The 70444-nt window shown below is 40.5% G+C and overlaps 5 protein-coding genes and 1 pseudogene across 9 annotated transcripts in view; 1 reads left to right on the top strand and 5 right to left on the bottom strand.

Annotated features, from left to right (window-relative positions):
- Positions 1-2801, top strand: part of gzf1 (GDNF-inducible zinc finger protein 1) — a 6917-nt gene extending 4116 nt beyond the window's left edge. Inside the window, exons 4-7 of one of the 2 annotated variants that reach the window (XM_085770760.1) lie at positions 479-573; positions 774-941; positions 1112-1269; positions 1932-2801. In XM_085770760.1, coding sequence (XP_085626886.1) covers positions 479-573; positions 774-941; positions 1112-1269; positions 1932-2744 — 1234 coding nt within the window. In that variant the 3' untranslated portion in view covers positions 2745-2801. The remainder of the gene's footprint in view (positions 1-478; positions 574-773; positions 942-1111; positions 1270-1931) is intronic. The other variant, XM_085770759.1, reaches the window with a different exon arrangement.
- A 2105-nt stretch (positions 2802-4906) lies between these two features.
- napbb (N-ethylmaleimide-sensitive factor attachment protein, beta b) lies at positions 4907-11246 on the bottom strand. The gene is made up of 11 exons (XM_085770589.1): positions 11006-11246; positions 9297-9376; positions 8966-9082; positions 8320-8366; positions 7855-7932; positions 7690-7745; positions 7091-7175; positions 6895-6999; positions 6747-6815; positions 6601-6651; positions 4907-6192 (listed from the first exon to the last, which is right to left on the bottom strand). The coding sequence occupies exons 1-11, from the start codon at positions 11104-11106 to the stop codon at positions 6091-6093; spliced, it is 891 nt and encodes a 296-aa protein (XP_085626715.1). The 5' UTR covers positions 11107-11246; the 3' UTR covers positions 4907-6090.
- A 1568-nt stretch (positions 11247-12814) lies between these two features.
- On the bottom strand, positions 12815-27293 carry gpcpd1 (glycerophosphocholine phosphodiesterase 1). 2 transcript variants are annotated; one of them, XM_085771571.1, is made up of 20 exons: positions 27192-27293; positions 25621-25706; positions 25181-25271; positions 24967-25051; positions 23632-23707; positions 22707-22748; positions 22247-22370; positions 21735-21981; positions 21481-21643; positions 21240-21369; positions 21052-21106; positions 20871-20963; positions 20676-20753; positions 20202-20241; positions 19995-20053; positions 19759-19824; positions 19525-19661; positions 19078-19213; positions 18560-18720; positions 12815-14445 (listed from the first exon to the last, which is right to left on the bottom strand). In XM_085771571.1, exons 2-20 carry the CDS (start codon positions 25667-25669, stop codon positions 14247-14249), a joined length of 2031 nt encoding a protein of 676 aa, XP_085627697.1. In that variant the 5' UTR covers positions 25670-25706; positions 27192-27293; the 3' UTR covers positions 12815-14246. The 2 variants fall into 2 exon arrangements, with proteins under 2 accessions (XP_085627697.1, XP_085627696.1); XM_085771570.1 differs by lacking the exon at positions 27192-27293 and adding an exon at positions 25923-26237.
- Positions 27294-32732: 5439 nt separating this feature from the next.
- On the bottom strand, positions 32733-35654 carry LOC146962095 (cell adhesion molecule 3-like; annotated as a pseudogene). The gene is made up of 7 exons (XR_015035275.1): positions 35644-35654; positions 35477-35529; positions 34050-34352; positions 33663-33923; positions 33401-33479; positions 33247-33286; positions 32733-33064 (listed from the first exon to the last, which is right to left on the bottom strand). The product of XR_015035275.1 is annotated as a cell adhesion molecule 3-like (transcript).
- Positions 35655-35987: 333 nt separating this feature from the next.
- On the bottom strand, positions 35988-40749 carry LOC146962094 (myelin-associated glycoprotein-like). Of its 2 annotated transcripts, XM_085771154.1 has the most exons (8): positions 40650-40749; positions 38658-38722; positions 38134-38523; positions 37234-37539; positions 36847-37107; positions 36578-36656; positions 36412-36451; positions 35988-36228 (listed from the first exon to the last, which is right to left on the bottom strand). In XM_085771154.1, exons 2-8 carry the CDS (start codon positions 38698-38700, stop codon positions 35995-35997), a joined length of 1353 nt encoding a protein of 450 aa, XP_085627280.1. In that variant the 5' UTR covers positions 38701-38722; positions 40650-40749; the 3' UTR covers positions 35988-35994. The 2 variants fall into 2 exon arrangements, with proteins under 2 accessions (XP_085627280.1, XP_085627281.1); XM_085771155.1 differs by lacking the exon at positions 40650-40749 and having other exon boundaries at positions 38658-38736.
- Positions 40750-47051: 6302 nt separating this feature from the next.
- Positions 47052-55045, bottom strand: LOC146962093 (solute carrier family 23 member 1-like). The gene is made up of 12 exons (XM_085771478.1): positions 54857-55045; positions 53229-53366; positions 52862-53019; positions 50176-50335; positions 49808-49989; positions 49406-49526; positions 49077-49233; positions 48728-48981; positions 48479-48643; positions 48295-48403; positions 47816-47911; positions 47052-47681 (listed from the first exon to the last, which is right to left on the bottom strand). The coding sequence occupies exons 1-12, from the start codon at positions 54902-54904 to the stop codon at positions 47422-47424; spliced, it is 1848 nt and encodes a 615-aa protein (XP_085627604.1). The 5' UTR covers positions 54905-55045; the 3' UTR covers positions 47052-47421.
- Between the last annotated feature and the right edge of the window lie 15399 nt (positions 55046-70444).

Genomic DNA, 70444 nt, shown 5'->3' with positions numbered 1-70444 from the left:
TTCCGCAGGTCTTTAAAAAGCATTAAAAGTCATTAAATACAATTTTCTAAAATTAAGGAATTAAAAAGCATTAACTTTGATTTCCAGAGGCATTAAAAAAGAAAAATACTTTTGATGAAAAAATAATATTACCAATTTATTCTTAGTAATATAAACATTAATTTTGAAGGTAAAGTTTGCTGAACCAATTAATTGGGTGTGTGTATGTGTGTAGGTATATGTACGAACACGTATGGTAATCATGGACATTAAAAAAGTTTGAAATGGCATTAAAAAGCATTCACTTAGATTTGCTGGTACCTGCAGAAACCTTGAATATTTTCCATAGCCCCTGTCTGTCCAATCACACATTAATAATTCTTGCTAGAAAAAGCATGTTTGCACTTTAAACATAAATAATAAGTAATAACATACTGTATGTATATACTGTACACATGACATAGTTATGGGTTTAACATGTCTCTTTCTCTATGTGTAGGACTCATACAGGAGAGAAGCCTTTTGCATGTGACGAGTGTGACTCCCGGTTCACTCAGAAGCACATGTTAGCCTACCACAAGAGATCACACACAGGTAACGCTGATATAACATCAAACCCATGTGTGTTACTGGATTTTCGTTTTTTCAAGTGGATTTTGATGTAGTCTCCACTTATTTCTGCCCTAGCTTAGAATATATTAAAGCAGGCCTTGAAGACTGTACCCACAGAGCTATCTCCAGCTGCCAGACCACACATGAAAACATGGTTCTTTTGTGTATTTCCCTCTTGTCAGGAGAGAAGCCTTTCATGTGTGAGGCCTGCGGGAAAAGCTTTGCATCTAAAGAATACCTAAGGCACCATTCAAACATCCACACTGGGTCCAAGCCGTACAAGTGTGAACAGTGTGGCCGAGGCTTCGCTCAGAGGAATTCCCTTCACCAGCATTTAAAAATACATACAGGTAACTGAATTGTTTATTTTTGTTTTGTAGTCATATGACAGAACATGGCATGTTTTTACAGCTGAAAATGTGTTAAATTCATCTGTTTACCCCTGTTGCCTTCATGTTTACACCCTGACATCGATGACACTTTTTCATTTTCGCTTTGTTCCATCTCAAATGACTGTTAGGTGAGCGTCCATACAGCTGCAAAGACTGTGACAAGCAGTTCACCCAGCTCAACGCCCTCCAGAGGCACCAGCGAATTCACACCGGAGAAAAACCCTACATGTGCGGTCTTTGTAGTCGCACCTTTACAGACAAGTCCACCCTCCGCAGGCACACTATGGTTAGCAGCACTTACAGTACCTTACTGTTGTTGTACAATCTGAAGTGTCATTTCAGATGTGATTGTGTGGTTACGGTGTTAATGAAACTGACTGAAAATAAGCAGCATTAAAGGGATAGTTAAACATTTTGGCAAATTTGCCAAACCATTGCCATAATCCCTATAGTTTTAGGAGTAGGTTTGTTACCTTTAATTGTCAGTGCACGCTATTTTTAGAACAGTGGAGCAGAGCCCCGAGCTGCTGAGAGCTGCGCTTCGGAGGCTCATAGAATTTCTTGGTTTCCCTCATCAAACTCATCAAATATACAATCCAACAACTCCAAGCGTGGTGAAACGCGGTGAATGTGCAGGCCACAACTTGTCCACCAGAGCGTTTTGGAGATGTTGGTTTGTGTATTTGATGAGTTTGATGAGGGAAACCAAGAAATTCCATGAGCCTCCGTAGCGTAGCTCTGAGCAGTTCGCGGCTCTGCTCTGCCATTCTAATAATAGCTTGCACTGACAATTAAAGGTAACGAACCTACTCATAAAACTATAGGGATTATGGCAATGGGCCAATTTGTGCTTTTACACAATGCCTACCTTATGTCTATGTTGTGTTTAAACTACTTTTACCCATCGCACTCTTATGGAATTAACATGAGCCCCTTTTTAACTTTCAGATTCATGACACAGATGCTCCCTGGAAGAACTACCTGGTGGTGCTGGAGGGCAATGTGGAGGACAAGAAACCTAAAAGTCCAACTAAGGGAAAGACAGAAAAAGCAGCAGAGAAAAAGAGTTCAGCAAGAAAAAGTGCCGGTACTGCTGGAGCCGCTGGAGCCGCAGATGCTTCCGGTGCAGCGGGTGCTGCTGGTGCTTCTGGAGCTGCTGATGCTGCTGGTAAAACCAACAGTGATTCCACTGTGGTTTCAGGCGAGCCAGTCACCATCCCATCTGAATGGACCAGTCACGGAGCCATAGCTCTGGTCAGTCACGGCTGTCTGGGCGGGATCACTGTCATCCACACCGAGGTGCCGCCGGGGACCCAGATCCAGCCCATCATGACCACTGACAGCACAGGGTCCAGCGTCATTTCCCTGGACGGCTCCAGCATCTCCGTCCCCTTCTCCATACCTGTGACTATGGCTCATCCTACGGCGCTGACCACCGAGGCCTCCTCCACCTCTTTGTCTGTGCCCTCGGTTCTCTCGGTTCCCGTTTCTGAGGCCATGCTGGCATCCGTCACAGAGATCCCAACTGTTTCAACCTCGTCTGTCCTGGAAGCGGCTGTTTCACAGACGATTTTGGCTCCGGTTTCAGACACGAAGACCTCCTCTGAGATGGATATATTACCCCCTAGTATTCAGACTGTGATTGTCACTGATAAAGCTTGTGAAAAAGAACAGACAGCAGCTGTCCAGAGTGATGAACAGGAAAGGACAGCAGACAGCTCTTTAGATGAACCTAAAGGCGCCTCAGAAGAAGCTGAGTAGAAAATGCATCTAAATGTTTTTTCAGCCTCTCACTGAAAGTTTTGTGTCCTGACTGTGGTTTTTTGTCATTATCATTATCTAAAATCATGTGTTACGTCAACAGTCACTTGGATATGATGTTCAGTATTAATCACACCATTTTGGACACCCAACTTATTCATTAAGTCTTAGTCACAAATCTTAGAGATGTAATAATGTTATATGTTATAATCGACATATTTAGTTACAATAATGAATTAAGTAATATATATACATGTCACTCATAATGTACAGACTGGAATGTGGCATAAGTCACATTGAATACAAATAAAATTGATTGTCAGTTCATTACATGTAATGCCGAACATCTCTCAGATTCAGTATATTTAAGTCTTCATGTTAATACGGGACACCTGTTTACTACATGTCATGTCCTGCAGGAGTTGTAACCTGGATGTTGTGTAGTATAGTCTGGGAACTTTGTCAGAAGTCCTTGGCAGCTACTGTACAGAACGACACTCCGGTGAATCCTCAAGTAGCTTTCCATACACCTTTGGAATCACAACATGCTTTTCGCAAGTCTCCTGATTTATTTTGGCCTGAATGTAAATGAATTAACTTAAATCCTTCAAAATTCTGGCACTTTAGTATCTTTGGAACCATTTCCATGTAAGTACAACTATCACTCAAAGTTTAAAACTTGGCACCAAAGTGCAGGTCTTAAAAAAAACAAACATCCCAAGGCACACTGTAGGATTGGTGATTTTCTTTTCTTTTTTTATTCTACATAACATGTTGCAAGCAGCACTGGTCTTCATCAAGGCTTTTCTCAGCTTCTAAGTTACACACCTACACACAGTCACTCTAATTAACTGAAGGAAGGAGGTTCCTAGTCAGTGTGTGAAGAGCAAAAAAAAGAAAAGAAGGGCAAAAGGAAAATAAATTAAAAATTAACATAAACAAAATATGAGAAAGAGTTCACACACTTTATTACACATACCAGAATACATTTAAAGAATCTGACTTATTTCATATTTGTATACGAGATCTTAACTCATTTTCAGTCCCATCACATAACAAAATACACCTTATAGGACGTCATTTCACAGAAAAGGAGGAAAGACTGCATCAGGCCCGGATGTTATAGATGCTTGCAGTTGTATGGTCCAAAAAGTCTCACGTTGGAGTCGTCTTTTTATACGGTCACCTCCTGTGATGTCCTTTTCCACAACTTGAAGAACAGTCTCTATCTCAGAGTATTTGTCTTGTTCAGCAGACAATCCATTTTATATCTGACTTCACTTACAGAACCTCTGGAAAGAAAAATAACCTCTGAGGCTTAACCCAGTTAAATGTAATTAGACTGAAACTAATTGATATCTTATTCAATGACTCTCATTCGACCTCTTGTACCTAATGAAAACAGTGTTGTTCATGTGGATGCGTGCAAACATTTTGAAGAAGTAAACATGATGTGGATGTGGGATAAGAAGAGCAGGACACAGTCATGTCAAACCAAGGTCACATGGTGCACCGTCACAGATTATTGATTATTACATTGATTTTTTCTGTTAACCGCCCTGGCAAAGTTCACACATCAAATGTAACAGATCTATAAAAACATGAGTGATAAATTGTATCATTTTCAGCATAGCATTAGCAGCACATGTTGTTTTTAGTAGGCTTATAAACACAACTCATACAATACAGCCTGTAATTCAGGCTTCTGTGATTTATCAACCTACCATTGTTATGTCCTCTCTAGTGAAGGTTCCAATACGATTAGTGCAAAAATCTACTGTGGTTCCAGTACTGAACCCAAACTATTCTGCAAACTACAAAGTTGCAGCTTACCAAGATGTAATGAGATCTATACTAGATCAAGAAGGTCAAACCTTATCGATTTGCACTTATCACACCAACTGTGCCCTTTATAGATTATGTTGGTTAAAAAAAAAAGGATCTGAGTTGAAAGGGCAGCAGTAGACAGTCTTTAATGAAGAGGTCAAGGTCTCATCCCTGAGGCCTCATCTGAAACTAGTGTATTTCAGTTCTCTGTGGGTAAGTTATTTAATATACAGTGTCACATGTTGTACCTGGTGTTTGTATTAGACAGATTGAAGCTTACAACACACATACTGTAGTACTTGTTATTTATAATTAAGGTGAAAGGCAGAGCGGTGTGGGATATAATACCTTTAATATTGTCCATTCGCACAAACAGCATACAGATCATATCCAATGTCCATTGTCGTTCCATCTGGAAGAAGCTGGATACGCAGGGCGACTGGCCCTTCTGTAAAAACTTTGGTCTGGCTCACTAGTGAATGTAACACAACACTAACCTGTACACAATGACATGCTTAGCAACTGGCCAGTCGGAAGGCGCACTGCAGTAGTAACCCTTCACCGAGTAGTTCACAACACAACACAGCACGGAATGGATGACTAATGATGCACATTATCCCCAAGATTACTGCCCTGGGAATGAAGGAGGAAGGGTTTCCATGTCGGTTCTTTTCACTCCAAAATACAGATTACGTTAGGCAACCTAGAGACCGCAGCTTACACACTCAACCATTCAAAGTGTTCTTACATCAATAAATCCTACGGTCATCATAAATTAACCAAAAGTAATAAAATCATGAATGTGAATGGAAAAGAAAAATCAGGTTGTGATTAGGTACAAATATTTAACAGTCTACACTTGGTGCATATCACTGCCCTTCATCAAGAAGAGTCTCTCCCCGCGGGTGAAGAAAAGGAAACCAAAATCTTTTCTTATGGTAATGAGTTCTAAGAACAATCCTATTGAATAAACCCTTCTCTATTTCAACACTATACAAATCAAGATAATAATACATTCTGTAAATCCATACACACTGTGATTATCTTATGTACAACAAACTGAAACATTTAAATCAATTAAATATACTGTATAATAAACTAGACTTAAAAAAACAAAAACAAGCTGCATCGGACTAGGAAACAATACTTGTACAAAACATGCAGTGGTTGTCATCAATACTAACGTTAGTTTCAATACAATATACCGCTCTGAAATCCCCCCCCAGGACAGATTTCAGCAGAAAAAGGTATGCAGCAATCCTCTAGGAAGAGGTGAGGGCGAGAGGATTTACATTCTGACTAGATTCAGATATGCCTGTAAGGAAAGCAAAGGTAGTACTCTGACAGTATAGCAGTGAGCAGTGGGATATTCAAAATCATCAGCAGACACTCCCCTCCAGATACTATACACAATGAGGCCGAGTGTCTGGCTGCATGTATTTGTGTGCCTGTGTGTGTGAAAGCATGCGTGATGGATTTGTCCCTCCATGCTGCATTTATCATCAGCCCCGCGGTTGTTTCATTTCAGATCCCCTTCATCACCCTGGATGGTTTTCTTGATGCGCAGCAGGAGGGTTGTGTGCCACTGGTCCAGACGTGAGATGGAGTCGAAATCCTTTACCTGCAGGCGGAAAAAACGGGACACAAAGGTAAGGTTTTTTTCCCCCCCAGGGTTACAGTAACAACCCTTTACACACTGTGTTTAATTTACTGCTACTTAATATGCAGTCGTGTGCTTCTCTACACTTCAGATGAGGACTCTTCCCTCTCTGACACTGAGTTGACTTTGAAAAATACTTTTGGAGCTCAACTCCAGCACAGTGATGCACCACACTACACCAGTCAGTACCAGTTTCAGATAAACACACGGTCCTGGGAGAATTGATTGATTCCTGAGCTCTAGCCTTCAACTTTCCTCAACACACAAGGGATCCGAGGAAACTACAATAGTTGAAGCAGCGGGAGTTCTGCTCTCACCAAAGGCCTTATTTTAAAACTCCACAACTTTCACAGTGTGTGTCAGACTTACTGCTTCTGTGAAAGCCTCGCTGTTCTGTTCCTCATGTGCCTCCAGAAGTTTCTGTTAAAAAAAAAGTAGGTTACGCATGGAAATGGAGCAGATTAAGAGGAAAAAGTAAGCCGGCAGATCCCTCTGTGATCTTAGCATTGAGTTACCTTTAACAACTTGCACTCTCTGGAGTCCGAAAAAGCCGGGAACATCTCCTCGTATTTCTCAACAGCAATCTGTGGAGAGATGGGTGTGTTAAAAAATTCTACCACAACTCGGCGTCCCAGCTCCTGAACCACAGCGGTATGAACTTACCTTAGCGTTGAGCTCATCCACAATGAAATGACACAGGGAGGCTTTGAAGAAATACTCTTTGGCGCTGTATTTCAGCAGTGGGTTGTCCATCGTGTTGGCTCCCACCTAGAAATCATACAAAATATATAAAGAAATGTCAGCATTACTGAGTCAGTGAAGATGGAGGAAAGTGTTAGTGTTGTGAGTTAGGGCTCACCTGCTCGTAGATCTCAATGGCCTTCTGGTACTGCTCCAGCTGAGCACAGTACGCTCCCACCTTCAGCAGACACTTGTTGGCAGAACTACAGAAAAGTTTCAACAAGGACAAAAGGTACTCAACACATTTAATATGAAAGCTGTATATAGACAGTACATGGAATCAATTGATCAGTTATTTAATGTGCAGCTAAAGAGTGTATAATATTAGATAGAGCTTATGTCTGAGGATTCTTACAGATCAACCTTCCTACCTGGAGCATATTTACAGTATGGCTGAAATAATCAAATGTGCATCTACATTATGGTCGTTTAATGATATTTAAAGGAGGAAACACGACAATACAAACACCATTATACTGCTCAAATTTCCACAGGTCACTGAAATCCACAGAAAAATTGTGTAAATATTTTGTAGTACTTTAGATAAGTGAAAATGTGTAATAAATACTCAGTCATTTCGAAGCAGGAAAACCACAGATGCAATCACTAATGATAATGAGTGCACTTCATGTAGGCATCTTTCATTTCTCTCACATCAACGTGGCAGCAGTAGATATCTGAGAGATGATATGCAGGATATTACAGTGAAACCAGTACCTGTTTGATTCTTCTCCCTTGTAGTAGTCTGCTGCTTGTTCATAATGTGCAATAGCCTTGATAAAGGCAAAAAAAAAAACAGGAAACAAAGTCAGGAAAAGTGTTCATCAAAGCTAATATTACTTCATCATAAGAGTGATTACTAGTGCTTTTGTCTGATGTTACCTTTTCAATATCCACCATTTCAGACTCGTAAATCTCTGCGATACTGATGTGGTGTTTGGCTGCAATGGTGAATCTTCCCTGGAGGGAGGAGGAGGAAGAGGAGGAGGAGGAGGAGGAGGAGGAATCATTACTAACTGGATCTGTCTCTAGTCAATGAAAGTGCTTTGTTACATTCTGAGTGCAGAGGGGCCAAGTCAAGTGGCAGTCTGTAGCTTCATGTCTACAAGGTTTTGGCTTTTAAAGCTAATCCTCACTAAGACAAAAAAAACACAACATAAATCAATGTTGTGATGTATGTGTTGAATAAACAAATGTGTGTGCTATTCATATGTTGCCATCAGGCCAAAAATGAAAAGCAGCAGTTGAAGAAAAGGCAGAGAAAACCACTAGGTGATGTGTTATCCAGAGGCCGGATTTATTGCTGTGGATGAGAACACACATGGAGACTTTCTATATGCATCTTACCATGTCTGTGTAAATATCGATGGCAGCATTTAAACACTTGATTGCCTCTTTTAGCAGCATTAAAGGAAGAGGAGAGAGGAGTTAGACATCGGTTAGAAAGGGTTAGTTTTGTTGATATCTGACAGAACCTTGAACAGCAAGGGGGTGAGAGGGAATTTAGTCATATGTTAAAACACACAAACATCTCAGCCTGCTACCCTCCCCCAAAACCAATGCATTTGTCTTTGCTTAGGAGAATATTAAATGAGGTCAGAGAGAGAACAAAGAGCCTCATAAATCAACTAACCCTTCATGCCAAGCAATTCAAGAGAAATAACTTCCCCATGATCAATTGCTAGAAATATGAACAGCAATGTAAGTAAGGCAGATTGTAAAAAATGAAGTCCACCTCACAGTTAAGTAAAGTCTGATTTCCTGTCATCAATCTGAGGCTTCAGCACCGTGATGCAATGTGTTTTAGTCATTACAAAAAAAAAAACACAATCTACAATGACTCATCACGGGAGATTTGATTAATTTCCTTATGAGAGGAGAGAATCAAGCCTCATCTCTCCAATGCTGGTCATCAAAATCCAGTAGCGAGTCAATTCTACTGCAGGATACCATTCAGTCAGAATTAGATTAGAACCAGTCAGTCATCTCTTACCATTAGGGTCAGACTTCTTGTAAGCGTTCCCTGCATCGATGAAGCTTGTGGCACAGTCATGTTTGTTCTGCAGCTGCATATGGAGACGTGCGGCCTTGCAAAATGCACTTCCAGCAGCTGAGGACAGAGGAAAAAGAGAACACAAATTTCATGCATCCATCTTACAATGTTATTTATGCACATGATTCCAACTTTTTTGTTTTACTTGTGGCACACTCAATTGCTGCACCCTACAGTTCAAGAGCCAAACAACAGCACATAGTTCTACAGCCTCTGGATTGTGTTGAAACTCATAAGCTGAATATCTTAAGACTGAAGCAGCCAGTCTTACCACTCCAGTTTTTGGCCATCTTGAACATGTTGGCCGCTCTGCAGTACATCTCACAGGCCTCTTCCACTTTGTGAGGTCCTCTACAAATCAAAAGAAAAAAAACAGTTATAAACAAACTGAACATAGTACAAATGTTCATTCATACTGAGGTTAATAATAATTTAAAAAATGAGTCTGGCCTACATGTCGTCTAATAAATCATCCCTAAATGACATCATAGGTTGATGAACGGTACAGCGTGCCAGGCTGTTACATTTCTGAGGGAGTTGCAATGCTAAGATTGGTGAACTGGCTTTAATAAATCCCCCCCACACAAATAGATCTCCATCCCTCCATGACAAGGAAGTGGGCCCCTGGGGAGATCTCTGTAGTTGTAATAATACTCTGACCATTCAATCATGGCAGGATTACATCACTGCTTGGTCAGCCACAGATTTAACAGTATAAAGCTGCCAAGAGTTATCACACACACAAACTGCAGAGTAGTAACATCTGGGGGTCATCTCGGATAGAGCCACACACAACTACAACTGCTGACTTTTTATATATCCCAGGCACATGCAAACCAAGCTTTCTTTGTTTTGTCCACATTACATATGATAAAATATACCACTATGAGAGCATGCATGTACTGGATATGCATATTGTAATGTAAAGGAACCCCCAAGGTCAGTGTTAGATATGGAGCTTTGAGCAGAAATCTGTGTCTACAATCTTTCCAATGACACACAATGTTTTAATGTTATAATTCATATAAAGAATAAATGTTTTAAGTGACTGTTGTCATATAAAACAAATCTCAGATAAATCCTTCTGGTGGTTCTACTTTTGTTTTGCTTTTTGTATTTTATTTGGTTTTTTTTGTATTTGTTTCTTCACATTGACATCATTGCTATTACTTGTCATAATGATACAGAATCTATAAAAATGTGACATCTCACTCTGAGACAATCATGTTGAAAGGGAGGGGGGGGGCTGCTAAATCTTTCATCATGATTCAGAAAACACAACAGCATTTTCTATTGTGGAGGTTTACCCTGTTCTTTATCCCATCATCAGAAACCTTGAGTCTGTGTGTTTTGTGGATTAACCTCCAGTGTTAATGAGTGCACTGGTGAAAGTAATCATTTGTAATGAATCATGCTGTCAACTGTTGTGTGGTAAGGGCGCATGCATGGTGGCTTATGACGTTTCGACAGAAAACAACGTGATATTTAATATCTTAAATAAATAAATTCCTACAATATATTAAAGCCAAAATGACATAGAATCGTGAAGGCATCAGCTGTTCAGCAAATGCCTCATATGTAAGGCATGATCTGACATAATGCGGACACTGGGTGACACTATAGAAAAGGCTGCAAAAAAAAAAAAAAAAATCTAAGTAGATACTTCAACCTTGTAAATTAGCACAACACAACTGACTGCGTAGACTCCAGGCCGAGGCTGGGTCCAGGGCACAGTCGTGATCTGCTGATCTGTTTACAATGGTAACAGCTAACTTAGCTAACTGACTTGCAGGAATCATTACAATGAATGTCACGTGTTGCCTCCCACTGGTTTGATATAAACATGTTAACCTACATATATGTTGTGTGTTTACACATGCAGACCTGTGTGTGTCTGTATGGAAACAGGCTGCGTGCCAACTTTGCTGCTATAAGTTAACGCTTGCTAGCTGTCTGTTCTTTGGTGCAGTGCTGTCTTACCCTCCGAACATGCCTCCCAAAAAAGAGCCAGAAGATTTGACTTTTTTGTCAGCGTCGGCCATTAGCTGAATAGCCTCCTTCTCTTTCCCGGAGTTGTCCATTTCTTTGCGGGTATTTGGAATAAAATGTAAAGAGAGACAGAAAATACCCGCAAATGATTCCGCTGTGTACAGTGAGGATTACAGTCGACGGGTTTATTTAGCGTAGGCGTGCACTAGCTGGTAGCTTAGGCGAGTCCCGTGGCATCATGGGAGTTGGAGTGCGCTACACGATAAGCACAGTTTGCTTCAAGGCGAAAAAAAACTACAACTTCCAGTAAAACGTGATTCTATTTTTACAGCTGGTGTTACGTAATATGTGATGACAAGTCGCGAGAAATATATTTAAAGACCCGTTTATGTTTTAGTCTTTAAATTTGACACAGTATCGAAGTGAATGTTATTGTCTCTTCACTGTGAAGATAAAATAGATAATTTATAGTCTTGAAACACAACTGCAACACAATTTGTGCGTTGCTTCTTTGTGCATCAGGGGGCGCCAAAACATTAGAACTGACTGGGCATCGGACCTGTCTGCTCACTGTCACATTTATTAGTAGCTATGACTTCGTGAAATAACCAAGCTACACTACACTAAAATATTACTGTTATACAAATTTAAAACATAGTTCAAATCAAATCAATGAGTGAGTTTTTGAATTCACAAGAAACATCTGGTGATGGGATGGTTTGCATGAAACTAAAAGGGTTGCTAAGAGCACATTGCAATAATGACTAAGACTGAAAGGTACCACGGGAGCTTGTTAACATTATGTTCATGGGTCAATCATATGCAAAGCTGCATGGTTGCTTGATGAAACCATGATTGAATTATTTGGGAGGATGTAGCTCTTGTTTTGCTGGAAAAAGTCACTGTTCCCATTCAAGCACCATGCCAAAGGTGAAGTAAGGTGATGGAGACATTCATTATCTGGGACTTTGTTGCCTTTGGGTCTGAGCAGTTCAACATCATCAAGGGGGAAATTAATTCCCAAGTATATCAGGATGTCTTACATGATCATTTCAGAGTGGCTGTCTACCTGTAGTGTGACCTGCATGTGAATGTGCACACTTGGCACTGGCACATCTAATAACCAGAAAGCAAAACAACAATTGGTGATGATTCATGTTTTCTGTGAGAGTTAGTGAAAGATCTTTCTATCCCAAGTAACTTGAACCAGACATTATCTCAAAATGTGAGTTGTAAAGGACGTCTTGTCTTTAATTATGTCAGTGTTCCCAAACAATAACGCAGGCAGTTGCATCAGAATACTGATCCCTGGTAAGTCTGTTTTAAAGTTCACTCTGATAAGCACTCTCCCAGACAATCATCCTGAGATAAGACCAGAGCTTTGTATCATTACTAATGTCAACCACAACTGAATGTGCCTGTGTTATCTGATCAATAATTAACTACTGCTCAGTGCCAGTAGCTTTATATGGGTGTAGACTGTGTGGAGTAAAACTAAGTCACCTTGACATGCACGTTTACAGTTACAGCCAAAAACATGTTTTGTGTGGTCACTGATCTTTGACCTTTATCTACCAAAACATCTCATCAATTCATCTTTGACGACAAATACACAATTGTCCCAAATATGAAGCACGTCCCCCTTGTAGTGTTCATGAGGCCGCAAATGTGTTTTGTGAGGTCACAGACCTTTGACCCACCCCACCACCACATACACACATTCTTATCAGTTCAGTGGACAATAGCTTCCTCAAGGTGTTACTAAGTGATGTGAAAAAGAAAAAAGTCAACAAGAAAATGAACAAATATAGATACTGATTTTATTTACACAATCATTTACACTCTCTGCTTTGAGACGGCAGTTAATATCACACACTAGATTTGTTTATTCTCTCTGGTACTTCATTCATACACATATAAAGACCATGCATGACTCCATCATGAGTTTGAAGAGACGTGTGCCATAAGACTGATATACAATAGTATACAATAAATGGATGTGTTTTGCTCTGTTCAAAATGCAGCGTCACTATTTGCACCATAGATACAGACATTTTATACTCTAAGGATAAAATATTTCAAGTGTAATTTGTCCAAAAAATAATAATACACCATGCATTAAGAAGCAGGGTGAGAAGTTGTGTGAGGTGAAACAGGATTTATAGGAAGTAGAGTTGTATTTGTTCATTCTGTACAGACATCTACACTCAAGTCTTCTCTAATAGGTGATGAGCGAGGTATTGTGAAGTGATTGTGAGACAAAAGGCAAGAAGCAAGACATCATTTTTCCCCCTTAAGGCTGTGGCATCTGCACGCTGTCACAAATAAAACATTCTTCTGCTTTTCATCAACTCAAGTAGATAAAAAGAATTAAGAATACAATACATCCAGTATACATGCAGTATATTAGTTACAGCAGATAGCTAGAAATCCCTACAAGTCACAAAGCAGTCCCGAGCCTGAAGGCATGGAGAGGAGGAGCTAGAGCTTTCAAGAGGAACTTAATCAGCGATGCAAAGCTTCTTCTAAGTCAAGTGCTGTCGTCAATCCACCCAGAGGTGAAGCGTTCATTAATGGCAACAAACACTGTCATCCAAATGCACATCTTACATCTTCTTGTGCTGAGTAAAAAGTGTAGTATGCAAATCTGACCCAGCAGTGGATGTGCCAGATACACTCCAAGCTTACTTTCCGTGCTTGAAATAGTAATTAGTTGCTTCTATTTGAGGCAATGAAAATAACACATCAGGTAATGGCTACATGCACAGAAAAAGACCTAACAGTGGAAAAAGAAACAGCATAATCCCACATCATCTTAAACATTTGACATACAATTTGCTGATCTGTTACTGATCTGATACTTTTACGCCTGCAAAGTATATGCATAAACATTTAGCACTTTGAATATGAAGAAATTAAACATTGGCTAAATAAATATCTACTGTAAAATTATGAAGACCTCTGTGCATACTGTGGTGATCCCAAAATGTGTACATGACTACCATAGTGGTTTGGCAAACCATCCACCTATTTTATTCAAAGAGAGAACAAACCTTATGTGAGGATCCATGGCAGTGGACAAAATCTGTCACTGAGAGGAGAGTTTCAGAGATTTAACTCTTGTGATCAAAAATGTAAAATATGTGCACAAACCCGATCTCTTATCTGTAAGCATGTACACCAATGGTCCTGTTGAGCGTTGTGTGAGCAGTGAAAGGTAGCTGAGGTGTATTTATGAGGAGCTGAGGCCGGAGTCGGACTCGGCGCTGCCAGCGCGGGCCTTGGAGGCCACGCAGGGAGCCATGGAGCAGGGGATGGAGTAGCAGGAGCAGGTGGAGCTCTTCAGGGTTTCCTCTGTAATCACCTCCTGCAGGGTGTGTTGCTCTTCTACTTGGAAGATATTTGGCTGTTCTCCCTGGTCCTCGCAGATACTATTGGAAAAGGAAACGACATCTTCAGTTAGATGAGTGATCAGTCAGTGGTCACTGGTGCCTCACGTGTTACGCTTAATACTGTCCGTCATTCAAAAACCAAGGTGGTAGCACAGTCCTGATCCAAAAACGTTTAGCACGCAGACGAGCAGTAGGGCTTGGTGAGAGTGTTGAAAAAATGTATCACATTGCTAAGAGTACTTCCCACTATCTCCTGCAATAACTGCATATTGTGCTACAGGAAATGATAAATCATTTATGGGATAATCAAGTTTTACTGCATCAATCATAATGCATAAAGCAACATAATTTAGTACAGTAATAACACGACAAAATGGGATCACCACGCAATCAACTTAAAACTGCTATTCATTCTGAATTATAACCAAGCCGTACTGAGTAGTCCTGTGGAACAAAATTTATTGTTAGTACTTACTTTATAACTGTAATAGAAATTGCTATATGCAAAAATTTAGATTTATGAAGTCAATTTCAATTCTTTAAATTGTATCTGATGTAAGTGAAACAAGAACAGTAGTAGTGGCAAGATGCAAAAATACAAAGACTCTAGTTTTGCTTCAAACTAAAAAAAAAAGAAAAAAAAGAAATGTGATGATGTGACCACACAGAGGCTTCACACCCGTTTGTTTACATGCATCCATGTTAATGAAAATCGTCTGCTGCATTCATTTTGCCGGGGGGAGGGGGTGATTGCACTGGTTTCCATTTTTGTGAGCAAGTGCCTTTTCTGATTGTTTTTGGTTCATTAGGAAGATTGTAGATGCTCATCTGTACATTCAGACCATCTCACCTTTAACTGCCTGGTATGTGTGACGCTTTGAAGCCGTGCCTAAGGTCATGACTCGTGAAATATTTTAATTACTGGTTTACTTTGGACACTTTGAGTGGCTACACCTGTAAACCGCCAGGTAAATCCAAATTGTGTGTGTCTGCGTGTGTGGAGGGAGGGGTCAGACAGTGCTAAACTGAAATAAATTCTCATAGGATCAATTCTCATACAGTGCATCAAGTGGAGGACAAGCAAGCATTACTCATGAGCTGTATGACACTGGATAAGTGGAACTTCAGTCACCGGGCGAGCCACTTCTCTGAGGCTGTGCCAAGTCATGTGACCACTTATACTGAAAACAGAGGTTAAACTATTGTATAGATTGAATTGGATAACTACTCGCCTTGAGGGACAAGAAAAACTAGAATCACTAGTCTTGTAGCTGCCTGCCTCCTCCAAAGTTAAAAGGTAAAGTGTCATTTAAGTCCACCAGACTGTGGTGAGGACTTAAGCAACTTGAAATGTATTGTCTGTACCCTTTAAATTGTGATATTGGTACCGCCCTGGTTCGAATCCCCCGGTGTGCCCTTTGCTGCGTGTCATTCCCCCTCTCTCTGCCTCCCCATTTCTTGTCTATCTCTACTGTCCTGTCTTTTAAATGATACATACATTATACATACATATGTAAATATATATAAAGAAGTTCCTTGTTTGTGTTGCCATGCATTCTGATGTAGCAATAACAGTAAACAATGCTCAGATGTGGATGTTGCTGCAAAGAAAATACACTTTGTAATATATAAGATGCGTCACACTCATCTACAACATCCATCATGTATGGTATCTAGGATTAACATCACCAATTCAGTTTTCAGCCTATGTGACATACAGTTTACAATCTCATTCATTGGAAGCCTGGAAATCCAAAGTGGCTATTTTTGTCAAGCAACACACTGTGTTTGTGTTAATCAAATACCTGCTTAAGGCCAAATGAAGACAAAGCAGTCAGTGCAACTATACTACCCCACACACACACACACACACACACACACACACACACACACACACACACACACACACACACACACACACACACACACACACACACACACACACACACACACACACACACACACACACACACACACACACACACACACACACACACACACACACACACACACACACACACACACACACACACACACACACACACACACACACACACACACACACACACACACACACACACAGCGCATCCAGTGCAATCACCCCTTTTTGTAAAGAAACCAAACAGCAGACTAAGCAGATCATCCACAACTGAACAGGTGCAAATAATAGAAACTATAACTGTGAGGCAAAAGCTGTGATATCTGGCAAGGATACCAAGAGGTGACCATCCATACGTAAATGTGAGGCTTAAATGCAGATCGAGGATCAAGATTATAGGAGACAAATGCAAACACAGATGTGTCAGTGAACACTGACTGTCATGCACCAAACAAGCCATTCGCTTTTGTTGCCTCTTTTTTTGATTCAAAAATTAAACTGAATATCTTTCATATGGAACAAAAGATAAGGAGGCGTCAGAAATGATAAACATGGCAGTTGACCCATCAAACTACAGTACTGTTTACTAGAATCAAAGTTAGAAGAAAACTTTCTAAAGCAACCTTTGTCACTGAGTGCTGCACTGTTACGGCATCAGACAAATAGTGCTGTGCAAAAGGTTTTAGGCACATTTGTTGTTTGGATTCTCATCCATCGCACACCATCAAATAGACAATCGACTTGTCCTGAATACTGTACATTCAGCTATACGACAACCAGCCCAAACGCACAACCACAGTCATTATGAGCTGTCATGAAAAGGAGAAACAAGAAGTGCTGTGACAGATGTGTGGCCTCCACTGAGCTCTGACCTCAACACAGGACTGAGGGTTAAAGTTCCCCGAGATGCTTGGAACAACCTACCGTACTGTAGGTACTGAGGAGGGCTGGTGCTGTGTTTCATTATCTTTGTTTTCATTAACAAATGATGATTGTGTATATGTGTTTATGGCGCCTGGAGTCTCTGGTCTGTCCAAGACGAATTTCTCCCAAGGGAGACAATAAAGACTAACTAACTAACTAACTATTCATGGTATTACTTTTGATGCATCCTCAATTTTGGTGCCTAAAACTTCGGCGCAGCACTGTAAGAGAAGTCAACCGTCTTGCATCATTGTCAAGGAACACAATTTTGTTCCGGCTGCATTTAAAAAGGAAGAGGATATGGGGCTTTCAGGCAGTATTCGAGGGGGGAACCAAAACCAGCCAAGGGTGGTAGTGTGAGTACATTTACAAAACACAGACAGGAACCAGAGAAACATTACGGGAGTCAGAAGAACTTGAGTCAAAATATGGCACCAAGCATTCACAAATTCTGTAAAACAAGAGGTAAAGTTATAACGACAGCCTGGATAGGTAGGTTAAAGGTTTTGAATTGAGATGCTGAATAAAGTTACATCTGGAATATTCAGAGAGGAGTGAGTCATAAAACAGAGTTCAAAGCCTATAGTCTGCTTTCTGCAGGGGTAGGTAAAAGTCTGGGTCAGCGTCCAGTCATTAATGTAGAGTAAAGGTCGTGGAAGGGTGAAACACAGAAGTGAAACAGCTGAGCAAACAGTCTCTGCTGACCACGCAGCTTTCAGGAAAAACTGTTCCCACTGACAGATACGCAGTCTTTATGTAACCGCATCGACACGTGTTGTGTCCCAAAGTCGCACTCACGTACAAAATAAGTTTCATGAATAATCAAACATTTTTCAGCAGCAGCCGTAGCAGCAGGTGCCAAGTGATTAGCGGGTCTGCCAGTGCCTGGTTATGTAACCAAGTCCTGAAACTTGTGAATAACTGCTGATAACAGAGGGCCTTGTCATCATCTAGTGGAATAACAAGGAGGAGGAGCACTGTAATCAAAATTATGAAACTAAATGTCCTTGTCAATAACTCGATTGTGGCTTCAGGCTCAACGCGGCCCAGTAGCACATGATGTACAGAACAGAGACTGTTAGGTAACAGGTGGTGATTAGCTGGTAGCTGGAAAAACTATTAGGAGAAGGGTTTTCATAACAGAAATATCATGAAAATATTAATGATAGTAGCTGGATGTTTAGCTAAAATAAATGGTTTTGTAAATTGTTCAAGATAACCTAATTTTTGACTAAAATAATTAACAGTGAATATTAACACTGGACATAAAAAACAAAGTTGGTCATGTTTTCTAGTCTTAACTACAAGCACTGAGGCAGCCACCGATAAACATCTGATACTTTAACACACCTATCATAGATGAGTCCATCGATTCCCTGCTCTCTCAGCTTCCTTCTGGTCTCGTGGTCGTTGTTGTCGTCTCCCCAGCTGAACACCACCAGGCCTTTGGACTGGGCATCCCCAATGAAGGTAAGGTTCTTCAGCAGCTCCTCCGCGTGACCGCTGATCCCCTGCAGGAGCAGCCCAGGGAGCACCGGGAGAAAAATAGACGTCTTGTTTAATCTTGTTCAAGTTCATCCCAGAATAAAAGTCGCCTCCTCTCACTTCACTCTCACTGTTCAGCTCCAAAAGATTTTTTTGACCTTATTAAAACCACTTGGGAGTGCTGATACAGTGCATTGGGCTATTTCTGCAAGCACTTTGCTGCAGCAGTGCTTATTAAGTGAGGGTGTGACTCATTCAAATACACAGCAAATATCTTTTCAAAGCAGATGTACAGTATTAACTGTGTTTGTTATTGAATGTGCTATAGAACTAGTGCTGAGACTTGTTTCATGTTATGAAATGTTAGTGATGTAAGCGCTCACCAGAATGTTCTCACTCTGGGCGAAACTTATGGCGATCTGTGTTGTCTGGCAACGAATGTCCATCAGTTCAGGATACTTTTCTGAAATTCCCTGAGTAAGGAAGAGGATGGGGTACTTGTTCTGCTTTTGACGCACCCTGAGAGAGAGAAATGAAAAGGCGTCACAATCATCATCTCTGTGGGAGAAAACCTATTTAAAACTAAAGCCTGGAGACACATCCTAACTTGGCCTCTCTTCAAGACTGATTTGGCACAAGCAAAAAATCTTTTTAACGGTTTCACATCCTGAGAGGAGTGATAGTGTCAAAAACCTAAACTGACTGAAGGCAAACTGCTGATCAACATTAGCATACTTTGAAATGAGAGTTTATTAAAGAATAAAACATAAGCAAATAAATAATTTAAATAGTTTCTGAATGGAATATTCTACAGTGTTGACTGTACTTACATGGTACAGACATCTGGGTCGAAGCAGGAGAAGACGATACGTCTTTTGCCGCCTTTTTGCAGAACACAAGACAGGATGGTGTCAAGAAAGTTATTCATGTTGAAGTAGGATGATAAGTTGCCGTCCCATGTTCCGTCCTGTCAATGCAAAGCATTAATCAAGTCGGTTTAATATGAAAAGGAAACATTATTTTACAGTCATTCAAAGTAATTGTTGCAAAATGCTGTTAATCACCTTCATCTGGCAGATCCATTTGAGCTCTATGTTAAAACCCACGTGCTCAGGAATGGCCTGAAAGATCTGCAAAAGATGTTGTTTATTAATCTCATTTTAAAGTAACTACAGAGGCAAGTAGATCACAAGGAAGAAGAAAAGGGAATAACTGATAATTAATTGGCAAATCATTTAGGACAGGACGTAGATAGCTTATAATGGTTATTAACTGTGGTGATCACCAAACAGTAATTTACCTGTGAGAGTGAGGGGAATGGCTGATGCTCATCAATTTCCTCTTCATCATCCAGCAGATCTGAACAACAAATAGAACAGAGGACTACTGGTTAACGTGACACACACTATCTGCTGGCCTACTTCTGCATTCAAAGAAATTTTGTTGTGAAGCAAAGGTGAGGACGCTCAGGTCTCTAGAAAAACAAACACTACCAATGGGTACAAACCTTTATTATCATTTTCTTTCATTGCTGTAACATGGGCCAGCTGCAAAAAACAGAATAAATCAAATAAATCATACATGATCCTAATAATAGCAAGTAAAATAAATTACATTATAAGACATTTTCTGACTTGAAACAATTATGGAAAAGAAGATCTGTTTCTAGTTTAACCTTTTTGAATCTTTATAATACATTCATGTTGATGGTGTGTACATGTGTGTGTCTGTCTTAGGTCTTATAACCATATCTTGATCTAAATTTGTGTTAAGTTACCGTAACCCTGATACAATGTATCCAATAGTAACATCAATTTCTGTGTGCAAATGTATTCTGGTGTGTGTGCTCCACACCCTGAACATTCTCTGACTTGCCCAGACGGCTTGTTTAGGAGTCAGTTCCCTGACTTATTGTTTTGAGAAGAATAGCGCGGCAGGTTGCGGTGGGGTGGGGTGGTTCAGTCTTATTCCGGGTGTTTACCTTCAAAAGCTGCAGCTGATCAAATGTCAAGTCTTTGACTGGCACCTCAATGAGCTCCAGAGAGGTCTTGTCATTTTTCTGCCATGTGAATAAAAAAATGTACATTTTTTTTATTTTTTTAAGTAGTGACATATTTGTTTTGTTTTGCTTTTTTATTTCCTTGAAGTGTAATGATCCAAGTGATGACTACTCTACCTTTTTGGTGGATATGCAGCATGTCAGATCATGGTATACAACTGGAACAGCATCCTTGGAGAGGTGAACATCAAACTCCACATAGGCTGCTCCCTACATGGACACAATTGACATATAATTGAGGCAGAAGTAATGTTTACGTGAAACATTTACTCCTCAACTAATCATGTGAGTAACTTACATGCTTGGCAGCACTTTTAAATGAGGCTACTGTGTTCTCCCTGATTCTGTGGTGCCTGTAAAATAAAAATTGGAGGACATTTTAGTTAAAAGAGAGCAGATGCAGCACATGCACCCTACTGGCACACACGGTTGTGCTGTTCACTGAGCACTCTATGCTATCCCATTTGAAGGTGTATAATGACTCACTTGGCTGCGTGTGTGCTGCCTGCTCCTCTGTGACCCACATCCAGGGTGCTTCTCTTCTTCCAGTACTTGGTGAACGAGGAGCTCATGTCACACTGCATCCCCTGGATGGGCCGAATCACCAGGTAATCCACTGGAACAGAGAAAACACATTGAAGGGGAAAATAGTTTCAGTTTCCCCCTCTTTTGCATACAGTCAAATCAGCGTCGCCCAGTGTGGAGCTATTTAGTATAAAATATTTACCTCTAACTTTCCCAATGGTCTGCCTGGAATTTCGACCCATTATGGGAAGAGTGACGACTCCGTTGTCTTTGCCACTCTCCCAAAAGGTGGAGGAGAGGAGGCAAGCTGTGCCCACGTGTCCTGGATGAGCATCCCCCTGGACCACATGCTCACCCAGATCCTCCTGTAAACGAATATATTACATTTATATATTAGATTTGGATCACTGAAAGCACATAATAAAATTGTAAGATCAAATAGGTTTACTGGTGTACCTCAAAGAACTCAAAGGTGAGCTCCAGGTTGTCTGGGTCCATGGTGTGAATGCTGTACTCGGTCCATTTGGAGGGCTCCAGGGCGTAGCCACACTCGGGCTGCGAGTGACGCGACTTGTAGCCGTTGGCACTGATCATGCTGATCTCCAGAGTAGTGGTCATCTTGTGCCAAGCTGATGGACTGATTGCATCGTCCTCCTCCTCATCATCGTCCTCCTCCTCAATGCCCTCCAACGTCAACTTGATCCTGGACAGGTAGATGGGATAAAAAGTGAACCTCATTAGTCATATATTACATAAAGCCACACACGCTTATAAAAGGAAATGCATCGAAACATCAAATCACATTGTACTTCCAGCTTGTCTTGCCTCATTATTTGTACATCATGAACTATCAGTCGTAGGTAACGGGCAGGTTGAGTTATAGCTGTGCTGATATGATCCGTCTCATGTTACTTTCGGGTAGAACTTTCTCTGGCTGGGGTTGAAAGCGACCTTGGTGTCACCCCTACCTGAAGCGAGACTTCTTGAATTTCTTCTTGGTGATGGACACCGGAGACGTCTTAGAATAGTGCAGACGCAGGCGAATCTCTGTCTGGCATGTGAGCCACCCGGGATCTACACAATTCACCCCATCTAATATGGGGAGAAAAAAAAGAGGACATTGACAGAATGTCTTTGTATTGGATGACAATGTATATGAACAAGAGATCTGTTTGCAGCAACACAAGCAGGGAGGAGACAATTGTTTGCTCTGTTGTAACCAAACTACCTCAAAACTTTTGCTGCACAGACAACAGGAAGTGACAAAGTGGTCCGACAGGATTTCAGTTATCCTGAGGGATTAAGCTCAGCAGTAAGCCATTTAGTGCTGTGCTGCTTCTATCTCACGGAGCTTTTACATGTGCGCACCCCGTGTTACAGTAGTTACAGTTGTTGCGTTTATAGTTACATGGTGGTAAAACAACTTACTGTGAATTCCAAATTGTCCATCATCAATGTTCTGGTGTGATGCTGCAATAAAGGAACAAGGCTTTAGAAAGAGGAGAGGAATCTTATTGTTACAAAAACTGAGGACAGATCAAACCAGGGCATTACAACAAGATGCCAATTTTAAGCTTCCATTGCTTTGCTCTGCATTTGATTTGCCTCAAATTCAACCTCTGAATATGAGCATGTCATTGGGGTTAATTTAGCAGGATGTTGGTGAAACTATGCAGAAATTAAACAAAAAAGTTTGGGGGTTGAAAAAAACAAAGAAAAATGAAGTTCAAAATGTATAACAAACTCCAATTCTAGTGGGATAAGTGTTTTAGCAGGATTTGCTAGAGGAAAGGAGCGGGTGGCAGGTCGGGGACAAAACGGACATCAAGCAGGGTGCAGCCATGACTGCAACTATTCTTCCTATCAAGCTCATTTTGAATGAGCTGTCTGTGTTCTGCCAACACAATGGGGTTTTAACTAGAGAGCTCTATTATATCAGGTCATGACATCTACTGTGCTGCAGCGTTTCCTCTGTGACTATAGATTATTCCAGCAAGTGTTGTCTCTCATCTTTGCCAAAATGGACGCACAATGCCACAAAAGCAGGCGGTTCCAGAGGCTACCAGTAAATTGCAGACTGCGTTTGAGGAGGACACACTGCAGTCCGGTTACAAGATTTCATTTTAACATACATAATATTTAACATTTTGCCCAAAACAACAAACCCAAGGTCAGATTCAGCTATCCCCGGCATAAGAATGTTCTTCTTCAGTGAGATGAAGAACTGCTCTTGATGGGGGAGTTGTACATAGTGCTACAGCAGGCAACAGGAGGACTATGGGGGAGGTTGGAGTATGACACACTTTATCAAACCCAACCACAATCAGCACCATTTTTTGTTGTTGTTCTATACCTGTGGGGCTCATCGTGCGGGGGTGGTGATGGGTCTCCCACATATTGACTATCACTTGACAAGGACCACCTGCATTCTGCAATTCCAATGTTGGGCACAATGTTAGGGTTTTCAAATCAGATACATTGAACTTCTTTTCAGTCTGCTCCCAAAGCTGTCTTTGGGCCAGAGAGGGAGAAAGGAATTAGAGCTCATATAGTCACCAATTCCCAGCTAGGGCAGTCAGCCACCATGGGTTGAAATCTGAAAAGTGAATTTGTTAATAAAGGGGGAAAAAAATGTTTGGAAACATTTCTTAGTACACATTAAGCTGCTTTCTTTATCTGCAATAAAAACCACCATTAACTATAGCAATGATACATTTTTAGCAACTCTGCCTTTTAATTTAGTCATTGTATCGTTGAATACATTATTCCATGGAGGAAAAAGTACTCAACACTGCTCCAGTCTGCAGCTGTGAGTTTTTCCACTGGCGTGGGGGGAGGAACTTCAATTTGTCAAATTTCTAACATGGCTCTGCATGAATAACTCACCACACTGGGTAACGTGGTCTGCTTTATCGACAACAATAACATGTTTCAGCTCATGGAAACTTTGAACTTATGAAATTTACAAGGTAAGGTACTTTAGAAACAACACAGCATAAACACACAAGAGGAAGTCAAGCTGGAGCAGGCCCAGAATCCCACACAATGCGAGTTCCACCCTTGGAATGAAAAATAATAAACACAACCATACTCAGAAAGAGCTACAGGATAAGAGGAAGCAGTTTTCAGGGAAAGGTCTGACTTCTTTGCAGTTTCTTTTCTTGGTCCCCGACATCTTTTTTTTTTGTAAATTTGCAAGGTTATCAGCAACTGTGACACGTCTCTGTATATACTAGAGATGCCAGCTGATAATGTGTCTACAGTTGGGAATTCCATAATACTAACCTCAGGGTGTTTCTAGAGAGCATAATAAAACACAGATGGAGGGCAAGTACTGTAATACACAAACGTATGAAGTAAGTGATCATAATTTAAACTGAGGCAAATCCCCTGGCACACACTTTCATAGTCATTGCGATAAAAGAAAACTAAGACAACCTGTTTCTCCACTTTCGATGATGAGCAGTTAAAGTAATGATATGAACTGACAAAACAAAAACATCAAATCCCCACATCACATCAACCACAGAACATGCAACAGTACTTTAACATTTACTTTGGCCTTGAATTGAACAGTACAGTAATTAATTATAACCAGTACATTTATCAAAGATTATCTTTGCCAAATGAGCAACAGATTTCTTGTGTAGAAGGCTGTATAACCATATAGATAGGAGACTCTGCTCACCTTTGACTCCAGAAAGAAGCCTTTCAAATAGCGATACTTGGAAACAATCCCTGTAGGTACAGTGATGGTTGTAGTCCAGGTATTTCTGTCAGGAACATAAAAAGGCACATTGATTTCAAAAAAGTGTAAAATGGTAAGAACAGCAGACCAAGAGGAGCAGAAACCTACACTGTATCATATTTCAAAAATCATGTTATTAAAAAGCCAAACCTACCCATCATTACCAGTAGGATGTAGGGTCACAGCTTTTTGATGGCTCCAATTCCCCAGCACCTCACAGCTTCCAACAACAGCTATCACCTCACCTAGAAATGTTCATACAAACCATAAAAAATCTGATTTAAAAATATATATATATTTTTTTTAAGTTGTTATGATGAACAATGAGTTGCTGACACGGGTCACACTAAGCACTAGGCTGTGCTTTATGTTACAGCCTAGTGTCTAATAAGATACTGCTTTCCACAACACTAACATTCCTGAGAAATTCCAGGAGCACAGCTGAACAGTGTGGAAAATGTTACAATGATTTGAGTTGTTGTTATGAGGAAAGACAGAGTGGCCTCCTGGCAATAAAGACACATTTCACAACTAGACATCTAACAAGAGTGGACAATCCTGTCTACAGCTGTGCCTTCCGTTCAGCAGCCATACCTGGGGATGTTTCACCTCTGATAGACAGAGTCACCTGAGTAGTCTCCATGGTTGACACAGGCACAGAGATTGGCGGCAGAATCAAGCTGGAAGATAAAGGGATTTAAAACACCTTATTTGATCTCATTTCCGCCATTATCAGTAACAACTGTATATGTACAGAGGGGTGATCAGGCTCCTTCGCCTGCTGTGCTAACTTCTGTTCACATCTCACCGGGTACTAAATACTAAACAACTGTGTCGGAGAGAGAACCATAACATTAGCAAGCAGAGAACCACAGCCAAGGCAACGGCCTCCTTACTTTTGGCAGCGATGTTTCGGCTCCTGACAGCCCCGAGTACGGAGGATTCACAGTGAAATCATTTGGTCTATCCCGGCTGAGAGGCATCGGTCAGAACGAAAGGAAACCTGCCGCAACCCGCTAGCCATAGCAGATCGTTATTATCCTAAACTATAGTTTAAAAACAAAAGCACAAAAACGGCGCCTGGTGTAATAAAGTGAAATTAACACTGTTAAAAACTCCCTATCAAACGGATTTGATCCGACGACTGAGCTACCGAGCGAGTACAGACGAGCCTAAACAAAAGCCTAAAAGCAAACACAGCCCCGCGCTAGAGCGTCGTCAATCGGAAATAATGGGACTTCCGGTTTGTACTTTCAAAGTTAAACTCTTACGCGCCAATGTTCTTCCAAAAGACGAGGAAAATTGGAAATTAATTATGATTAAATTGTGGCTACTAATAATTCGTGTGATTAATATTAAACTAAATAATTTCACGTCGAAGAAAAATGTATTTTCAAATGTATGTCTGATGCTTGTGACTCAATAATTCGTAATTACACATAGTAAGAAAAAAAAGAAGGTAAAATAGCATTTATGTCTCTACATACCATACTCTCGTGCCAAATTAGTATGGTACTTCTATTTTTAGATTTCTTGCACTTTTATTTTGAAGACACAATTTACATACTCGGCGCCTTGTTGTGCTTTCCGTTCACGATTGACGAAGCTGGTTCATTCCGCCCTGCTCCGGATTAGAGCCTGTCAGATATGGTGCGTTGAGGTGCCTCGGGAAACCATGCCATTACGAACTCGGCGCACATGTTCGGTTCAAATGTAATAAACAAAAGGGCAAGTCGCGTCTTCTGAAACATCGTAACATTACGATTGGAGAGGCTGATTAGCGTCTGGCGAATTTGTTAGCCACGAACAACAAAAATGCTGTATTTTTTCCAACCTGTTACTGCAGTGTATTGTTTTTCTACATTGATTTCCCGAGTAAACATGGATTTATATTTTAAGTGCGTACGTCACAGGATCGGATTTGTCGCATTTTTGTATATATCCTGGCACAAATGATCAAACAATTTAAAAAAAAAAACGAACAAGAGAGAACGGCAGGTTTAATTTCTGCTGCATGCAACGACGAAGTTTACGAGGTACCTACAATGCCGCATCATGGAGTTGTTTATGTTTGCCACCGCCAAAAACACACGGACAAATTTACGGACGTTAGAAAAGAAAATGACACTGCGTGAACGACAATGCAACAACAAGTGTGAACATACCGTCAGGAGAAACCGATAAACGTGCACATTTTCCTTGATAATATGACTTGTTTTTGAAGATGTGGCACCGGGAGGAGGGAGGCGGGGGGCGCTGACGTCACACACACGCTGCACCCTTGACTGTTGACCGAGACATATCGTGAGTCAGTCGAGGACAAATGCTCATTTTCACTGTTTGGCTGCCGGGGACAGATTGGGATCAGGTGGCACGTGGCCTTTTGGCTCGAATATCTTAGGCTCACGTGATCTAAAGAGTTTAAAAGCCTTCAGCTGTTTCACTAGCACCACCCCCTACTCTAAAACCAACACTTTAAATCAGTTCAGTTTTTATCCACAGACACAGCCAAAGAGCAAATTAATAGCAAAAATGTTATCTCTTCTTCTCTGACGACGAAGACATGGTTAATTTATGGCCCAGACTGATGCATGTAATGAATTGAGCACGGATGTAGTTTCTACTCTTTCCAGCTGTCCAAAACCCCAACTAGTCCTTGGGCCAAGACCCAAAATTTCACATATCGGTAGGCTATCACCTGGGAGGGCAAATTCTAGTTGTGATTTTTTTATTCCTATGCACCCCTAGATTAAGTTTTGATATGATAGACCTTGCTGACTGGCAGCTTTATAGTATTTATCACCTCTTAAAGTAGCCTAATAGACTGTTGCTGTTCAAAAACGAAAAAAGTGCCTTCCCTGGAAATCATCTTTCTTTCATCATATCCTCTTCTTTGGGTGTGTTTGAATTATTGGCCAGCCATAGAGACTTGTAATAAACCCTTAGTAGTGTTTCAAGTAATTTATCTGATACAGGTGTAAATAAGCTTCAATTAGCTGATTGTCAGGTCTAAATCATTGCAATGTATTTTCTAATTAGGGATACTTTTTGACAAATTATATTTCTTCCCAATACCTTATTCAATTTGAGTAGAGGCAAATTGGACAGACAGACAGACAGACAGACAGACAGACAGACAGACAGACAGACAGACAGACAGATAGATAGATAGATAGATAGATAGATAGATAGATAGATAGATAGATAGATAGATAGATAGATAGATAGATAGATAGATACCTTTATTGACAATGAAAAAACTATGCTGGGTGGGGTGGTGGTGGTGCCAGCTCACAGAACAACCATGTGGTGTGCACACTGCACCACACTGGATCAGTCCTTTATTTTGGTAACTGAACAATGATGAGCGCAGATCAACAAAATGTGAACAAAAGGTGGTGGATGTGAAACCCTGTCAATTAAGTATTTTTTTCTCAGGCCTTGAGGCAGCGAATAATCTAAGGTTCTTCCTTCAAGTTTCTCGGTCTGTTGCCTCACTGTACGAAGCTCAAGTTGCTCGGGCTCTCCCTCTAAGCCCAGATATTCTGCTGTACCAGGTACCATTCAGATCCATCATAGCATATAGGTATCAAAGGTTTTGTCCTTGTTAGAGAGTCTCACTTTAACAACGTTAAATTCTCAATACCAAGAATGCAAAGAACAATTTGGGAGATCACAAGTAGCTACACAGAATGCTCCGTTTTCAGTTTTGAGACGATGCGTTCTCTTGATCATAGTGATTGTAACATTCCCACCAATGATCTCACTCTGACTGCAAAATTCTGAAAGCCTTCATCATCTCCACAGATTACTCTAGGAATATTTCAAATAGTCTGCATCTCTCTCAGAGTCAGCTGGTGTGGTTGACCATACTGTCACTCTAAGGCTGCTAATGGTTGTTGATCATGTGCATAGGAAAGGGCAATATGGCGGGCAGAGAGGAGGAATTTGTGCAGTTCAGTTTCCTCTGTTGGCAACAAGTTAGTCAGAGCCATCTTCAACAGTATAAACCCATGAAGGTCATCGTAGCATCATGAAAGTGGAGCTGGCTGAGACACAGAACCTTGAGCTTGAGGTTTCTGTGCAGGCTGAGGGGGCATGTAATGGAACTGATATGGAACAACATTGCTTGAGTGATAAGCAAATGGCTGGGCAGACTGGGAAACCTTTCTGGGGTTCAGAGCAGGTACAGGTCCTGATTCAGATAGGTTAGGTTCAGACTGGGCTTTCTCACACATTGGGGGGGGGGGGGGCAGTAGGGGTCGTTAGATGCATATGGTGCCTGTTGTGGCTCTATAGTATTACATTCCTCTTCTGTATCTCCCTCTGAGTAACCCTGCTCATACTCCATCAAGTCTGGAACCATACCTCTTAGTTGTGCCACTTCCAGCCTCAGTAGGACAGATTCAGGAGGCTGTGATACAGGTGCTGCTCTGGCCTGTGGTTGTTGGGGAGGCCTGTCATAAAGTTAAGTCTGTAGATATCTTGGAGGCATTCTCTCCCACTGTGGCCTTTCTCCTTGCTCTCTCCCATCATGTTGCTGAACAGGTCATGGGTCAATTTTCCAGCATGGGTGTTTGCTCCGGCTCGAAGGACCATGAAAAAACTATGATGTGTGATGTCTATGGATGGATATTCTCATTCATGCAGGTCATCGTTCTTTTCTGGGCAAATTGAATCGTAGGCAACTGGACTTGTATTTGTCTGGGAAGACGTTTCGCCTCTTATCCAATGGGCTTCATCAGTTCGTACGCATCAAGTCCGCACTAGCTAGACAAAGACAGTGGAGTAAGACCCAGGTATTTAACCTCTATGGGAGAGAGTACCTGTGGGTGTGTTTACAAAGGTAGCCTACTGGTTTCACTTGACCATTGCTGGGGTCCCCTGTGACATGATGTGTGATGTCCCAAAAGAGTGTTAAATTACTTTTAATGTGTTATTGGCCGTCTGTGTTCTTTTTGGAATTAATGACAATCTGCCTATAGGGGAAAATAATAAAATGTGAAAAAAATATAAAAAGCTGCTCCTATGAAAAGGCTATCATATTTTAATTTACTTATATTGACCCTAAAAACAATTTAGTATAGGTAAGGTTTTGCCCACTCAAGTGATACCGATATCTGGTCTGGCCCAAGGACTAAACAGGGGTCATTTAACAGCTCCACTGTAGATAGATATAAAGCACCTTGATCAAAGACACTGAAGCACTGAGTGTTATAGGTACTGTCTATCTGTAGGCTACATGGAAGTACATTAAAGTAGGCTATTGGGATTTTTCTTGGCATGATATCATGTTCACTATTGATCAGTTTTAGCTTACCTAACAGTGGTAATTTGGTAGCCTAAATTAATTACACTATTATCCCCCTGTAGTTGTACTTTGGAGTTTTTTAAGGTTTTTTTGTTTGTTTGTTTGTTTTTGCACAGAAAAATATTTTATGAAGTATTATGAAGTATTTTATGATGTGGGATGTTATATGAACTTTGAAATAAGGCAGGTCCAACTGGTCTGAGTCTGAATGCATAAAAATAGACTATATGTACAACATTGGATATTTTTTTTAAATAGCATAATGGTTTTGCTGGGGGGGGGGGGTGTTAGGATTAGGGTCAGGGTTTTGACAGTAGCTGCTAAACATCATAGAATGACTGAGACATTTAAAGGGCTGTGGTGGTGGTGGAGAGAGCTAGTCACAGATCGAGGGGGACGTGTGAGGAGCAAATGGAGCAATGTTTCAGTAATCATTTTATATTTTTTATAACCTGTGTTTCATGGCAGAAAGAAGAAGTTGGACAAAAAAGCATGATCATGTAAATCAGTGAATATATTCATCACCCCTGACAGGAGCTGGTGCTCCAGTGGGAACATCTGTAACAGCCTCATTAGCTTAACTGTACCAGTACCAGTTCTTTTCTTCAAGCAAGAAAAGAAGTCCAGTTGCTTTTGACTACAACTCCACAAGAAAAAGGTGTTGTAGGATACTTCTGCCATGAAATGATACAATATACACATGGGGTTCTCAACTGGTAGTCTACAGCCCCCTGGTGGTCACTGTGTAAAACTATCCTAGACACAATTTTGCACACTAATAGTATGACTTGATGACTGATGAATATTGAAATACTCAAATATCAACTTCACTGTGATATTATAATGTTGTGCAAAAACACCTCAACACCACAATGCTGTAACTCAAAGAATGGAGAGTGTGGCATTATTCTAAACAGAACAACACACAAAGAGAACAAGGGCCTAACACAGTTTCAGTTCACAGACTTTCCTTCTGTTACTGACTGAGGAAAATAAATTCACATTCAAGAAAACTTTGGTTAGTTTGGTTCTTCTTTGTGGTTGTGTTGAAGAGATTCTGTATTGCTGAGTTAGAGCAGTAGGCTAATCCAGATAGCAACAGAAGAAGCAGCAGGAACAGTAGTGATGGTGCCAGTATTACAGTAGCCTATTACAGTGGGAGCAGTGATGGCAGAAACATGAACACAACAGTAGAAGAAACAGATGCAGTCACAACAAGCAACAGGACTTGCTGCAGTGCTCTAAGGCTGGAGTAATGAAGTTGAAGTTAAATCATTGTTTGTCCTTACTTGATTTGTCCACAGGTCTTGTACTGGTTGAACAGTCTGATGTGGATGAAGTTGATCAAAGTTTAGTACATCAGCAGGATTTACTGACTGGATGACTCAATAAAAGTATTTAAAATGTTTTAAAAAAAGACATGGAGAGGAGATTTGTCCTCAGCTGGTAGTTTGTTGGGTTGGACAGCAGGTGATGCTGCTGCATCAACAATGAGCATCTCTCAAGACAAGCTGAGTTCAGACCTGGGACCCCAATACTACTAAAATACATCAGCTCAAACATCAAGTTGAGCTGCACGCTAACAGGAAGCTTTGACATTTTTATTAACTCCTCTAATGTAGTTTTCTCTGAAGTAGCTTTAGAAGCAAAAAATCAAACCATCATTTGTGTTGTCTTTCTTTCACTGAGGCTTCACAGTTTGAGTCATGTCACATTAAGATTTCAGAAAGATCAAACTAAAAGGCAACATGGACTTCTGTTTATTACATGTATAAAAAACACGATTTGACAAAAGTGCACTTTCAAACACTCCCACAAACCTCACTCTCTTTCAAACACCAGAATAAACCATGTATCTCAATCTGAATCTCAAGAGTTTATGGCTCTATCATGAAGTCTAACTGGAAATGATAACATTACTCCCTGTCACTTTCACCCAACATCATGTGTTAGAAGCCTGTACATGATGGGACACTGTTTACCTGAAAAACATTTTGGATAAAAAACTGGACAAAGACAAGGCCTTTTTTATTTTATTTTTTATTTTTTTGACATTTTTTAATAATCAGAATATTGTTAAAGACAAGTAGACTGAAGAATACTGAGGAGCTGAAGGCCTGTATGACAGAGCATGTGAACCAATGATACTGGATATTAACAAACATACCACAAGGTAATTTCACAAGAAAATGAAATAGGACATATAATTTAGATATACATTCATAGTTTACTTCTGATGGGTGTGCAGAAGTGTTTCTGGTGCCACTTCAGTTCCCTTTTCAGAGCTAAAAGAAAACAACATGTGAACATGGAGATGTTGACAGTTGACAGAGAAAGCAGCAGAGCATGACTGTTTTGAGTCTTATCTTCAGTAGCCTATGAATGTTTTCCTGCCACCAACTAAAAACATATCAATAAAAATTAATAATAAAAACATTTCTTTTTAATGGCCTCATGTAACTTTTGTCTTTACAGAAACCAAATACTTTTTTTTTTTCACTTTTTCATCACTTGAGCATAGAGATCCTCTGGGCTGTCTGCAGTCTGTCTGGACCTTTTTACTGTCTTGGACACATTGACTTGTGCATACACACATGCTGCTGCTGTCCACTGTCCTGCAGGGAGTCAGAGGACGGTCCATGTCTCAGCTTGGAGAAGGCGATGTCTCCATAATGGATGTTTTCTTCCTCTGTTTTATGGTCAATAGCCATCTTCATCTGTTTGACTCTGTAAGAAACAAATCAAACAAGAAGTGTCTTGACCTCTTATTTCATCAGGATGCAGACAAGACAGCACAGAGACTGCTCTGATAGAGGCACTGTAGAGGAGTGAGTCAGACAATATGAACAGATGAAAACATTCAGCTCACACAACTCATTATTATACAGGGATGTTTGATATTTTCCCACCTGAGTTTGCTGTGCAGTTGAACGTGTGGACTTAAAACGCCTGAAGGACACAAAAGGCTGTTAGATTAATGATTTTTATATGCCAATAAAGTGTCAAGACTAAGATGACGATGTCAGTGACTGAGTCAAGTCATCTTTGACTTGTTGTACTTACCAGACCAACACAATCAAGCAGACGAGAACAACAAACCCAATGATTCCTCCAAGAACCAGCTTCCATTGCTGACGTTCTCCTGGTAGAAAAACAAGACCAGGGTTAAACACCAAAGAAGACATGATTTAGTTCAGCTGATGAAGCCACTACTGCAGTTCAGTTTAGTTACCATAGCATCACTTTCTATGCACACTAACTAAGAAGATCTATCACAACCCAGGAGAAGACAATGAGAAAAGATTTCCATTAGTAGATTATTTACCTCTAAGAGACAGATGGACCTTTGATGAGGTCTGATGACCAACAGCATTGGAAGCCACACAGAAATAAACTGCTCCATATGTGGCCCTGACACTGTAAAGGGCTCCTTCAGACACATTCATGACTCCATCTGTGCTCTGCTCCATCCAGGTGAAGTGGCTGATGGGAGGCTTGGCTCTGCTGGAGCAGGTCAGGTTCACCCAGCTCCCTGCTGACACCAAACCTGATGGACTGATGGATGCTGAGGTGTCCTTGGGACCATCTAGGAAATGTGACAAACATATATGTAAGACAGGCCTTTATTATCTTGTTGGGTGGAGTAAAGTCACATCTCATGAATCCTCTTGTTCTGACAGGATTCAGTGAGAAAACAAAGTGGTTGACTTACATGAAACATTGAGAGTTATTTGAACCTCTGACTTGACATCTCGTCCATTGTTCACAGAGTAGCTGGCAGAACAGGTGACGTTGTGTCCATCATCATTTTCTGACAGAGTCATGATCCTCTGAGTTTTGGTTGTAAAGGTTCTATCAGTGTTTTCCTCCATTATGCTGCGAGGGTCTTGATGGAGGCTCCAGGTGAGTTGAGGAGGGGAGTGTGGACAGGGAGTTTGAGCCGAGCAGGTAACAGTGACAGACGCCCCCTCCCTCTGATCACCTGAGATTGTAATTGTTGGCCTGGGAGGAGAATCTGTGAACACCAGAACACAGCACATGACCCTTTATAAATGATTTTGACTGTTAAAAAAAAAAAAAAAAGGTAAGACTTTACTTGACGTCTATCTCTATAACACATTATAACCATACATATAATGAGTTATAATGCAGTTATAGCACTGTATAACTATAGTTATAAACACTCATAAATGATCATAATGCTTTACAACAATAAGTATAACACACTATAAAGCATTTTATCATGACTTATAAGGTCAGGTATTATAATAGGTTATAATTGTTAGTAACTCACTGACAATGACCACATCGATAATGCATTATAAATATAGTTATAATGTGTTATAATTGGCTTATAAACGTGTATAACTATCATTATAAACACTCATTAATTATCATAAGGCTTTATAACAATAAGCACAAGACATCATAGAGCAATTTATAATGGTATAAGGTCTTAGTATTATAATAGAGTTATAATGCTCTATAATGTGTTATGCTTAGGCCTATATTGTTTTAAAGTCTTATGTGATTTATATGTGTTTATAATGATAGTTATACATGTTTATAAGACAAACACACATTATAACTATATTTATAATGCATTATAAATGTGAGCATTGTCAGCCAGTTACTAACAATTATAACGTATTAATATTTGACCTTATAAGTCATGATAAAATGATTTATGGTGTGTTATGATTATTGTTATAAAGCATTATGAACATTTATGAGTGTTTATGTGTTATAACTGCATTATACCTCATTATAAGTATGGTTATAATGTGTTATAGAGATAGGCGTCAAGTAAAGTGTTACCAAAAAAAAACAAAACCTGTCACGAAATACAGCATTAAATCGATGTGGAAAACACAAAATCCTGCTTTGATGTTAAGTAATGAAAAAACTCTGCTGGTCTGAAAAGTGAATGTTTCTCTACAATTAAAAAGATGTTTCTAATAATGTGTCTATTGAGTATCTCACCAGTTTCAGTCACAACGTTCATTGTTAACTACATTGATAATATTTTTATGTTGTTTAATAGCTTCACAGTGAAGGTGAGTTTCCTGTCTAGACCAAAGCTGCATTCATGATATTAGAGACTTATTGATATAAATTAAACTCAGTTTTCAGACTTACCTGTAACATTTATGTGAACTGGATGGCAAGAAGCTGTTGCTTTGAATGACCCCCTCTTTTGACATTTTTTAATAATCAGAATATTGTTAAAGACAATTAGTCTGAAGAATGCTGAGGAGCTGAAGGCCTGTATATAAATCGATGATACTGAACATTAACGAACATACCACAAGATCATTTCACAAAAAAATGTAATAGGACATATTCTAAATGTAGATAGACAATCATAGTTTATTTCTGATGGGTGTGCAGAAGTGTTTCTGGTGCCACTTCAGTTCCCTTTTCAGAGCTAAAAGAAAACAACATGTGAACATGGAGATGTTGACAGTTGACGGAGAAAGCAGCAGAGCATGACTGTTTTGAGTCTTATCTACAGTATGAATGTTTTCCTGCCACCAACTAAAAACAGACATATCAATAAGAATAAATAAAGCAAACATTTCTTTTCAATGACTTCATGTAAATTTTGTCTTTAGAGAAATCAAATCGTCTTTTTTCCGCCACTCAAATTGTCTTTTTCATTTCTTCATCACTTGAGCATAGAGATCCTCTGGGCTGTCTGCAGTCTGTCTGGACCTTTTTGCTGTCTTGGACACATTGACTTGTGCATACACACAATGCTGCTGCTGTCCACTGTCCTGCAGGGAGTCAGAGGACGGTCCATGTCTCAGCTTGGAGAAGTCGATCTCTCCATAATGGATGTTTCCTTCCTCTGTTTTATGGTCAATAGCCACCTCGTCACATGTTTGACTCTGTAAGAAACAAATCAAACAAGAAGTGTCATGAGGTCAACCTTATTTCATCAGGATGCAGACAACACAGCACAGAGACTGCTCTGATAGAGGCACTGTAGAGGAGTGAGTCAGACAATATGAACAGATGAAAACATTCAGCTCACACAACTCATTATTAGCCTATGTTTGATATTTTCCCACCTGAGTTTGCTGTGCAGTTGAACGTGTGGACTTAAAACGCCTGAAGGGCACAAGAGGCTGTTAGATTAATGATGTTTAACTTTCATACCATATGCCAATAAAGTGTCAAGACTAAGATGACGATGTCAGTGACTGAGTCAAGTCATCTTTGACTTGTTGTACTTACCAGACCAACACAATCAAGCAGATGAAAACGACAAACCCAATGATTCCTCCAAGAACCAGCTTCCATTGCTGAGGTTCTCCTGGTAGAAAAACAAGACCAGGGTTAAACACCAAAGAAGACATGATTTATTGTTCAACTATGTTCAACTATGAAGCCACTACTGCAGTTCAGTTTAGTTACTGTGGCATCACTTCCTATGCACACTAACTAAGAAGATCTACAACACAGGAGAAGACAATGAAACAAGATTTCCAATAGATTACCTTTACCTCTAAGAGACAGATGGACCTTTGATGAGGTCTGATTACCAACAGCATTGGAAGCCACACAGAAATAAACTGCTCCATATGTGGCCCTGACACTGTAAAGGGCTCCTTCAGACACATTCATGACTCCATCTGTGCTCTGCTTCACCCAGGTGAAGTGGCTGATGGGAGGCTTGGCTCTGCTGGAGCAGGTCAGGTTCACCCAGCTCCCTGCTGACACCAAACCTGATGGACTGATGGATGCTGAGGTGTCCTTGGGACCATCTAGGAAATGTGACAAACATATATGTAAGACAGGCCTTTATTACCTTGTTGGGTGGAGTAAAGTCACATCTCATGAATCCTCTTGTTCTGACAGGATTCAGTGAGAAAACAAAGTGGTTGACTTACATGAAACATTGAGAGTTATTTTAACCTCTGCTGACTTGACATCTCGTCCATTGTTCACAGAGTAGCTGGCAGAACAGGTGACGTTGTGTCCATCATCTTTTTCTGACAGAGTCATGATCCTCTGAGTTTTGGTTGTAAAGGTTCTATCAGTGTTTTCCTCCATTATGCTGCGAGGGTCTTGATGGAGGCTCCAGGTGAGTTGAGGAGGGGAGTGTGGACAGGGAGTTTGAGCCGAGCAGGTAACAGTGACAGACGCCCCCTCCCTCTGATCACCTGAGATTTCAATTGTTGGTCTGGGAGGAGAATCTGTGAACACCAGAACACAGCACATGACCCTTTATAAATGCTTTAGAGTGTAAAACTGTCACAAAATACAGCATTAAATCAATGTGGAAAACACATTAAATCCTGTTCTGATGTGAACTAAGGAAAAAACTCTGCTGGTGTGAAAAGTGAATGTTTCTCTACTTACAATTAAAAAGATGCTTCTAATAAAGTGTCCACTGAGTATGTCAGCAGTTTCAGTCAGGATGTTCTTTGTTAATTATTGATACATTGATCATATTTTTTATTTTATTTATCATTTAGCTCAGTGGTTCCCAAACTTTTTTGACTTGCGTACCCCCTGAGCCGTTTTGCCATACCACAAGTACCCCCTCCCTCATACGTGTTGATGATTCTCCAAAAGTGGTCATAACGTAACACAACTGATTAAGAAACAAAAATCATTTCAATTTCTCTCTTCAATTTGTACAAAGACATTTTACGCTATTAGTGTAGCTAGCTAAATTTTAGCTTCACAGTGAAGGCGAGGGTCATAGAGTTTCCTGTCTAGACCAAAGCTGCATTCATGATATTAGAGACTTATTGATATAAATGAAACTCAGTTTTCAGACTTACCCGCAACATTTATGTGAACTGGATGGCAAGGAGCTGTTGCTTTGAATGACTCCCTCTCGATTCTGAAGAAGTATTTGTCTGTATAATCTGTGGTTAAATTAGAAAATAGAGTGGTGCAGTTTTTCTGACTCAGGTTTCCAATAATATTCATCGGGTAGCTGTTGGCTGTGCTGCTACTGTTGAAGATCACGTTGCATGGATATTGTGCAAATCTAGAGTCACTTTTAATCCACACTCCAGTGCTCCATGAGTCCTTGGATTCATTTTCTGAGCTTCCTTCAAAATGACATGGGATTAGCAAACAAGATCCAGTCAGTGCCTCCATCTGTATTGGTGTAGTGATGTTGATGATATGCATGCAAGCTGCCAAAACACCTGTAAATCCAGCCTCTGCATGAAGAGAAAGTCCAGTGTCATGTTTCATATTGCACTTTTTTATTATATAGTTTTTGCTTTGTATCTAAATGAGGTTCACATCATAAAAGTCTGAGTATTGGCAACAAATAAATAAACAAACAACTCACCAGAAACAAAGAGGACACTCAGTAAAATGTTGACTGTCACCATCTTCACAGACAGACACTTGCTCCTGCATTTGCAAACATGTCACTTAGTTTAATCATGTCACTTTTTTTTCCACTTTTCACTTATTTTAGACAACATCTACAAAGCAACTTCCTCATTTGAGATTCACAGCAGAAACTTGTCACCATGGTTAACCACATGTGCAGAGTGATGAAGAGATACAAAATGAAAAGTTTTAAAGGTTTCCAGAAGTAAGCAATATTTTTGCGTTAATATAAGTCTTAAATAGTTATATCTTCCGACAGCAATCACTTCTATAGAGTGTTTGGACCGAAACACGGGTCTGTCAGTCACTCTGCTCTGCTCTGAGCCGAGGAGAAAACTTTCCTTGTATCCTACAACCTTTATCCAATGAGGAGAGAGAACGGCATGAAAGGCTGTGTGTGCAGCCAAGGGATGCGCCTGAATATGGTGACGTAGGGACGAGGACCAATAGATCCATGACGAGGGCGGGGGCTGCTAACTCCATCGGCTGACAAGACGTTATGGTGCGTTCAACCCGTAACTCGTGTTTTTCCGACCTGTGAAGTCGTACCAGTTCGATCTGGTACGAGTTCACGTGTCGGAAGTTACGAGTGGCCGTTATAGTGACTTTCACAGGTAAAACAGGTCGGAAAAACACGAGTGGGTTGCCTGGAACGCTACAAAGTCGTAAGTCGTGACTTGAAGCTGTAATTTACGGTTTCAAAAGCCTGCCTGGAACACAGCATTAGCCAAAACGACCGGATCGCTTACTTCTGCTTTAAAGAAAAGTTAAAGATTTTTTTCCATCATCAAACATGTCAGGGCAACAAAGTGTTGTGATTATGGAGAAGAATAACACAGTCTATGAATTTTAGCTTAACTGTATTGAACCAGATGTCCTAACTCTTTAAAATGAAAGAAAGAGAACTTGGAAAGTGACCTCTGTTCACTGTGATGTTGCAAAACTCCCTGTGACTTATATACAGAGGAAGCACAGGCAGTTTTCAACATACTGGGCAGATTTTATTACAAAGAAAAAGTTCCACTGAATGTTTCCAGAATTGTCACTGCTGGAGAGAGATACTCAGATTATTGTCAAAGTTACTGGGGATGCAGACAGAACCTGACAGAGTTTATTATCTTAGGTTTATTGGGAAGACCACAAGTAGCTCAGCACTGCCTCTTTCCTTATCGATGTCTCACTGCTGAGGAAGTCATTCTTCTATTTTGAAAGAGGCAGGAAGTTCCCACACTTCAACTCTGTCTAAATCAGATGACAGAGTTGATTCAACTCTGAGAATCAGAAGTTTGGCAGCTGTTTATTTCTGACCTGAAAGGTTGAACTACCTGAAAACCTGTTACATCCCACACAAAAAACAACATTATACACAGCAGTCCTGGGTGTGCTGAGGGTGGTCTGTTCTTATTCTGTTGGTTAATCTAAACACCAGATAAGGTGAAGAGTCTACTTTTCACAATAAAGTGATTACATCCTTCACATTACAGGTGTATAACTGTGTATAATATATTCCATGATCCAATAGTTACATGTCTGTACAGGAGATATAAGTTATATAGGTTCTTTATCTGAAACATGTGATGTTTTGATGACATTTGCGCTGTAAATGTCTGTCTGATGGTTCCCCAGCTGTGTGTCCACATGCAAATCCCAGAATGCTAAATAAAAGTCTTTTCTCCCTCATTCTTTCTGCTGTGTGAAAAGGTTCCTCACCAAGGGTCTGAAATTATTAACTTCCCATTTTAGTCACTTGAAAAACATTTTTATTCACTTCTATGTTGATATATACAGGTCTAAGCATCTTTTTGATATCTTAAAAACAAAGGAAAAATTATATACCAAAATCAGTCCAACATGCATTAAATTACAAAAGAAGAAGTTTTTACATTTGTGTTACACTGACTTCCAAAACATAGCAGATGAGAAATTACATAAAAGTATAACTTACTTCAGCCAGAGATTTCCTTTTTAGTGTGATGAACAGGGTAAAAAAATATGACAAATTTAGCATTTAGAGGAGTGTGTCTGCTTCCTCTTCTTCTTTTGGCTCATGGTGACTGACTTGCGTTGGCATCTGGTGCGTCTTGTGGAAATGAAACAAGCTGTGAAGTCATGCAGCTGCAAGTTCAGGAGACTATTATGACAATATCTGTGGTATTTGTGCACAGGGCCTCACAGGTCTACCACTAAAACCACTTTGAGAATTGCTCACATGAAGATCTCTCTAGTGATACCTCAGGATGTGAGACTCATGATGAACTGCAATCCCCATAACCTTAACCCTGTAACACCCAAAGTAAAACCTATTGGAAAAAAAATGTTTTTGTAATATTGCAGAATTGGCCTCAAGGGGAAGAGAATCTTTATTTGGACCTATTGTCTGAACAGGGTTCATGGTTCAAGGGTTCATTTGCACTATGCATTTTGCTTTTCTCCCAGAACAGTATATAACATGAATCATAACCTCAGTCATATTTTTATGAATAGTCAATTTTATTTTATTTTTGTGATCAAATTTTTATTTTCATTTTCATTAAGTCCAACAAAATTCTCAATGAAAGACAATTAGCCCAGGACATAAGAACGTGTCATGGGAAGGACCATGGTGAAAGTATTATTAATAATAATAATAATAATAATAATAATAATAATAATCATCATCATCATCATCATCATCATGAAAATGTGTAAATAAAATAACAATGGAAAAATATAGAAGTAAAAATAAAAATAAAATTACAAACATAACCTAAAAAATTTAAAAAAAATTGAAATACACACCCATACACACACACACACACACACACACACACAGACACATTGACAGGACAAAAGGGACTTGACATACAAAGGCACTAGGTATGTATATGACGTCCAAAAAGGAGAGAATCCAAGATTGAGTAGTTAAAGAATGAGGTGGCTTCCACCGAGCCGTCAATCCAGCAAAGATGACTCGCTTATAGTCAATTTTTTTTTTTCTATGTATATTTTTGGACTTATGCTTGGATAGTAAAGTATACAGGACATGTCTACAGGAAATGGGGAGGCAGAGAGAGGGGGGAACGACATGCAGCAAAGGGTTGCCCGATGCAGGATTTGAACAGGGGCCGACTGCAGTGAGCACCGTAGCCTCTACATATGGGGCGCCTGCTCCACCCACTGCACCACACAACAACGCCTCATGAATAGTCATTTATTACAAAAAGATGAATTCTGGTGTTCATTAGCAGTGATAATCCCAGTCAGAAAGACCCAGTCAAAAACACCTTTGCTCCATTTCCTTTTCATTAGTGTTTACTTTTTATTAGTGTAGACGGAGTCTGAGGAAGGGTTTCTGACTTTCCTTTGTGTTGTCCGGTAGCCAGCATTTAGACTTAGGGATGTGCATGTTTTTTCTATTTTTTCACATATAATTCCATGTCCACATCACTATCTCCATTTTAGACGATAGCCATCACATCCTGCACACTGTATCAAGGATCTCTCCATGCTGTTGGTATTCTGAAATGAAAAAAAAATAAAACTGAAACAAATATATATGTATAAATAGCACACATTATTATTAAGTTGTAGATATCCTGCAGGAAAATATGAGGTGGTGAGGAAATTGATTACAAATACAAAGTGTGACACATTCACACATTTCACTAGTCACACAATACTGTCTGGCTAACCTATGATACTTTCTGATTATGATCCTGAAAGGTCTGCATGCAGCCCCCAACTTACCAACACTCCTGAACATTCACACCAGAACATTACCATCTCCAAGCATCCACCATATGCTTTGACTATGTATTGATTATAAAATGAGCCAGAATTTCTGCTAACAGAGTTGAGGTGGTTAGAAATCGTTATAAGTAGAAGAAAATGATAAGCCATGACAATATATTTAATTTCTACCGTATATAAATAATATAATACAATATATGTCATTATGTAGCCCGTGGGAATGGAAACGCACACACAGAACACAATAACTGGGTTTTATAGCTTTACTCTGGCTTGCAAGTCGGCCTAAATCAATAACCCAAAAAATCAGAGGGCTTTTCTCAGTTTTGATATTTGAAAAGAAATAAAGAAATAAAATACAAAATGTCTCAAAATACGGCAGTGGCCGAGGAACTAATCACAAAGAACAACACAACACAAGGTCAGTAATGTAACCATTCAACAAACACCATTTAAAATGTATAGTAGTCTACCAAAACAGACACTTACACTTCACCAGTCGTCGTTCCACGTGTTTGAGTTTTCCTCACTTAGCACAGAAGTTAGCTGCTAACCGTGGTTGACACCTATAGCGTGTTCACATCCTTTTGATTTAAGCAACAGAGTGTCTGTTACACAATTTGCAACCAGGCCCACATCCAGCAGAAGGAAAAAACAACAACAACCCAAAATGCACTTTGCGGTAAAACCTAACAGGGCTCAGTCCTGCCACCCTGTGACCAAAAAGTGTCTATGTACATTTATGTGTCTTACAAAAGATTACATATAAAAGGAGAAAAAAATAAGCAAAGAACACATTATAACATAGTTAGTATAGTATACATATCTTCTGACAGCAATCACTTCTATAGAGTGTTTGGTCCGAAACACGGGTCTGTCAGTCACTCTGCTCTGCTGTAAGCCCAGGAGAAAACTTTCCTTGTATCCTACAAGTTTTATCCAATGAGGAGAGAGAACGGCATAAAGGGGCGGTCCTCTCTGTGTGTGCAGCCAAGGGATGCGCGTGAATGTGGTGACGTAGGGACGAGGACGGGGACTGCTAACTCCATCGGCTGACAGGAAGTTAGCCAAAACGACCGGATCGCTTACTTCTGCTTTAAAATCTTACATTGCAGTGTACAATCACATCTGGGTTTATTTACCATCCGGTTACACATATAATACAATAATACTTGTAAGTTGTAACCCAATATAAGGCTAAGGGCTAGATTGTGTGGAACATGTGTAGTTTAAAATTATATTTGGATATTGAATAACATCATGGTTTCACTGCTGTGAGTCAGTTTCCTGTCTTTTTGGACTGTGAAGAGAATATGTGTAAGAAAGAAAATATCTGTCCACACAAAGAGATGTGTGGATTCTCTCTCTTTAGGCTGACATTGTGTCTGCAGAAGGTTTTAGATGAACATAAGATTTGGATCTACAGAGCTCTGTATCACAGTGAAGAGATTAATACCCAACATCACAGCTGACACAGTCTCCAAGATGGAGTCTCTCCGGGCCACACCAATAAAGGCTGTGATGTCTTTAAAGCTTTACCCAGTTAAAAAAGAGACATTCTGACAAACAGTGTCACTGGTGTTGGAAAATCCTTCTCAGCGCACTAGTTCACACTGGAGTCAGCAGGGGGCCCCGGAAAACCAAGATCAGTCCACTGACTGAGCTTTCACTCAGGGAGTTGGACTCGATCAGAGATGTACAGTATACAGCGTTCATCAGCGTGCATCCAACATTAGAGAAGATCACAGCAGAGCAGCTCGCTTTGGTAACGTTTGGTTCCTCTTTGATGGCCTGGAGGAAAGCAGACTTTCCCCAGATTTCAACAGGGGAAGAGAGGGATTGTGTCTTACGTAATGTCAGAAGTCACCGGTCGACGTGCTCTTGACAAACCTCGTCAAGAAGAATCTGCTTCCCTCTGTTCATTGAAAGACTTCTGTCAATGTACTGGATTGGTCGAGTGTGTGTGTCCTTACTCAGGGCCACTGTACACGTGCGTTGAAAAGTTAGATTTTGTGAGATAACCTCTTGACAACTTGAGAGTGACACTGTGAAAGAGAGAATCACTCTTTGAATCACACAAAGACCAACGTTTGGCCTGCAGCCCCCTCCAGTGTTCAAATGAAAATAATACACTCTGCCAAACATTGCAGTAAAAGAAATGAGTGCGTATCTGAGCTCCTCGGAAAATACACCATCACAACTAAAGCTCCCTTAACTTCTGACATGCAACTGGTCTATAATCAGGGATTACAGAATCCCTCTTGTTTTGGAGAGTATTAATGAGTACAACGAGAAAGATTTGAGTTTTTATTTTAGTAAGCAGTTCCTTAAAGTATGCTGTCTTCATTTCTTGTCTGGTTTTGTTAATGACCACCTATGGGACCGCACTGTGATGAGGCAGGAGCAGGTCTAAGGGTGAGAGAGAATTATCCATCTGACCTGGGAAAATGCACAAACTCTGCAACTCTGGATGTGTTGGGAATGGAAAAGTTTGCAGAGCTAAGATGCTGCCAGGGGGCATCCATGGACCCAGATTTCTCTGGTGTCTGTTACAGCGGAGAGGCAACGAGAGAGAGAGAGAGAGAGAGAGAGAGAGAGAGAGAGAGAGAGAGAGGTACTGACTTGATCCCAGAGCAAAGGAAACAGAGAGAAATCATGATGAGTGAGGAGAGACTGCAGCATTATGAATATTTCAGGCTATTTCTCAGCGCCCAGCTGTGCTCTCGTCGCAGACTAGTTTTATCAGTTACAGCCTGCTGCGCTCGTTCATTTACATGTGTGTTTTTCTGTATCCATGTCTGTGTCATCGCAGTTGATTGATGATGGAGTAAAGTGTCTTTGAGGCTGGATTTATACCAGAATTATAGTTAACAAACAAAATGAAAATGACACCACTGGAATAAATCATGGTAGCATTAAATTATTCTCAGTGCTACTGCTCCAGTGCTTTACCACCATTTAACTTTTTTAATTTGGCATGTTTACTAAAGCAGATCGGACTAATTCAAAGGCAAATGATATATTCCTTCTGTGACTATGGAGCGCTTCATCTCTCCAGGCGAGGGAGGTAACCCATAATGTTCGGCACATGGTTGGGTTGGGGAGTGACACATCACTCCGTCATGCTTTCAAACAATTAACTGGACTTTAAATATACTTGCTTAGTTGGTCCTTTTCAAGACTGATTACCAGAGAGTTACAGCATTACTACAATAAGAAATGAGGACAGGAAACACTGGGTACTAAAGCATTATCAAATTTAATCCTGAGCCACTTTCCCTTCAGCATGCTGCTTTATTTTGTATTCCTGAACAAATGTATCTTCCACTGAGCTCAGGAAATGAACAAACCCGATTATTACAGCCCAATAAAATATAAACCCGTTACTAGCACCTTGTATTGAAGAGGAACACGTTGTAATTCTCAGAATGTGCTCTTGAAGTTCAGCTTGGAGTTAAAGTCTGAAGAATTTCTTGTGGGGCTTCAATACATTTCTAAGAGCGGGAACACAGTGCGGTTTCTAGCACGGGAGGCAGTGAAGAAATATGAGTGCATGTCCATGCAGACTGCAGGTTTCACATAAAAATCAGTCACATGAATGAACAGGGGACAGTAAATGGAATCAGTTTGAATATATTTACTTCTGTGTGTATTCATATTCTTTATTTACCCTGTTTGTGTTTGAATGAATAAATCAACAGGAGTGTAGAGAACATTTGCCTGCATTACAGTCCCATCTACTAGTTATGAATCATAATATATCTGTGTGTTTTTTCTGTTTTTCTCTCACTTTGTGTATTTGTAATAATATCTATGTCAGAAAGATAAACTCAGCAGTGTGAAAGCTGGGGAGGACATATGATGTAATGTAGAGTTCTGAAAGAAAATAAAGGCAGTTCCTCAAGGCTGGAGACAGAAATATATATGTTTCTGGTGATTTAAAGCCATCCCTGATGAGCAGGGAAACGCTGAGCCCTCATGATAATTTCTCTATTGAAACACAGATTGCTTCCACACAGCGATAGTGTGGTGTGAATTACTGTGCAAAATCCCTTTCCTTTCCACCTCCTCTCAAAATGTAATATTCTGTAATGTGTTCTCAGTGAGGTCCAAAAAAAAAAGACCTCAGAAAAGGAGTGCAACTTACACTCAGTGCTGTGTGGTATTGTATCATCCTGAAATAACATCAGAGTGTGCAGCCAGCCGTTGACTATAGTGGTCAGTATGGGCTTAGGGGGGGAAAGTGATGGCTCCACACACATCAAAGCGTTACAGCACCATATCCCACCTGCCTGTCAAAGGTGGTTAGACAGAGGAAATGAATACAGAGTGAGAGAGGCATAGAGAAAGTTTGTGGAGCTGTGTTATCTCTTATTTGCTTTTACAAAAGGGAAACAACAGTAAGAGCTGGAGGGTTGCTGCTGTGGGTTTTTATGCAGCTGTCTGGATGTGTGTGGAGATAGTGCTGTGTGATAATAAATTTACCCACAGGCTAAATTTAATTTCCTTTGAAAGAGGAGAATGAAGAGCACATTATTCTAGTTCTCTGTCTCTCGTGTGTGATCGGCCAGGAGTTATTGGAGGGGCTCCGAGTAAGGGGAGAACACAGGAACACTTTGATTGTTTAGTATTTCTCATTTAATTGGTCCTGACAGAATGTGGGAGCCACAGTTCACACTCAGATATTTTTATTTCTCTTCCAGCATGAACAGTATTGCATATACAGTACGTAGTGAAAATATGAGTACAGTACCATGTTAATGTTTTGCAAGCAGTTTTGCACAATAGAAAACGGAAATCAACTTACTGTAATATTTTTGATCTACCAAGTTTTACTACTCTTCTTATATTGTTTTTTAAAACAGTGCGTGAAAATGTTTTATTAAAAAATATGATTCTGTTTTAAAACAAACATACAGCAAGAGATATTGGTCTATAATATTTCCCCACATAAAACTTTTTTTCCCAGACTATCTCCAGTTTAGACCTCACACAACGGATCCATCACTTCTCCTTGCTTTGCTCTGCTGCTTTCCCTGGAGCTCCAACATGCTGTTGTTCTCACACGTGGGCTGAAATGTGTGGCCCTTCCATGGGCAGAAGGGGAGGTAGCGAGCCCAAGAGCGGGATGAGAGGAAAGAAGTTATGCCGAAGGGAAGGTCATACACTTCCTCTGTTTCTGAGGTATTTCCAGAATCTTCAGGGTCCACTTTGTCCCAGTTCAGGAGGCCGCGCTCACGTTTGGTGCCTAACATCAGGCATCAGAAAGATTGTTAGAGGAGTGATTGATAATAAATATAAAGTAACAAATGCATGTCCAGAAGGTACATGGAACTGCTAAGTGCCATGTGCATTGATTAATAACATCTCATATCAGCTTACCAGGAGCTGTGTTGTCCAGGATGAAGCCAAATAATCCTCCAATAAACATACTGGTGGTCAGCAACACATGCAACACCTGGTCCAGCTCTCTCACCCCTGAGACACATCAGGGACAGTTCAGTCTTTTACAAGTTTACAAGTTTATTTAGAAATGGGACAAAACATATTAATGAATATCTTAAAAGAAAAATGTAAATATGAAAAGAGATTGTAGCCGTATCGCTAATTTCCATCTCCCGTCCCATGGGCAGGTGTAAAAGAGACAAGAAGAGAAGAGAAGAGAAGAGAAGAGAAGAGAAGAGAAGAGAAGAGAAGAGAAGAGAAGAGAAGAGAAGAGAAGGAAGAAAGGACAATCAATTACAGAACTTTCCATAACAACCACAGTAACAAAACAGAATGCAGATTAAAGAGAGAAAATAGAATTAAAAATGACTAATAGTAGTTGAGTTGTTCAAAAGTAGTACTCTTTTTGAGTATACCTGTGTTTAAGAAATCAGGATTCTTCCCGATCCAGTTTGGAATGGCGATTCCAGAAAAAATGGAAAAACCAAAAACAAAGATATTTCTGGAGGAATTCATGTCAGTGACCTGTAGAAAGAGAAAATAGAAGTTGAAATAATAGATTTACAAAAAGAAAGAAATAAAAATGATCCTGCTGTTGACCTGTAGATTAGAAATTCCAGCTGCGGTTATGACTCCAAACATGACCAGGAACATCCCTCCAATCACAGGGTCGGGGATGGTCGTGAAAATAGCTCCAAATTTACCCAGCATCCCCAGCAGCATCATGATCGCTCCGCTTAGGAGGATCACAACTCGACTGCCGACCTGTTGACACACAGCAGCCGTGGTTTAGCTCCAGGTGATGGGAGAAAACGTTATTTGTGTTTCCAGGTGATTCGGGTACGTTACCTTGGTGATGCCCAGAGCTGCCACATTCTCACTAAATGAGGTGGTGCCGTTGCCTGTACCAATAGCCCCTGCTAGCAAAGAGCCGAGCCCCTCCAGACCAATTCCTCTGCTGATGGCGTGTTTGGGGGGAGGCGGTGCCCCCGCCAGCTTGGCACATGCATAGTAATCACCTACAGACTCTAATATGGAGCATATTATTCCAGCCATAAGGCCGATCACCCCGGCCAGGCTCACAGTTGGTGTCCCCCACTGACCTAAATGAGAAGTCCAAACAGTGATTATTTAACAGTTTATTAAAAAAACAAAAAACATCTGTCACCACCAATGTTGTGTCTTCTTGTGAACATACCAGGATACGGAAATGTAAACCAGGAAGCATCAGCAATTGCATTCCCCATCACATCAGTGCGGCCCAGGTAGCCATACTTAGCCGGATCAGACGGTAGGGCGCCAGAGATGGTGAGGATGAAGCAGATGAACCATGACAGCAGAATACCCAGGAGAATCTTTAAAAATTTTAAAATATAAAACATGAGTATGAATGTCAGTGTTTTCAGGTTCCTCTATAACACAACAAATATGTCTTAAATAATTTATACTGCCATCAATAATTCAAAGTATTGCAGTGTGAAGCAGATCGAGTGATTTGCGTGAGTGATTGCTTTCCAAAGGACATACAGGCATTATCTGGAAGATAAACAACTTGGATGTGTGCAGTTTCTTCACTCTGCTGTATGTCGGACAGGGGACTGGCACAAAACGGAGGTACTGGGAGAAGAGGATGATCAGCATTGCGGTCCTGAATGCATGAGAATAACTGTTATTAGCATGATGATTTGCAATTTTGAACAGATCTCTTGAAACTGGGGATGACACCATCTCCTCCACCGCGGGAGACTCATCTACATGTCAAAAGAGCTGTGGTGGCTGCAGACTTGAGCATTAGCAGGCAGAATTTGGTTTCGTAATGTAATTTTAGACTGTGACCTCCAAATACTACCTGTTCACTCAGTGAGAAAATTCCCTGCCCAACTGGGCAAAGAGACATTCGACATGACAGCGAGTGATTACTGTACATACATAGCAGCGATGCCCCAGTGGGTGCCAGCCTTGGCTCCAGCTGCATCGTAGAGTGACAGGCCTATGAGAGAGATCGTGGGGGCAATAGTTAACGGGCCAATGAAGCGCATGAGGAAGCCGATGAGCCCCGAGAAGCCGAGCAAGATCTGGAGGAGAGAAGCCACCATGATAGAGCCCTGCAGCTGTGGACGGGAGCATAACAACAGAGATCATTAGCAGCATCATAACACTCTGTCTTCGAGTGATAGACAACAAATATAACAGTAAACATGATTAGTTGCTTCCAGCGGAAACCAGATGAGTTCACTGAATTAATCATGAGCTCCACAGAGGTCTTTGTCGCTGTGAAGTGTTTTGTGTTGGCTCACCGCTCTGAGGCGCGTCTGGTACACTTCCATGAAGACAGGTGAGGAGGTGTTGACCAGGCTGGCGTTCTGAGTCCAAGCTGGACACCTGTATTCTGGCATGGACAGCATGGCCATGGTGGGTGTCAATAAGGCGAATGTGCTCCCCTGTAGGATGGGAAGCCTACAGAGTGTGACAGGAACAGAAACATTTCTGTCAGCCAAATCAAATCAATCAAATTAGTCTGAGAAGCAGTTGAGGAACATGAGCTAACCAGCTGCATACTTGTGCAATCATTTCCAGTAGCTCACATCTGACTGAAATTCCCATAATGTAATATATTAGGGGACATTATTATCATATATATACATCCATTAAATATATGAAGATATAATATGATATACCTGTTGGTAAATGTGTGGAAATTATCTATATAGTGTTAATGTACATATGCAATAGATCAGCCTTTCTCAAAGTGGGTGCCGTCTGACTGCGTCAAGGGTGCCGTGAAAAAAATACCTCTTCTGACATTTCATAGAATACATTCTCTTTATATATGCAAAGGGGCCGTGTCCACCGTCTACTTTCCATTCAGATCCTATGGAGCTCGGAAAAAAGCTGTCGGAGTTTCCTTTTATGGTCACGGCGCTAAGAGCGCTCAGAGTTGAAATATATATATTAGTTGAGGAGTGGCTGTCAGGATGACCAGGAGATCTCCCGGTCGGCCGCTCAGCCAATATGCTCCAACATACCATCGAACAGGTTGCCCTGCACGGTTAGCGGCCTTTATGACCAGCCTCAGTGAGTTAAGGCTAATGTAAGTCAATCATGTTCTCATGATAATCTTCAAGGTTTCCTTGAATTAATTGATACCAACAGTCCAACCATTATTTATACCACTTCTTGTCTTTTTACATCTCACTCATGGTTGCGATAGTGACGCAGACTCTCATCAATCCAGACTACTAAATGATTTTTGTTTAGCCTCCTGTCTTTATCTAATTCTTTTTGTTCAGATATAACTGAACTTTCATGACCAAACATATAAAATAACCAGCAATGTTTGTTCGTTCTTAAATTGTAGAATGGCGCAAAGCCTCATGGGAAATGGGAAACGCGCTAGAGAAAAGTCACTGGTGAGAAAGTTATCATTAAACTAGCGGCTACGGCTAAAAATAGAAGGACTCACGGAAGCTAAACAGCAAAGCTTATCAGTCCTGCCCGTGTGTCACGTTATTTAATAAGTTATATTAATTTAACAAGACAACACAGTCCGTGCTAAGTGGGCCGGTACGTCGGTACCTGGTCGGTACGCGGTACCGTTACTTCTGGATTTTAACCACTTGAGAGTCGGAACCTATGGGCACCGAAGCATGTTGGTGATAGGACAAGACCCCAAACCGTGGCGTGTGCAGCGCTGTCAGTAAAATCCATTCACAGAGTAGGGAGGGGGAAATATACCTGACTGGATGTAATGTTATGGTCAGCAGCGTTAATGCTTGAGTGGCACTAATTGCAGCTCTTTCACCCCATTCAGCATTTCTGTAGCCTACTTTTAATACAAATCCATGATCTTAGTGCCCACTTCTGAAGGAAATAGCTAAATATAGCTACCCATATTTCTTATTTTTCTTATTCTAACCCTGCCCCACTCCACCCCTGATATATACAGTAGGTAGGCCTATATCAAGCAGCGCTGGCGGCTCGTTTCAGCAGCGTTCAGAGAGAGAGAGAGAGAGAGACACGGCCGTTGGTCACGGGCACTCAGAGCAGTGTCCGTGTCCACCGGACGCTATGAAAAAAATGCGTCGTACCAGGCTCACGTCTCACATTGATGGTGAGTCACAGCCTCTCTCCTCTTCCACCGGTGGAAACTCTCTGATTGTTCGCAACGGAGTGAGAACGGAGCGGAGACGCCGGTGGATATTCATGTGAACGCGTGGCCTGCGCTGCGCGCATGTAGACCTTTCTCTCTTCCTCTCACATTGCGGATTATTGTGTGTGTGTGTGTGTGTGTGTGTGTGTGTGTGTGTGTGTGTGTGTGTGTGTGTGTGTGTGTGTGTGTGTGTGTGTGCATATGTAGGCTACAGAGGCACCTATGCATAAATACTGTAATACTGTCCCGTCTAAATAAACAGGACATTTACATTTAGGCTATGCAGTGTCATTTTGAATTACATTTTACACAGGGGTGCCGTGAGATTTTATGCACTTTTGAAAGGTGCCCTGACTGAAAAAAGTTTGAGAAACGCTGATAATATATTTGTACATGATTCCCCTAATGATTTATGTGTTGAATGAACATATATGGATGGGCTTTGGCACGGGTATGTGTCATTTATATATGTACTATACAACGTGAACATACAACTGAAAAAATAAATCTGAATAATAAACTCAGTGCATTACTTATATATTACACATTTATGAAAAATGTCACTATATTAAATTGTTACAATTTCTTGTCTGCTGCTCTGTGACTGTGAGCAAACTCCTTCACATCAAGTAGCTAATATAATTCATTGTTAACACAAAAAATAATAATTAGTGCAACTTTAAGGTTTATATAAATAATGAAATTAAACTTTCATTGGAATTAAGTATCTCTGTTTGGATTAAAAATGTATTATAGTAGATATCTCAACAGTCTTGACAATATTTTCCACAGGATGGCGAACGGTGAGAAGAACCAGCAGCAACTGCTCTGACCTGACACCGAAGGTGACCTGCAGCATGGTGCAAAAGCCAGAGACGAAGAAGATGCTGTTAATGAGGCGTCCCTGGGTCAGGCTGTCGTGCTGCAGACAGAGCTTCTCTGAGAGGATGAGAGGGAGCGCGATGATGGCACCAAATGCTGTCAGGTAATGCTGCGGAGGAAAGGAGCAGTGACGACAGTGAAGAACTGACCGCCGCAAATGTAGGCTACTCCACTCAGTAGTATTGTCTTCTTCCTCTGGATTGACATAAGGCAAAGAGGGATTTTACATTTCACTGGCAGCTCCGATAAAAACCCTAGCCATGTTACAATAATCATGTTTACAAAGAATAGACTTAACAGAGTAAAAGTGCCACCAACCTGAAAGGCCAGGATAATGCAAAGGTACCAGGGGGGGACATCAGTCACAGAATAGACTGGTTTATTTCTATCGACCACTGCTGCACCATTTGTTTTACCTGCCATTTCTTCTGGTTGTTCATCGACTTGTTCACCCATCTGCAAACGTAAAGAACAGATGGAATCAAATAGATAACAGGAGCTCAGTGACATTCCAACATTAGACTTAAGTGTGCATTGTTTTTTATTATTATCCATACAGTTCATGTATTTAGTATAGAATTATTAAAAAAAACATGGTAACATTTTACAATAAGGGTCCCTTAATTAACATTACAGTAGTTAGTACATTATTAAGCATTAATTAACTGTTTATATATAGTTAATATTAAAGGGATAGTTCAACATTTTGGCAAATTGGCCCATTGCCATAATCGCTATAGTCATAGCAGTAGGTTCGTTACCTTTAATTGTAGGTGTAAGCTATTTTTAGTACAGCGGAGCGCAGCAGCTGGCTGCTCAGAGCTACGCTATGGAGGCTAACGGAATTTCTTGGTTTCCCTCATTAAACTCATCAAATTCAACATCCCAAAACTCCACAGCGCTTTTGTAGACAAGTTGTGACCTGCACAACCACCACGCTATGAGATAATGACGGAACGATACGAAACGGAGCCGTTTTCGAGGTAAATTCATACAAAACCGTTGATGCGCGTTGCGTTCAGGGACAGTTTTTCAGCAAGCAGTCTCCGTATTTACCCTGTATTTACCTCGAAAACGGCTCCGTTTCGTATCGTTCCGTCATTATCTCATAGCGTGGTGGTTGTGCAGGTCACAACTTGTCTACAAAAGCGCTGTGGAGTTTTGGGATGTTGAATTTGATGAGTTTAATGAGGGAAACCAAGAAATTCCGTTAGCCTCCATAGCGTAGCTCTGAGCAGCCAGCTGCTGCGCTCCGCCGTACTGAAAATTTACTTACACCTACAATTAAAGGTAATGAACCTACTGCTATGACTATAGCGATTATGGCAATGGGCCAATTTGCCAAAATGTTGAACTATCCCTTTAACAATCATTACTTAGGATTAGGAAACACATAAATTAATGTAGCCTATTAGTAAGCAGTTAATTCATGTTTACTACTCAAAGTTAGTTAATACATTTAAAAGTTGAATAATGTGATAGTTATCATTATGTATGCATTACTCAGCATTAATTAGTTTATATATTAATGCTTAATAATGTACTAACTAACATTAATTAAGGGACCCTTATTGTAAAGTGTTACCAAAACATTGTTAAAACACACTTCAGATACTGTAGACAAGAGATAGACATGTAATTCATGTGATTGTGCTTTTATCACAGACGCAAATGTGGCAAACTTTAAAGCATAAACCTATTCAGTGAAGTATGTGCATGTGCATGACCTATGTGAGCTGCACAAATAGAAACTTTAAACTTCACTCCCACTTGTCCACACACGGTGAACTAGGATTAAGCCAGATTTAACGTGGTGCAACCTCTATGAAATAAAGGAAAAGTGTGCTGAATGCTCACAGGAGCCTGGTGATTGTACAGCATATAGAAAGAACCCTCTGCTTCAAGATGCCTGCATTTATTTCACATGGATAAATAACTGTACTTACATCAAATGGCAGAGTGTCGATCCCTCCATTTTCCTTCCCTGCAGCCATGGAGCTAGAGTTTGATGCTGGATTCCTGAGCTGGAGTTCTTCTAAAGAGTCAGTTGAAAAATAAGGTGAGACCAAGTTTTTTGGAATGACTTTGGTGGTAGTATGTGCTCATTGGAGGACAAAGTTCATTTTACCAATCATTTACAAATGTATGTAGTGGATTTCTAAGCGGAGAGGGATGGACAATTCACCTAGGGATTCCACCAAAAGAGTGCAATTTCCGTCCCCAGCATAATATTTTTGTCGTGGAAATCTTGATTCTGCCTTGTTCTTTTGACTCACTCAAGGCAGAATCAAGATTTCCACGACATTTTAAATGTATAAAAACATGTAATGATATAATGTAAATTGCATGATATTATTAAACAAAGCACCCTACACATGAATCATTGTAGAAATTAAATATATGATTTTAGTTTGTATGTTTGTATGTGTCTGGTGAAACGAAATGTAAATGGTCATGTGATAAAGAATTTCCCTATAGGGACAATAAATGTCTAAAGTCTATTTTCTAAAGAATTTTGAAACATACATTAACTACATTTTACCACAATGCATCATGAATAAAATCCTTCTAAAATCTTTTTTTTTTTTTTTTTTTTGCATTTAAAGCCAACGAGGAGTTTTGGAAAAGCGAAGCGTTTTCACACTACATTTATGAGCCTCCACGCGCGCCGTAGAATTCTTCGACCGGCGCAAGACAGACTCATGTTTTCATTCATCAAGAATTAAAGTCAGAGGTTCAAAGAGGTTCAGTTACCGTCGTAGTTCTGACCATAAACAGTGATTCTGTGGCGTTATTCTCATGACTCGCCGCGAAACCGAAAGCATTAATTAAAATAACAAAATAACGATAGAGACAAAACGAAATATTTATCGAAAATGGACCCATTAACAAGTGTGTGTAGCGTAGATTCATCCACATTAACGTGAGACTTTTTTATAACCAAATAGAAACTCCTCGTTGTCCCTTTAAGTGTGACTTTACCTACACAATAAATGAAATGAAAGTCATGATAAGACCAGAATTAAATTCTCTTATTTATTTTTCCTTAAATTTAATGATATTGTAGCTGTGTCAGGGACGGTAACTCTCAAAACTCACTCCTGTTACCTAAATTATCTCTAAGACAGTATTTGTTGATATCAAAAGTAAAATATTCAGTTCAAATCGTGTGCTCTGTGTGCTCAAGCTATAGCATAGATCCTATGATTTCACACAATTGCTGATTTTATCCTAAAAACTCATTGCTATTGCCGTCATTGCTGTTACTCATATCCCCGCATTCAAATAGCCTACTCATTCCTGTTTCCTGTTTTTCCTTCAAAAATTAAGAAAAAACACTTTATTTTTGCATTCATATTGGTTCCATCAGTTGTCTGATTGTATGTGGTTCATATTCTTTTAAACATGGTTTTAAAATAGAATTTGAGTTTTGTTAACAGCACAGAAAAAAATGCAATGATAGTAAAATGCAATAAATTAACCTGAGATTAACCAGTACTCATTTTGAATGAGTAAATGTGTATATTAATTAATTCTAAACTGAAATGGAATGAAAAATTAAGTTTAATTTTGAAGAGTTACAACAACCAAATGGCACTCTTTTGGCAGAATGACATGCTCATACTACTAAAGAGGATGGCTGGATTGACATCTCTCTTTTCTTCATGTTACACACAAGAACTGGTTGCTTCCTTCCTTATATTACTCAATTCAAGGTGGGGGAACAAAACTTAACTGAATTAAATAGTTGGAGAGGACGGTGACAGAGTCACAGTGAGTTTCATCATGATGAGAATTTACCTCAAACTGTCACAACCAGCTGACGGGACAGAATTAGGAAGATAGTCAGATAAAGAGATTTAGGCCTTCAAAGAGAGGATGCTTTCGGGATTTAGAGGGAGAGGAGAATCTGAAGTTGATAGGATCTTTCTGTGTGATGCTGATAAATGTGTCAAGGTGGGTGCAGCAGAGCATCTTGGGAAACTATTGTGTTGTGGTGGAAATTTACTGACATTAGTAGGCTGTTCTCCTAATAAGTAACGTAGTCTTTTTGAAGTAGTTGTAGTAAACCTGTTCAATCTATCAGAGGGGACATGTGTGTCCTGACTACAATAAACCTTGGGCGAGAGGAAGGACACCAGGATGAACTACGTATAACCTTGTTTACTAACACATCCAGGGTGTAAATTCCTATACTGTAGGTAAAACAATAACTGGGGGTGGCTATACTATCTGGGGGTAGGCATCTGATAGTTCAACATTTTGGCAAATTGGCCCATTGCCATAATGCCTATAGTCATAGCAGTAGGTTTGTTACCTTTATTTGTCGGTGCAAGCTATTTTTAGAGCGGCAGAGCAGAGCTGCGAGCTGCTCAGAGCTACGCTACGGAGGCTAATGGGATTTCTTGGTTTCCCTCATCAAACTCATCAAATACACAATCCAACAACTTCGTGGACATGTTGTGACCTGCACATTCACACGCTATGAGATAATAACGGAACGTTACGAGACGGAGCCGTTTTAGAGGTAAATTCATGCAAAACAGCTGATGCACGTTGCCTTCAGTCTCTGTATTTACCTCTAAAACAACTCTGTTTCGTTATTATCTCAGCGTGGTGAATGTGCAGGTCACAACTTGTCCACCAGAGCGTTTTGGAGTTGTTGGATTGTGTGTTTGATGAGTTTGATGAGTTTGATGAAGGAAACCAAGTTGTTAGTAAACAAGGTCAGTAGTTCATCCTGGTGGCCTTCCTCTTGCCCAAGGTTTATTGTAGTCAAGACACACATATCTCCTCTGATAGATTTAACAGGTTTACTACAACTACAACTATCCCTTTAAGCCTGTGAATATTCTAATTTGTCCAGGTCATAGTTATCTCAAGGAAATTTAAATCAAATGCAACTTGACTTGACTATGTATTTGTCTAGGACCAGTCCCAGCCTGGTCAGATGCGAACATGAACGGATGAAGCCTCTTGGATGAGAGGTGAAACGTCTTCCTAGACAAATAACCAAGTCCAGTTGTGTTCGATTTTAATTTCCTTGAGATAACTATCCCTTTAAGTACTACATCCTGACTTGTGTTTTTAGCCTGGGAAAGCTAAAAGTACCTGTAGTAATGAAGTGACCAGAGTCATAAAGTAGGGTATAAGAAGGGACTACAATCTCTGTCCTGGGAGCACTACTCTGAACTGCTATCTGCTGTGTAGTTCTGTGTTCTGTTCCCTTCTGCAGAATAAACCTGGGTGTATGCTTGCTCTTTGACTCTCCACCGGCAGAACCACATTTTCCACAACAGTGTAACAAAACAGTCCGGTCTCCAGTTTTACACACTAAATGCTAACACTGAGAGGACAGCGACATACTGTAGTCAGCTGTCCTGCTCCCACTCATCACTTGTGAGTGGTGCTGTCATAAACCAGAGTCACTCACTGCCCAGGGCTCATGTCTACAAACTCCATTAATTAGATGTGCACAATATCCTCACTGAGACAAATGAATGATACTAGTGCAGACAGTATCCCAGAATAAAGTCAAAGCAATACAAAACAGAGGGGTGATGAACAGCAACACATTATTTGCAATAATATAATTAGCAATAATGATAATTTGTGAAGTTTAAGTGGAGTTATGCTGAGAACCACTGGAGTGAATCCTAAAACGATAGATGACAGCAACAAAAAGTGTGTGCATAAGTGCGTGTGTGTGTGGCTTCCAAAGGATCACTTCAACTCAGTCTTCACCAGATCATTCCATCACATTGTGTGGTACCAACACTACATTTCAGAAGATATAAAGAAAAAGCTTTTCCACCACTACACCATGTGCTGCTTTGTGGGTTCAGATCCATGCACAGGAACGTACAGTGGGTTTCTATCTTTAAGCCAAAGGGTTGTCCTGTCAGTTCGATGTGCTACAGGTGTGTATGTGTGAACATATAAGTGTAACATGAACAGCATGGCTGACCAACAACTCAAGTTCAACAGATAACAACAAAGTTCAGTGGAAACCAGAGGGTATAGTGCTGTGCTGAGCCGTGCTGTGCTCAGACAGGTGAGGTGCGGTCAACTTTACCCAGTCAGAACATAATGAACTCTTCCCCGGTGTTGCATTTAATGTCCAGTGAGTTTATGTTACTTCCTGATAGACTGAAGTCCTGTCCAGCTGTGTGGCTCCTGTGTTCCTCTCACAGAGTTAGCTGCTCCACACTGACTCCACCTCCTGTTGCTCTGAAAAATCAGCTGTCTAACTTTGTGTTGTACCCACTGGCGCTGAAGCAAACTGGTTCATTCTTAATTAATCCTCATCAGGCACTCAGCAGGTGCTGCTGTGGAGGAATCTTTCCTCCACAGCAGCAGCAGCAGCAAGGTTTTGTGGCAACAGCAGCACAGCTGACCTGGTTCTGGGAGACTTGTTGCTCCTGGATGAGGGCCAGAGAGCAGAGAGAAAAAGGATGTTGTTCCTGGACAAGCCAGGGGAATAAGGACAGGGGACAAAAGGTATCGTAGGGTTTGTTGGTCTGGACAACTCGGTTCACATGTCACATAATGACCAATGCTCCACACTGCAACCACCACCAAACCAGCAAAGAGGTTCAGTCTGCCTCCTCATCAACTTTACAGCAGAAATAAACATCTGGCACAGACACTGGACTCTACAGCTAATTCCCTCTTTCATGACATTAAAGCAGAAGTAAGCGGAATATTTGTGTTTATATAAGTCTTAAATAGTTCTATCTTCCGACGGGAATCACTTATATAGAGTGTTTGGTCTGAAACACGGGTCTGTCAGTCACTCTGCTCTGCTGTAAGCCGAGGAGAAAACTTTCCTTGTATCCTACAACCTTTATCCAATAAGGAGAGAGAACGGCATAAAGGGGCGGTCCTCTCTGTGTGTGCAGCCAAGGGATGCGTGTGAATGTGGTGACGTAGGGACGAGGGCGGGGACTGCTAACTCCATCGGCTGATAAGAAGTTAGCCAAAACGACCGGATCGCTTACTTCTGCTTTAAGTTTTATTATGTTTTATGTCTCTAATTGAGGGTCCGGATGCTTTGAGTAACTGGCAGGTGCCTTGACAGACACCAAAGTCTCATCTCGATACATGCCCCTCCTCGTTGTCTCTTTTCTATTCTGTTCTAATCCATTTTGGCACCAGATGCTGCCAAGATGGCAACAGCAGAGTAGCCTGCTCCTTAGAAACCTGTCCGATCTATGGCAAGTGAAGAATTGTGGGGTATCTTTTTCACTCTGTGAAGCAAAGGAACATGTAGTCTCCAACATCTTGAATGTAGTGAATTCCCACAGCACCATTTACAGAGCAACAAACTTTAATGCTGTTTTGGCCGTGATGTAGCACATCATTATCTCCCTGTGACATTTTTATAGATGATGTTGCTGTATCAGTCTATCTCTTCTAACCACACAGCCTAATTTGTCATGTTTTGAGATTGGAGGGGAAATTCAGCTAATTTGTGGAAAACATATTCTAGTTCAATAGTTTTCTTATTTATTCTACGTTGAGCTCATTAAAATACAAACATGTACACGTTAATTAGTAATGTTGTGTGTTTAGGAGGAGAATCATTAATTGGACTCAGCTAATGCAAACTGTACATGGAGAAAAAAAAGAGACACTGCCACAAGGGAAACACTGCTGATAAAACCTGTGTGCCCCTATTTTTTCCCCAGTGATTCCCCCCTTAGGAAATGTCACACATGAGCAGCAGCAGCAGCAGCAGCAGCGGCACTGCACCAAACAAACATGCATCATCCTGTGCTGTGTGATTTTCATTATTTAAAGTTATGACAGCCGTGGTAATGCCGCCACTTCACATTTGTACTCCGGTGTGACTTAGATTTTGTTGCAAATGCACAAATATATTTTTACACAATAGCACGGGCTAATTCTGACACACTGTGACAGGGGAAGGTATGCAGAGATGTAAGCAAGAGCAGCAGAGAACATTCAGTCAGCAGATGTCACAGCACATGAAGTATTTGTTCATGCGACAACAAGCCATTGTGGCTCATTAGTGCCAGAGGGAACATAGCTGAAGGCTCCAGATCTTCTTGGAAGCTCTTGGCAAAAGAGCAGCACCATAAACGGTGGCATCTTTTCACTCTTGTGTGATATATTTAGTGCAACATGATTCATATCTTTCATATTAAAAAATAATATAAACTACTACCAGTAAAGAGTTAGTCAGAATCCATCTGAGTGAACTTATTGCTGGGAGAAATATTTGTCTGGCTCACCAACACATTGATTCTGTTGGAGGAGAATCTGCAAGTTTTACATGAAACATGCATGTGTTTCTCGCCCCAACTCCTCCAGCTGAATTCAAATCAGATTAAAGGCTGAAGGGCTAAAACTTATTTTCAACACAGCGCGCAGACCTTTTCAAATCAAACAAGTGTCTGCACCAATCCATTCAAATGTGAGTCAGGGTGAAAGAAAACACACATCTCTGGTCCCAAGCTGCCATTGATCCTGACACCAGTGTGAGTGTTCTTGCACTGAGGCAGACAGTGCTATTGATTCAAACAAGGAACCTAACTCTGTAGATTTTCATTGTAAAAAAAATAGAATTCTATTCTATTATAGTTGATATTTATTTGGAGATAACTATTTTTTCATTCATTTTGTATCGCTCCCTTTGTATTAAAGTGAGGAACACTCGCACACATAGGTGACATTAATATAATGGCGTCACCCTCGAGGTTTAGGACTTAATACTTAGTGGCAACCTTTACACCCATGACCCTGAGGGAGAACTTAGACAAAATAATCCAATTCCGTCCTGCTGCTGTCTCAGTCCTGACTCTTTACCACTTGATGTTCTCACCCTTGTGAAGAATGTTTAACATCAGTGTCAATTTAAGCAGAGGGCTGAAGGTCACAGCTGGAGAGATGCTCCAGGGCAGCATCAATGATCTTTAATATTACGTCAATATGAGAGACTTAGACTGAGATTATTAAGATATTATATTGTACTGTCTAATGTATCCTGGGGTGACATGGTGTGATAAAGTTATAAAGCTTCTTCTTTTGTAAACCATACATTTTTGAAGGTTTTATCATAAAAACATTTTTTTAAACTACTTGCAACAAAAGCCCTTTGGACTTCAGCAATATTAAAATGTTTCACAACCATGACTCAGCTGCCGATGAGGATGAAGTTGTTCTTGCAGGTATTTTGTAAGTGATTGCAGTCCTAATTTGGCAACACAAGCTATTCCCCAGAGTGGAAATGGAGGACCAAACAAACCGAGACTACTGAAATGATTACCTGTAAATTGCAGTTCTCCTGCAGACTGTGTCTTGGTTGCATTTACTCAGCAGCAATTAGTGAGTAAAATCAGGAAAGCCTGTGGTAATTTGTGATTTAAGGGAGCTCTTTAAAAAAAAAAAAGAGTGTCTGTAACTAAGATGTACTTTGTCCCCATCTATGTGTTCCCGTGGAAAGTGTGTAGGTTGATTTATTGAAGAACTAACTGGTTTTTCAATATAGTTTGATTTTTTTTTCCTGCTTTTGTTTACCGACTGTGAAGAAGAAACAGAGAAAGAAACTGTAGTTGTCTCTGTGCTGAGCTCTTTCATGTGACACATTGAAGTCATGTTACTGTGTAGCTACAGTAAGGCAGCAAGCAGCAACAAAAGGCACAGAGGCATGCAGGGAAGAAATATAGCAAGGAAGGAATGGCAGAATGACATCAGTGTTCTTTTAAATGTGTTTTATAGTAAAAAGAAAACAATGTGTTTTCTTAGTGAAAAGGTCTTAAGCTTTGTGGTTTGAGGGGATTTATTCATGTGCAGCAATGCAATCAGCAATCAATATGTAAAACAAGACCACACAGACCACACAATACAGTTCAATAGAAAATAATTCAAGACCTATAATTCCCTTTCTCAGCTTGGCCTCATGCCTTAATGAACCGTGCGATGGCCTCTGGAAAGTTGATATTGATCTCCTCCACAACTGTGCATCTGCCCAGTTGATTGAGTTGTGTTGTAAGGCTAGTTTGCATTAACACATCAAAATCAATACCCGTGATGAAAACCCAGGGCAGAAAAGCATATGCAGCAACCCTGGGCCATTAAATTTTCATTCACCGCAGACATTCGGCACAAAAGGTCTGTTAACATCCTCGGATGTGTGGCAGCCAATCTTTTGTTATGTTTACAGTGATTAAATATGGATGATGAGCTGAAACTGAAACAGTGCTTTTAATATGAGGAGCATTGTGTCTAAAAAAATCATCACTGTGGAAATGAGATACCGCTAAACTAGTCTTAAATATTTTAGTAGAACTAGAAAAAATACTTCTTCCAAATTGAGACAAAGTTACAGAAACATATTTATAAATCATTCCCATGGAGCACTCATCAATTTGCCTCCACATACTTTTATAACAGGCCAGTTTAGGGTGGGTGGGGCAAAGGTGAGATATGACGTCTGTGAACGCTTTGGATTGGCCAGATTTTCCACATTGATGATCATAAAATGTGATTTGATCTTTGTCTAAATCATGAACACAATGTGCTTAAGTTGAAACCACGTGAACAGTCGTGGTCTGTTTGTGTCTTTATTGAATACACACAAACATTCACATCACTGGCAGGAAACGAGAGTGAACCTTTGGATGAGTAACGAATGGAACCTCCCTTGGCAGCAGTGACCTTGAGCAAGACTTTCCAGTCGATGTTGATCAGAGCTGCTCAATGTTTGTGAGGAATTATGGATGATTTTTTTCCTACAGTGCTGCTCCAGCTCAGCCAAATTCTTCGGATGTGGTGTGGTTGTTCCACAATAACTCTACCGAGTTAGGATGTGGCCTCTCATTGAGCCACTCACTCCAAAAGGCCGCCAGGAACTTTCTTCCCAAGAGTCACCTCAGCCAAGTGCAGAAAATTTGTGACCAGGAGTTTGAGGCCAAATCAAAAGAAACGTTTTACTTTCATGAAAGTGGAATCTTGATATTGCAGATAAAACTGGGACAGACAAACATTACGACAAAGAAATGCTCCCAAACAAACAAGACAGAGTGGCATTCATCAAAGAGTAAAAAAAAAAAAACAGTAAAGGGATTATTGATAGGAATATTAAGGTGATGGTGTTCTCAGATCTTCCCTCAACCACCATCAGTCAGTTTTAGATGTTCAACTCTACAAAATGAACTGCTACACAAACATCTTCAACCCAGCTTACTTCAGGTTTGAGTTAGCATTGTAACCACAACCACTGTACAGACCAAGACATCTATGGATTTTATGTCGTAGCAGATGCTCACCACAAATCATTTCATTATCTGGAAAAACCCAGTTTGTCCCCAATAAGCCAGGACGCCCCAGCTGTGCCGGAGTCTTTAATTAAAAGAACTAAGAACAGAACACAAATGTCATTCGCACAATGACTCGTAATTACAACATGGGCGGACACTCTCTGGAGCTCCGTAACAGTAACCCTTTCACTTGGTATTGACACATCATCCACATGAAAAGGTAACAATAGAATGGAGACACCTTCAGCAGTGATAAATTACAGGCTATCACACACAGAGGCCTGCCTGAGGACTGAGGATAGATACTGATCAGCTTTGATAAGTATTCTGGGCCATCACTATCTGCTGGGGCTTCCATCAGTCCACACCTTCTCTGGGCCACAACATGCAAGTAGAAGATTCCTATTGGTGCAACACCACTATACAAACACCAGTGGGTCTGGGAGAGCTCCTTAACTCCCTTGATGTTTGAGGTCATTTTACTTGTACTGTGCTCGGTCCTCAGTTCCCTTTATACATCACATGTTCCCTGTTGGCAGACAGACATTGGTCTCCATGGAACCATTCAAATATTAAACTTCACCTCAGTCTGTGTTGTGCTTTAGGTTCATCTGAACTGTGGTTTCCACAAACCAAATCATCTCCTCTTTTATACAGTTTTTCTTACTGTTGATTAATTTGAATATTTAACAACTGTGAGGTGACTCTGTGACCCTTTTCATTTCAAAATAACAATTGCTGATTGCAAGTCATGGCCTCTTCTTTGCAAAGGACTTTTTTTATTTGTGAAAGCCTATGCACCTGCAATGTTTCATTGATTGGAGTCCAGGTTTGATAATAACGTCTGACTTTTAGCTTTTATTGATGTCATTTACCCGAGGGGGTTCACACACTTTTTCCAGTCAATATGGACAAGAACAGTAAACAGATGTCTGTGTGGTTTGCTCCTAATGCAGATGCAGAGCTGATTGGATTTGTAGTTCAGCAACATTTGAATCAAAATGTGATGTCTTTTGTGGTTGTGCAACAAGTATACAGGCACAGTGAAAGCTTCTAAATGATAGGTGAAGCAGAAGTGAAACTGGTTTCACTTCTTGGTTGGGGTTGGATGTTCATTCCTCGACCAAAGAGCCTAGGCAATATTATTATTAATGTCACATTGCAGATGTACGTATATCTACTTCTAACACGTTCTATAAACTGTCTGGTAAAAGAGACAACACTTTTCATGACAATAGTTAACAGGACCCTAAAATAGTCTCAGCTCTTTAAATAAATGTTTCCTTCAGTATGAGCTGTAATTGACTTATGAATTCTGCATTAAACTCCTCCTTTGTTGGGATATATTTTCTGACGGCATTGCATCATCCATAATCTTGTGACTTTCATTAGCACTTTCCAGTAAACCGCTAACCACATTTAAAATCAGTCCTGCAGAACTGAAAGTGCTGCTGGTGTTACAGCCTTCAGCAGACGTGCCCAAGCTGTGCATCCTGGCTCGATGTATATGGGTTTTGACATCATCCATGTCTCATACATGGGCTGCCAACAATTTCACACAGTACAGAATTGATTTTACTCTGAATGTGAAGCCACCGCTCAAGGAAGAGAAACTGAGTATGTAGCCAAAAATGATCATGTAATCATTACCATAACCTCAGTCATAACCCCTGACTCTGACTAAAAAAAGGATTTTTTTCATCCACACCCTCTGTGTCATCTTTTACTGATTCATTCATTTCCTCTGCTCTGTGACCACACCCCTAAGGTGCAGTTTAAAAGGAGCTAACAGCGCAGTAAGCACCACACACATTCTCCTCTGCAGCTGACTTAATGACCATTCTTCTTTTGAGAACAATATACATTTAGTGCTGTCATAATATTCATAGAGAGCCTGCTCCGGCCCATTCATAATTTATTCATATTTACCCTTTCTCAGTTGGACTCATCATCCATTCTCCCCACAGACCTCATTAGGACTTTCACCTTCCCTCATATTACTACAGTAAAGCAATTTTACTAAAACAAAGAGAGAAATCGTTAAAAGAAATATTCTTGGGTGAGGGCAGAAGAACTGTATGCAGTTCTTAAATATGATAGTCTTCCAGTTTTATTTTCCGTGGGTCACCTCCAGTTCTCCTACAGATATTTAATTGTGGAGTTGAATCCTGTTTTAATTGAAATGAGAAAGTGGAACTTGGAGCGAATGGATTCATAACGGCACTCTGAAGCATTCATATTATAATTAGCCGTCACCTGTGTGTCAGGTAATCAGGGCAATTCAATTCCTGTATTACACAATAAACCAGAGAGATGAATACTATTCAGTCTTGCACAGGCCTTTTGGGTCCTATTGAGCCCTGTATTGAGAAAGCAACCTGCTGCTACAATAGCGATGCTAATAGCATTACAGTTTGGGATACAGAGTCTGGCAACACAGAGAGATTATGTAAAAGATACCGGAACAAGCCCTCTGTCATCCCGTTTGATGAGCTTTGTAATGACTCCTGCATTATACATCTGGAGACGCTCTTCATATCATATTCTTTGCAGCCTGTCCTCCTTTATTTTCCATCACTACTTCAGCTAGTGCAACCTGCTTGGTTAGTCTTCCTCACTGTGTTTTCAGTGCCCAACTGTCCAGAATACCAAGAGAAGGAAACTGTCCCAGGCCTAAGAGCTCTAAGTTATGTGTCAATTAGTTTGTGCTGATTTTTTCTACTTTTTTCAGAATAAACTTTTCTCTTTTTTTTTTTTTTACAGCAAAGGCAGAGAGAGAGAGAGAGAGAGAGAGCGGGGGCATGATGTACATCAAAAGGCCTGAGCTGTATTCAAACCCAAACCACCACAGTAAGGACTCTCAGACTTGACACATACACGCCTGCGCTCTACAGGGTCAGCTACAGAGGCATCCCTGCTTTTTATGCATTTGACTAAACATTTCTGTGAAAATATTCGGCACCAGAACACAGAAATAATAATCTATCATAACACCCTGTGTCAATCAAATCTGCTGGCAGCTCTGGTAGGCTCTAGCTGTGAGCTAAGTGCTAATGAGTTCACAGTGGAAACAAGTTGTGCTTAAGGCAAGGCCATTTTATTTGTATAGCCCATTTTTACAAACAGTTTGTCTCAAAGGGCTTTACATGGCATTTTTTAGTAGGTGTGATGTTTTTCAATGAGCAACATCTTAGTTGTTATTAGCAAGGGATTAAATTACTTTTTTCTCTTCAGTCACTTCAGTGACTCTTCAAGTCATTAAACTCTTTGTTCATACTTTTTGGTAAATGTGCCATCAGTATTGTTAGAAAACTAATTTACACCATATTTCAAGTTAGCGAAAGACAGATGTTTGCTAATTAGTGAGAACTTAGATGAGATTGAGCTAAAACACGGAGAATAAGTTTCTCCTCCAAAGAAAATTAGAGAATGTCAGATGATAATGATGCATTAACCAGACAGTCATTAGCAAAAGCAAGTGCATTTGAGCACAGATGACCGTAGAATGACTCCCCTTTGTTTTTTTGGAATATCATCAAAGTCTCTCAGTAGTTTGGAGCCAAACATAAAGCTCGTCCCCTCCGCAGATCAAAGCCCTGGCCGAGGCTTTCATGCAGCGCTCCGCATTGTGCTCATTGTGGGCCTTTTTGTTCATGCATGTAAATGGCCGTGATGAAAGGGGTGGTGTTGTTGCAGACAGAGACTGATCTGAGTCATGCTCAGAGCCCGTCTGAACACGCTGAGCTTCCCTCTCAGATCCCCTCCTTGCTGCCTATGAGCGCCTATGTCTTCATGGCTCACTAAAATATTAATCAGGGCAGGAGCAATAACAGTAAAGGCCACATAAAGCACATACACAGCATCACATGTGAGTGCACACTTATTGTTCAGAGGAGGGGACTTGTATAATTCAGTGGTTCGGTGCCTTTGATATCCGGTGGCTGGGTGGCTCATGGAGGAGTAGTGAGTCTCAGTCACAGACATGACTTACTCCCCTGGGAATGAAGAGGAAACTGCAGAGCACTGCTACCCTGCTGCTGCTGCTGCTGCTGCTGCTGCTGCTGCTGCTGCTGCTGCTACTGCTCACTGTGCACAATACACGTGAAACTGAAAGTCGTCCCACAGTCATTCACACAAAAAGACAAGGTTCACCGACTGCATTGGTTCAGCGCGCCGCGTATTGCTTGGATGTACAATTCTCCGTCTCACATTATTGTTTTATGCTCTGACCAGTAATTATTTCAGTTACCACAGTGGAGGCTGTCTGCAGTAACAAAGATAGATGCTGTAACCAGTCGTGCAGGCACTAGAGACACAGAAGAGGGATATTCGCACTTTGCTTGCAGCTGTTGCAGTTTCTGGGCCTGTAGTTCCCAAGACATGATTGAATTTGAATGCATGTGGCCATATATTAAGGTCAGTGCTTGTTGTGTAAACATCTCAAGTAGAAGTGCATTTTCAAGCACCCACTGAGGAGCTTATATGTAGTAGATGTAACTACACGTTTCACAAATAAATACAGTATCTACTAACCCATTCTCACAAGGCTCCAACACTTCTTGACTTGTTTTTCTTGTGTCTGAGTGAAACAGTGTATGGACTGCATGGGGAGCAGCAATTTGCTGTACAAGGAGGCAAGAAAAAATCCTGCAAAGTGCCAAAAAGAAGATGCCACTAGTTGTCAGTTTGAATGTTCTGAGCCGAGCTGAGCTGAGCCTACTACGTTTGAGCTCTGTCGTTGCACATGTCAGCTCATCCCAATCCAGGGTTTGTTATGAAGACAGCAGCAGCCACTGATTCAGACGCTGCTAAATGTAAAAGCCAAGTTTCATGGAAAGTCGGGAGTCAAAAGAAGTTTGAGGCAAGGATGAGATGTCCTTGTCCTTTCACATAACCAAACAGAAACATTTTGACTGTTTTTCTGCTACTGCTGCTGTCTGTGTTTCTGAAAGGAACTGTCAGACACATAAACCTCCTGATGGGAGCAACATTGTATCTGCAGCGAGTCACACCACTGGTAGTGCATGGGTAACTGAATGAACCTGGACAATGGCAGCAGAAAGATACACTTCTAATACATCCACGTCACTTACTGTAAGTGTTAAAGGGATAGTTCAACATTTTGGCAAATTGGCCCATTGCCATAATCGCTATAGTCATAGCAGTAGGTTCGTTACCTTTAATTGTAGGTGTAAGCTATTTTCAGTACGGCGGAGCGCAGCAGCTGGCTGCTCAGAGCTACGCTATGGAGGCTAACGGAATTTCTTGGTTTCCCTCATTAAACTCATCAAATACAACATCCCAAAACTCCACAGCGCTTTTGTAGACAAGTTGTGACCTGCACAACCACCACGCTATGAGATAATGACGGAACGATACGAAACGGAGCCGTTTTCGAGGTAAATTCATACAAAACCGCTGATGCGCGTTGCGTTCAGGGACAGTTTTTCAGCAAGCAGTCTCCGTATTTACCCTGTATGTATTTACCTCGAAAACGGCTCCGTTTCGTATCGTTCCGTCATTATCTCATAGCGTGGTGGTTGTGCAGGTCACAGCTTGTCTACAAAAGCGCTGTGGAGTTTTGGGATGTTGAATTTGATGAGTTTAATGAGGGAAACCAAGAAATTCCGTTAGCCTCCATAGCGTAGCTCTGAGCAGCCAGCTGCTGCGCTCCGCCGTACTGAAAATTTACTTACACCTACAATTAAAGGTAATGAACCTATGCTATGACTATAGCGATTATGGCAATGGGCCAATTTGCCAAAATGTTGAACTATCCCTTTAACCACAACAGCTATTGATCCAAGTCTCCATTAACTGGTTTTCCTCTACTGGTGCTGAGGCTCACTAGTTCCCATGGGGAACTGCTGGGATGTGCTGAAGGCAGAATGCATTACTGAGGAATCTCCTGAGCTAAATTTTGACTCAGGGTTGGTCACACTTTTGGCTTTGCATGTCTTTTTTTTCTCCTTTATTTAATATCGTATTGGAAGATTTGTTTTTCAATCTGTTGCTCAACGTTTCTTGTAATCTGGGAGAATGTTCTGTTATTTTATTTTTATTATAATTTTTTTTTATTCATATCCATAGTGCAATACAGGTGATAAAACAACATGAAGCAGGAAACAATACAAGTGTAAAAGTGTGTAAGACAGGGGTGAAAACAAAAATATATAACAACACAGGACAAGAGGGGATGTTAAATTCTAATACGTCAAAATACGCAATGATAACTATTATAACCAATCA

The sequence above is a fragment of the Trachurus japonicus genome, chromosome 24 (assembly GCF_045865225.1).
Source record: "Trachurus japonicus isolate A0001 chromosome 24, Traja_1.0".
Taxonomy (NCBI): Eukaryota; Metazoa; Chordata; class Actinopteri; order Carangiformes; family Carangidae; genus Trachurus; species Trachurus japonicus.
This window is presented reverse-complemented; position numbering and strand designations above follow the sequence as displayed.

What these genes read in the sequence shown, in the direction of transcription:
- napbb (XM_085770589.1), bottom strand. Translation starts at nt 11,106, where the DNA reads ATGGACAACTCCGGGAAAGAGAAGGAGGCTATTCAGCTAATGGCCGAC. An exon ending in CCATTGAGATCTACGAGCAG is followed by an intron (nt 7,000 to 7,090) that starts GTGAGCCCTAAC and finishes TATGATTTCTAG; the next exon opens with GTGGGAGCCAACACGATGGA. An exon ending in GCGAGGCTTTCACAGAAGCA is followed by an intron (nt 6,193 to 6,600) that starts GTAAGTCTGACA and finishes TTCCGCCTGCAG; the next exon opens with GTAAAGGATTTCGACTCCAT.
- gpcpd1 (XM_085771571.1), bottom strand. Translation starts at nt 25,669, where the DNA reads ATGGAGACTACTCAGGTGACTCTGTCTATCAGAGGTGAAACATCCCCA. An exon ending in TCACCTTTGAGTTCTTTGAG is followed by an intron (nt 21,644 to 21,734) that starts GTACACCAGTAA and finishes ATTCGTTTACAG; the next exon opens with GAGGATCTGGGTGAGCATGT. An exon ending in GATGGACTCATCTATGATAG is followed by an intron (nt 14,446 to 18,559) that starts GTGTGTTAAAGT and finishes CTTTTCCAATAG; the next exon opens with TATCTGCGAGGACCAGGGAG.
- LOC146962094 (XM_085771154.1), bottom strand. Translation starts at nt 38,700, where the DNA reads ATGGTGACAGTCAACATTTTACTGAGTGTCCTCTTTGTTTCTG. An exon ending in GGTCCATCTGTCTCTTAGAG is followed by an intron (nt 36,657 to 36,846) that starts GTAAAGGTAATC and finishes TTTTTCTACCAG; the next exon opens with GAGAACCTCAGCAATGGAAG. An exon ending in TGCTTGATTGTGTTGGTCTG is followed by an intron (nt 36,452 to 36,577) that starts GTAAGTACAACA and finishes TGTGCCCTTCAG; the next exon opens with GCGTTTTAAGTCCACACGTT.
- LOC146962093 (XM_085771478.1), bottom strand. Translation starts at nt 54,904, where the DNA reads ATGGCTGCAGGGAAGGAAAATGGAGGGATCGACACTCTGCCATTTGAT. An exon ending in TCGACACTCTGCCATTTGAT is followed by an intron (nt 53,367 to 54,856) that starts GTAAGTACAGTT and finishes TTACGTTTGCAG; the next exon opens with ATGGGTGAACAAGTCGATGA. An exon ending in CACTGGGGCATCGCTGCTAT is followed by an intron (nt 49,527 to 49,807) that starts GTATGTACAGTA and finishes TCATGCATTCAG; the next exon opens with GACCGCAATGCTGATCATCC.